Below are 70,764 nucleotides of genomic sequence, written 5' to 3'. Positions count from 1 at the left end.
TAAACACCTTAACACATGTAGTGGTGAAAAGTTGGGTCTAAAGCTTAGGGGATGTCAAGTGACTACAAAAGGATCTTTTGGTGCTTCTTTTGAATGCCCTAATAGAAACGAGGGTGTCTATGTCTAGTCACACTTTTCTTTCTTACTCGAATATAGTTTTTCATTGCACATTTTAAGTTAAGGAGAGTATATAAGCATTCCATAAATATTAGTTATGAACTCTATTGATTAGGGCTTCAACAATAACGAGTTCAAGTATGTCTTTCACGTTTAGTGTTTTCACATTAAATATCTTAAGATATGCTTTAGTGTTTTCATTTTCTCCTATAACGATGACAAAGAGCTCAATTATGCTTTTTGTAGCTGAAATACTAGTTCTAAAATAAGAGATGAGCTTAATGTAAAGATTATGAAGGTCAAGGATGAAGCTAGGCTCAAGGATGTGATACCACACTCGAGAAGATCTACGAAATGTCATTGGAAGAGTTTTGCATATAGCATCACTTTTTTACATTATAAGATTTAGGATGTTTTTGACATTTTATATGAGCTCTCTAAGATCTATAAGATCATCAAGTTATCTGGATTGGCTTTGTGGAAACACGATATTTTAAGAGATGAGTAACACTTGATGACATAGTGAAGAGTTTTCCACTTGGTGGTGGTGATGTTTATTAGTTTATTTAGTTATTGATCTTATCTCACGTCTAGATTTTTTTTCGAACAAGGAGCATACGAGCGAAATTCAGAAAAAGATTGATGGCGATAACCCAGCTTGTGGCTAAGGTATATTAAGGAGTGCTTTTTATAGCGACTGTTGTAACCCATTTTTGGGTCCCCACAAAAAATAATATAAATAGCCAAAGAAGGTTAGAAAAATAACAGGAGGCAGGAGCGCTCGGAAAATGGTTGGAAGATTTGGTCAAGGAGGTTAAAAAATACCAAGATCGGATTTTTACAGTATATTCTTGGATGATGAGAGCCCTGATGGATAAGAAATTTTGAATTTTGAGGAGAAAAGCCCAAATTTGGATGTTTATGGACTTAATTGGATTTTTAATGGATTTTATAGGGGTTTTGATTGCAAGAAAAATTGATTTTTAAGTCAATGTGGGTTTTAATCAGAAGAAATTTAAGTTTTGGGGCCAAAATATATTTTTTTGGAATTTATTAGACCAAATCAGGGGCTTAATTGCATAAATATTGAAGTTTAATGGCCAATCAGGGACTTAATTAAGAAAATCCGAAACCAGGGACCAAATTGGAAGAGGCGCGTAAATGGAGGGGCTGAAATTATTCTGTCCAGGGGCCTAATTGAAGAAATTGGAAGTTTATTAATCAATTGAGGGCATAATTGAACAAAACAGAGGCCAGGGATTAGAATGGAAAACGCGGCCGACTTGAGGGGTGGAGGCCGAAATTAGCGGGGGTGCAATTGAATTTTATTCTTAAAATCAGGATCAGATTCGAGGACTTAATAGAACAAAGGATAAATTAAGGACTGATTTAAAAAAAAAAAAAGGACCGAACGGTGCCGTTTTGAACGGCACTGTTCACCTTTCTTCTTCCCTCCCCCCGAACAGACAGCGGGGAAGAAAGAAAAAAGAAAGCTTATTTAAATGGCGCTTGTCCCCCTCTCCTACCGACCGGACCGAAGGCCACACGCCGTTGAAGACATTGGCCGACCACCCGCCGCGCACCACACCGGGACCGAAGCCCACACGCCTTGACAGTCGCGCCCAATGGCCGACCAGCCTCCACCTTGGTTCGCCCCAAGACTCCTTCTCCCCCTATAAAAGCAGGTGACCCGAAGAAAAGTGGGACGAAAAAAAGGGAAGGGGAAGCAGGAGGAGAGGGAAGAAAAAAAACCGAGACAAAAGAAGAGAGAGAGAGAAACCGAAGGAGAGAGAAACCACTTAACTAAAAAACCAGAAATAAAAGAACCCAAAGTTGAGAAGCTTGGGAAAGCTGACACCAGGAGGGAACTGAAGAAGCCGAAACCGAAGCAGCAAACCGGGGGAACGACGACGAATCGTTGATAACAACCGCACCCTCCGCCGTTCGAACAGCCGCAGCCCTGCCCGCAGCCACTGTTCGCGAGCCACAGCACCACCAGCAACCGCCTCCTCCTCACCAGGTACGCATCTTCCCCCTGCATTTTCTTCCTTTTGCTGCCTAAGTTTTCCTCCTGCATGCAGAATCGTTTCTGCATGCAGGAGGTGGGGAGGGAAAATAATTCCCTCCCCCCGTTTAGTTTGCTGGGCCAGGCTGATGCTGGCCCAGCGTTGTTATTTTCTTCTCTGGGCCAGACTGATTCTGGCCCAGTATAGTTTGGGGGGTGGGCCAGAATGGTTCTGGCCCAGCCCTGTGATCTGGGCCGGTCGGGCCCAGACCAAGGAGTGAATTTTTAGTTGGGCCGAGATCGGCCCAGTTTTATGGTGGGCCGAATTCGGCCCAATGTTTTTTTCCTGGGCTGTCCGGCCCATTTAGTTGGGCCGGCCCGCCCACTTAACCTATTATATTATATATTATTATATATTATATGATATATGTGTGTATATATATTATAAAATAAAAAAAAATATTCTGAAAAATCTTTAAAAAATATTGTTGATTTTCCTGCATGTTTTGGTCAAAAGTGTTTAATGTTGGTTTCGTATTTTTATACCGTAAAGATACAAAACCAGTGTTAAAAATACCCGGTTTTCGTCAAAATATCAAAGATTTTCAGAATAAAAAATGTTTTTGCTTTTTTTTTTTTGTCCTGCATATTTTTTATCAAAGCGGATTAATATTGAGTTGTATTTTTATACCGTAAGGATACAAGCTCAGTATTTAAAAATACCCGATTTTCGTCAAAACATAAAAAAAATATTTTCCAAAAAAAAATTGTTTTTTGTTTTAAAATACGGCCTGGTCTCTCCAATATATATATAAATATTATAATATCATATTTTCACACAACAAAGAAAATTTTCAAAACAATATATGTATTAGCATGCATTTTGGCTTTAATAACCAGTTTATTCAAGCCATGAGAACTAGACCAATATTTCAAAAATTCTAAAAAATCTTTTTGGTGCTATTAGTAGTATTTGGGATTACGAATTTATACGTAAAACGTATTCCTAAATATTATTAATAAAGTTTTGGTATAGACATTAGAACGGTTAGGATTTTACCCGATAAGATAAAGACTTTCTTACCGAGAAGGATTTTTCTTGAACCATAGACAGACCAACAACTAGAAAAACATGAAAATACCTTAGATTTTATCAGACAATAAAACAATGCAGCTTACCTTAGGTAGGGCGTATTTGGGGTGCTAATACCTTCCCTTTACGCAACCAGTCCCCGTACCCGATCTTTGAGACCAGTTAGGGTTCCTAGTAACCAAAATACTAGGTGGCGACTCCCATTCCATTTTCCACCCACAAAAGACAATATTTTCTTGTATCCTCATAGATATAGATAGATTTACATTGTAGATAAGAAAATGGGAACAAACTATGTTATTTTCGCCGCGACGCCGCACACGTGCGACAGAATGGCGACTCCACTGGGGACCTTGTAGACTAAGCTTTGTTTTGTCTGATTTATTTGTGTTTTCGTGTGTTTATTGTTAATATGCCCGTCCTTTTATTTGCGTATTTATTTTATTTTATTCTACTCATATTATTCATGCATTTTATACAATTGTCTCATGCATCACTTGCTTTAATTTTGAAAAGCACACACAAGCTTTAAGTTAAGTGGGGAATTAGCGATTTACCCTAAGACTATTGGTCAGGGTTTAAATGCGTGAAACACCCAACTCATATCTGAGTGCCTGCTTGGTAATGGTGGGCATACGTGTCTTAACTTTTCCTTGCAACGCCCCCATACTTCTTTACGAAGAACGTCACTGGGCAGATATGAGACCCTTCGAGACCAGATAGAAAAACTACCCACTCTCACTTGATAATTAGAGCTTGTCCTTAGGTTGTGAATCTTACTTTCATTTTGCATCACGATTAATAATTTGAATTCATCAACCCAGGTTTTTGAGCTGAAATCATGACTAAGTACCTCTCTTTCCAAGAATATGGACAAGAGTCTGAGTTGGCTCAGATTGCCGAAGGAAAATGCCCAAGAATCGATACTAGTGGTTTACCATGCATTACCAAGGTAAATCACATGGTCAACGACTTAGGAAAGTTGCTGCCTATCATGGAATATGTCGACGAGACTTTGTTTGAAAGGAGATATGGGAGAATTGCACAGATAATGAGGTTACCTGTACAAGCAGCGGCGATCAAAGCCCTTCTGAGTTTTTGGGATCCAAGTTATCGGTGTTTTACCTTTGGAAACATCGATATGACACCCACCTTGGAAGAATATGAGAGAATTCTGGACTTTCCAAATGACAGCCACAGAATCTACCACCGACGCAGATTTGAAGACACAGCTTCGGAAGTAGTCAACTTATTAAGCTTAGGAAAGATCAGCCAGTGTAGAGTCGCCGAAGGGGGTTTTAAATGGAAGGTCATTGAAGCCCGAATGAAGAAAAATGCCGAAGAAGGCAAGTTGGGAGACGAGCGTTATAGGTTGGTGGCCTTCGCCATTTTTGGACTAGTGTTGTTCCCTTCCGAAACTGGGGTCATCAGTTTAGAAGCAGCAAGTGTCTTCGTCGAGTATGAGCATGACCGGATCAATCCTTCCTCAGCCATCTTGGGGGAAACCATGTTATCGCTTAATCACTGCCAAGCACATGGAAGAGGAGCTATGAGATGTTGCGTCCCTATGTTATACCTATGGATAATCAGTCATATCGAAGCACCAAGAGACATTTTCAACAACTTTTGGTGGTTTGACTTGCGACCGTTAAAGATTACCATAGATGAGACTTGGAAGAATTGGGATGAGAAGGCATGGAGGGATAAGTATGCAGCATTGCCAAGTAGCAACTTCAAATGGAAAACGCCGTGGATGAACAACGCTATTTGCACAATGAGCTGCGGAAGCAAGAGATGGGTTCCTTTGATTGGTGTAACCGGTTACATCGGCTATGCACCCGCCCTCGTAACAAGGCAGTTGGGCGGAATGCAATATACGCCAAGAACCTCGGGTTTAGCTGATTTCATTGGGTTATTCAAGCACCAACCGTTCATCAAAGAAATGGAGCTTATCCGACAGGATTGGGAAAGACCCGTGAGGGTGAAAAGAGAAGAAGGAAGCAGTTTTGAAACCTCATTCAGCCATAATTATATAGTCTGGAGGAATGAAGATTTTTCTGAAGTAAAGGGTCTGTCTACACAAGAACAATCTGAGGCAACTATGGAACCACAGAAAAGGAAAAAGAAAGGATGATGAGGAATGTCACACCCCCCACAAAAAATTTATAAAGGCACGACATCGGTTGGCGATTTTCGTAGTGTTCTGATGATTTGGTTCTTTTGGAGTCGCCACCTAGTATTTGGTCACTAGGAACCCTAACTGGTCTTTTAGAGATTCTAAGGCAAGGGACTGGTTGCGTAAAGGGAAGGTACTAGCACCCCTAGTACGCCCTACCTGAGGTAAGCTGCTTGGTGTTTGGTTTGCTCTATAGTCTATGGTGTTGGTGTTTTCTAATCCCGTCAACTCGTAAATCGCAAGGAAAAGAGAATAAAAAAAACGAAGAAAATTTCACAATTCTTAAAAAAACAATTACTTTTCACGACTCATAAACCGTGGAGAAAAAAAATTTAATTTTTGAAATGTTCTCGATCGCAACCAAAGCTTCTTTCAAACATGTGCGTTGATTTATTACTCCCGATAATATTTTGGATGTTCGTCCTTTTAAGGATTTCTTCATCCAAACATTAGCGGTGAACAATAACCACAACTTCTCCTCCCAAAATAAGATTTTTATAGTTTTTGGAATATTGGCCAATACCCTTTGGAGTTTTACAAACAGGTTGTAAAATCCACAAATGCAAGAAAATGATTTGTGTTTAAGAAATCCATGCGAAAACACATTTTCAAAAAAAACTTCCAATATTTTTTTTTTATATATAAAAAGAACATTCAAAACATGTTAGTGTATTGGCCGTATGCATGAAAACAAAACATTTTTTTTTTAGTAAACATTTTTTTTGACGAAAACCGGGTATTTTAATACCGAATTTGTATCTTGACAATATAAAAATACAAACCGGTATTGACCCAAAATACAATAATAAAATTACACAAAAATCACAAAATTTTTTTGAAGATATTTTTTAAACGGGCCAGACTCGGCCTAAAAGGAAATTGGGCCAAAAATCAACCCAAAATAAATTAGGGCCCAATTTCTACAGGGCTGGACTCAGCCCAGCCCACACATGGTGTGGGCTGATGTTACAATCCGAAATGAACATGGACTGGTTACTGTGCACCTGCACAGTAACCATTTAATTAATTAGGTGGTTACTGTGCACCTGCACAGTAACCTGTTAATTAATTAGACCTGCATAGTAACCGAAGAATTAATTAGCTGGTTACTGTGCCCCTGCACAGTAACCAGCTAATTAATTTCTTACTTGCAGAACGTGCACAGTGCACGTTCTGCATGCAAGAAGACGAATACGGGATAAAGGGGAAGAGTTACCTGCGACGATGAGCTTGGGTAGAGGAGCTGACAGTGGTGCTGGTGGTGGTTTTGCTGGCGGTTGCTGACCGGAGGATGGCTGGGATGGTGGCTGGCCTTTCTTCCTTTTTCTCTGTGTTTTTGTTCTACTCTGTTCTCCTCTGCTTCTCCTTTCTTCTTCTGCTTCTCACACTGCTCTTCCCTCTCACGGTGATTCTGCTATTTTTTGGCAGCGTTGATGGTGGTGGCGGTGGTGGAGAGGAAGCCGGTGATGCCTCAAGTGGTTATGACGGTGACAGTGGCTGGGAAGCCTAAGGACAACGGTTGTTTCCTTCTTCTTCTTCCCCGTGCAGAGGAGCAGGTGCTGCCTTTTCTTCAATGGTGCTCTCCTCGTTTGAAACTTCACTCTCCTTTTAGTTTAAAAAATATAACTCTCTCCCCTCTGTTCGGTCTCTCCTCTCTCTCCTCCCTTCGGGTTCTTTGTTTTTTCTTTGGGTTCTTTTTCTCTTCCTCTCTCCCGATCCTCTCTCCCGATCCTCTCTCCCGTTTTTTCTCTTCGGTTTTCTTCTATATTTATAGGGGCAGAACGGGTGGGAGACCATGGTTAGTGCGCCTTCAATCACGCAACGGCTGGTCGGCTCTTTCGGCGGTGGTGGGGGCGAGGAGAGAGACGCGGGAGAATTTTCGAAATTTTTGCCTTCGGTTCTGCTAAAACGGGGGAAAGGAAGAAGATGAACAGTGTCGTTCAAAACGACACCGTTCTGGTCTTTTTTTTTTTTTTAATGAAACGGCGTCGTTTTGGGTAAAACACGCCGTTTCATTTAAATGGCTAAACTTCAAATCAGTCCCTCAAATTCGGTCCCCGCCCCTCTTGTTGGCCGCCTTTTTCATTTTGGTCCTTGGCCTCTGATTTATGCAATTGAGCCCCTAATTGATCAATAAACTTCCAATTTCTTCAATTAAGCCCCTGAAACAATTCCAAACAGACCCCTCTATCTTTTGCGCCTTCTCCAAAATTGGTCCCTGGTTTCGGATTTTCTTAATTAAGTCCCTAATTGGCCCTTAAACTTCAATATTTATGCAATTAAGCCCCTGATTTGACCCAATACATTCCTAAAAAATATATTTTGGCCCCAGAACTTACATTTCTCCAAATTAAAGCCCAAATTGACTTAAAAATCAATTTTTCTTGGAATCAAATCTCTTATAAATTCAAATAAAAATCCAATTAAACCCATAAACATCCAAATTTGGGCTTCTCTCCTCAAAATTCAAAATTTCCTTCTCAATAGGGTTCTCATCCTTCAAGAATATTGTCAAGAATCCAATCTTTGTATCTTTATACTCCTTGACCAATTTTCTGACCATTTTCCGGGCGCTTCTGCCTCTTGTCATTTTTCTAACCTCTTTTGGCTATTTATTTTATTTTTCATGGGGACCCAAAAATGGGTTACAACAAGGAAGGTCTAAGAAAGCAGTTAGATCAGTGTATAATAGAACTCAACAAAAGTAAGGGGCGACATCAACTGTTAGAGAACCAGCTAGAGGAGGAAAATACGATGAGAGTTTTTCTGAATCAGCGGTTAGAAAAACAAGAGAAGCAGCTAATGTCTCTAAAGGAATGACAGAAAAGGGCTGAGGTAGCTGAAGAGATAACAACAGGAGTCCAGGCTGAGTTGAGGAGTCGAATAGCTAATTATGATGAGTTGGTCAAAAAGTATGGGATAGCAGAAAAAGAATTGGCTAAGGTTAAGAGGGCAACAAAAGGCGTGAATGTTGATAAGGAGACGATGGATTCTTTGAAGAAGGGAAGGAAACTTCTTTTAAAGAAAATAGAAGTTGAAAAGGAGAAGAATTGTCTAGCCAACCTCGATACAGAAGAAGAAAGGAAGGTTAGAACTCAATACATGGTGCAACTAGAGGAAGAAAGAAATGCGAGAAGGGCCGCTGAGTCTGACATGAGAGATTACCAGAAGAGAGCTGAGTCTTCAAAAGGAAGAATGAGGGCTTTACAATCGGAAATCGAGGTACGAGAAGAAGAGTTAAGGGAGTTGAGAAGACACTACTTCGAGATGGAAGAGGAAATGAGTAAGGCTAAGCAAGAGCGTCAAGAATGCCAGGACTACATGGACAGCTTTACAGTTCAAATCAATTCCAAAATAGCAGAGCTGGATATCAAAAAGGAAGAGCTACAGAGGACAAGAGATAAGTTGGCACAATCAGAGGATATGGTGCGAGTATTGAAAAGAAGCAACGAAGCTTTAGGAGCCAACAACGAAGCAATAATCGGAGATAACACTGTATTCCATGATAAGATAAGACATATTTCAAAACAGGTTGAGCACGTAGCCCGTTGTGCGGAAAGGTTGCAACAACAAGCCACCGAAGTTGGAAGTGACGGTTCAAAGTATAGAGAATACATGGGGGCCATGGTCTGTTTTATTAGGGATTTAGCTAATAGGGGAAATGCCTTTTAGAAGTAGCAATGTATAGGACTTCTCTTTTCCATTATTGTTTTGTATGAGCAAATTTTGTTATTTATAAGAAGTCCATGACGTATTTCCTTTCGTAATGTGTTGAGTAAGCCACTATGATAAGAACTTGGCAAACCCTCCTTTATGGTAATCAGGTCAACTCAGAAATCTCGCTTAAAGGTTACGAAAGTCATGGATCAGCTCATAATACACATTACATATGCATCGCATTCTCATCACACATTTTGTTTTTAATTCATCATATGCATCGCCAGATCGTGAAGCATAGGTCCCATATCCAGAGTCCACCAAACCCGGTCCAGATCAAGAATGGAAAACGAAGAAAGAGCTCAATTAGAGTCGCACTACCAAACCGAGTTGGAATCTGTGAAAAATGAAGTTTCTCGACTAACCAATCTGCTGGAGCAACTTTTAAGAACCAAGAATGGAGAGGGAACGTCTACCCAACCACCTATAGGAGCACCGTCAGTTCATGTTCCGGGGTTATCTCAGAACTTGGGGGCAGATTCAGCGACGGGGCAACACTTTGCACCTGTTAGTCCCATTCAGCCCCCTCAAGCTCACATCACTGTAGATTTAACAGCCGAGGGGCCTTCCGATAATAGGCCCACTGGTTTTGTGAACGATGACAAGATATCCGCATTAGAAGAAAGGTTAAGAGCAGTCGAGGGAAATGACTGGTTTCACCCCATGCGAGCGTCGGAAATATGCTTGGTACCTAACCTCACGGTACCAAAAGATTTTAGGATACCAGAGTTTATAAGGTACACTGGGTTGGAATGCCCAAACACTCACCTTCGATCTTATTGCAATAAGATGGCTGAAGTGATATATGACGATAAGTTAATGATCTACTTTTTCCAAGACAGTCTATCGGGATCTGCGTTAAGTTGGTATATGAGGCTGGATAATGTCAAGATTAAGAAATGGAAGGACTTAGTGGAGGCTTTCCTAAAGCAATACAAGTTCAATTTGGAAATTGCGCCAGATCGAACGAGCCTCATGTCAATGGAAAAGAGAAGCCAAGAGTCAGTGAGGGCTTATGCACAAAGATGGAGGGACGAGGCCACGCATGTGCAACCACCTTTGATAGAAACGGAGATGGTGACTTTGTTCGCCAATACATTCAAGGCACCCTATTATGAGCATTTAATGGGTAGCTCATCTCAACATTTCTTTGATGTTGTACGTGTGGCGGAAAGGATAGAGCAAGGAATTAAAGCAGGGCGCATAGTAGAGCCTTTAGAGAAGAAAGGTTTTATGGGAAGGAAAAGAGAAGGGGACGTTAACAATTTGGAAGGCGGGTACAAAGGCAAGAAAGTAAATTTCCACAGCCCACAAGCACCTACCCCTCAATTCCCACGCGTAAACTTTAACCAATCTTTTTCACCTAACCGAATAAATAACCAACCAAACTACCAAAATCACTACCAAAGACACCACTCAGGATACACTCCAGAACAACTGCCACCGTTACCCATGCCTTTGAAGGACATGTATGCCAAACTTTTGAGCATTGGACAAGTAGCTCCTATCCCTACACTACCACTGCAACCACCATTCCCAATTTGGTACAAGCCCGATTTGACTTGCGAGTACCATGGGGGTAATCCCGGGCATGGGATTGAAACCTATTATGCATTCAAGAAGAGGCTATTGGAGCTTATTAAGTTGGGTTGGGTATCCTTCGAAGACAAGCCCAATGTCAATTCAAACCCATTGCCTAAACATGCTCCAAATAGTGGTGGAATAGGCATGATCGAAGTGGGAAATCAAGGCAAGGTGTTGAAGGTGTCGAAGAAAAGATTGTACGACATGTTAGTACAATCAGGATTTCTAGAGGCAAAGGTGGTAAGGCAATTGGAGAGAGATGAATACTGTGAGTTTCACGGAAGAGATGGACATCACATTGGTGATTGCGCCGAGTTTTGCGAAAAGATCGCAAAAATGTTGAAGATGGGACAATTGAGGATTGAACCCATGGAGAGCAAGTGTGAGGTGAGCATGATGGAAGGTGAAGATGAGATGGCAGGAGTTTGCAGGGTCTAACAGACTGCTAATGGGCCCCCAAGGCTTATATTGATTAAACCGTCTTGCACAAGAGAGAATCACAATGCCATGCCGTATAATTATGGGTATGCATCTAACATTCGAACGCCTCTTCCTTTGTTCCAGACAGAGATAGGTGGTTTGACCAGGAGTGGTCGCTGCTTTACGCCTGAAGAATGGAGGAAGGAAAAGGGTAAAGAAGTGGTCGATCTGGACAAAGCACCAGAAGTCAATAAGCCGGTAACAGAAGAGGAGTCGAATGAGTTTCTAAAGTTGATCAAGCATAGCGAATATTACATAGTGGATCAACTAAAAAAGACTCCAGCTCGGATCTCCCTTATGTCTCTGATACTCAGCTCTGAGCCGCATCGAAATGCCTTGCAAAAGGTATTGAATGAGGCATATGTACCCCAGGACATTGAGCACAAAACCATGGAGCATTTAGTGGGGAGGATCCATGCAACTAATTACCTCTACTTCACGGCTGATGAGCTTGATGCTGAAGGTACCGGACACAACAAGCCTTTATACATTACTGTTAGGTGCAAAGACTGCCTCATAGGGAAGGTGCTCGTCGATAATGGCTCGTCCCTCAACGTGTTGCCAAAGCACATTCTGGAGGAAATGCCAATTGATGAATCCCATATGAAGCCAAGTACTATGATAGCCAGAGCATATGATGGCTCACCTAGGCCAATACTTGGGACTTTAGAAGTGGAGCTATATGTGGGACCGCAAATGTTCCTAGTGACACTTCAGGTTATGGATATCCACCCTTCCTATAGCATGTTGTTGGGAAGACCTTGGATCCACGCAGCGGGGGCAGTAGCTTCATCATTACACCAATGTCTGAAGTACGTCATGAATGGGATGTTAGTAACCGTCAGGGCTGAGGAGGCAATAGCCATGACAAAGAATGCGGCTGTGCCTTTCATTGAAGCGGAAGATTGCCAGGATAACAATATCCATGCTTTCGAGATCGTGAACACCGACTGGGTACCAGAGAACACCGTGCTAAGAAGGCCAAAGATCTCAGAAGCGGCCAGGATGGCAAGCCTATGTTTTTTAGAACGCGGGATCCCATGGCAGTATAACTTTGCTGTCAGGATACCAGAAGGGTTTAATCCGGCAAGGATAGCAAATGCTGCCCAAAGATTTGGGTTAGGATATCAACCTAACCAAAAGGATTATAGATGGGCTGCTGGTCGGAGAAGGGCAAGAAGGATGGCTAGAATTAAAGGAAGAGAGCCTGAGGAAGAAAAGCAAGAAATCCCTCACCTTAGTATATCGTTCACAAAAGCTGCATACATGATACAACCTGATAAAGGAGCTGAAAGCTTGGGTTTGGAGCTAGCCAATTTGAGCATAAACACCTTGGAGGGAAACGAGAAAAAAAGGGATGACGTGAAAGCAGTCGCGGGAAAAGAAGATGAAGCGCTGCCACAGTTGACGATCCATACGCTAGAAGAAGTCTCCGTCAAGACCGTTGTGCGCAAGCTGGCTCCAGGCGAAAAGTTTCAGAATTGGGTGACACAAGAAGCTTCAGTGGTTTTCAAAATGTAAACCAACTTTTGTGTGCCTTAGCATGTTTTTGTCATTGCTTATGTTTGCTTTTGTTTTCTCTAGTTGACAATCAAGGCTCATGATGTCAGCTAGATTCTATATTTGTCATAGAGCCCACCCTTTTCTTTTGAATGAATGTGAGATCATGCACTTTTTTTTCAGAAATTGTTTTTATATATATATGCATTTACACCCAGCACTTCCCGCTTTCAGGAATCCTGAAAGCGGATCTCCAACAACATCACATACATTTAGCATCAAGAATAAATGGCCAAACTTGAACGAGCATGTACTAGCTATGGAAGAAGAAGAGTGGGATGAAGGCAATATCAGTGAATTCACCAGGCTAGTAGAACAACAGGAACAGACTTGGAAGCCTGCCACCGAGGAACTCGAAACCATCAATGTGGGCAATGGTCAGCTCAAGAAAGAGTTGAAAATAGGTACCCTAATTACTTCTGAACAAAGGATAAAAATGATCACCCTATTACAAGAGTATTCAGATGTTTTTGCTTGGTCCTACGAAGATATGCCCGGTTTGGATACAAGTATTGTAGAACACAAGATACCGTTGGAGGAAGGTTATAAGCCAGTCAAGCAGAAGCTAAGAAGGGCCCACCCAGACGTCTGGATCAAGGTCAAGGCAGAACTCGAAAAACAGTGGGATGCTGGTTTTCTAGAAGTAGTTAGATACCCACAATGGGTATCTAACATTGTTGTGGTGCCTAAGAAGGAAGGGAAGATTCGAGTTTGTGTGGATTTTCGGAATTTGAATAAAGCTAGCCCTAAGGACGATTTTCCTCTACCACACATAGATGTTTTAGTGGATAATGCTGCCCGAAGTTCCACTTATTCCTTTATGGACGGCTTTTCAGGATACAACCAAATAAAAATGGCTTTAGAGGATAAGGCGAAAACAACTTTTGTCACACCTTGGGGGACCTACTGCTACAAGGTCATGCCATTTGGGTTAAAGAATACGGGTGCAACATATCAAAGAGCAATGGTGACTCTATTCCACGACATGATGCACAAAGAAATTGAGGTGTATGTAGATGATATGATTGCCAAGTCTAAAAAGGAACAAGATCATGTGGAAGTTTTAAGGAAGTTATTTGAGAGATTAAGGAAGTATGAACTAAGGCTTAATCCTGCAAAATGTTCATTCGGAGTTAAATCGGGCAAGCTGTTGGGATTTGTGGTAAGTGATAGAGGTATAGAGGTGGATCCGAATAAAGTAAGGGCCATCCAGGCCATGTTGTCCCCTAAGACGGAGAAAGAAGTAAGAGGATTCTTGGGAAGGTTGAATTAAATTGCTCGGTTTATAGCTCAGCTAACAACCACATGCGAGCCTATATTCCGGCTACTAAGGAAAAAGAATCCCGGAACTTGGAATGAGGAGTGTGAGGAGGCATTCAATAAAATCAAGCATTATTACAAAAATCCGCCTTTACTGGTTCCTCCTATATCAGGAAAACCTCTAGTATTATATCTAACTGTAACTGAAGTAGCCATGGGATGTGTATTGGGTCAGCATGATGAAACTGGAAGGAAGGAAAGAGCTATTTATTACTTGAGTAAGAAATTCACTGAATGTGAGTCCAGATACACGGAGATAGAAAGCTTTGTTGTGCGTTGGTGTGGGCGGCAAAGAGGTTGCGACATTACATGTTATACTATACCACTTGGTTGATTTTCAAAAGTGGATCCTCTGAGGTATATTTTGTAATAAGCCCTTTTCTCTCAAGTAGAATTACAAGGTGGCAAGTTTTATTAGCAGAATATGACATAGTGTATATGACAAGGAAAGCCGTTAAAAGGGACGTGCAATCGCAGACCATCTGGCTGATAATGCTGTTGAAGATTACGAACCTTTGGATTTTGATTTCCCTGATGAAGATATATTGTCAATAGAAAAGGAGGAAGAGAAGACAGATTGGTGGACCATGTTTTTTGATGGAGCAGTAAATGTATATGGTAACGGGCAGGGGCAGTAATAATCTCTCCTAATAAGAAGCAATACCCAGTTTCGGTCAAACTACACTTCGAGTGCACCAACAATACAGCTGAGTATGAAGCTTGTATCCTCGGTTTAGAAGCCGCATTGGAGCTGAAAATAAAGAAGATAGATGTATATGGGGATTCAATGTTGATCATCTGCCAGGTGAAAGGGGAATGGCAAACCAAAGAAGAAAAGTTGAGGCCGTACCAAGAATACCTATCCATGCTAGCAAAGGAATTTGAAGAAATTAGATTCACCCATCTGGGAAGGGAGGGGAATCATTTTGCGGATGCTTTGGACCACACTAGTGCTATGACTACCATTGATCTCAAGTGCAAGGTTACAGCCGGTACACATTGATATTAGAAATGATCCAGCTCACTGTTGTTAATTGAAGGAGAGATAGACGGACAACCTTGGTATTACGATATCAAGAATCTGGTGCAGAAGCAGGAATATCCGGAGGGAGCTTCTAAGACGGATAAGAAAAATTTGAGAGGGTTAGCCATAGATTTCTATTTAGATGGAGAGATTTTATATAAAAGGTCATTTGATGGAACCCTGTTAAGATGTTTGGATGAGGCAGATGCTAGAAGGGCATTAAGAGAGGTCCATGAAGGGATTTGCTCAACCCATGCTAGCGGGCATATGATGGCAAGGAAAATCCAAAGGGCTGGTTATTTTTGGATGACACTAGAAAAAGACTGTATCAACTATGTCAGAAAATGTCACAAATGTCAAATTTATAGTGACAAGGTCAATATGCCACCAGCTCCATTGTTTAACTTAACATCGCCATGGCCCTTCGCGATGTGGGGAATTGATGTGATTGGACTTGTAAACCCAAAAGCGAGCAATGGTCATAGATTTATCCTCGTGGCTATTGACTACTTCACAAAATGGGTCGAAGCCGGGTCATTTGCTCATGTGACGCAAAAAGTGGTGAAGAAATTTATCGAGAGAGATTTGATATGTCGGTATGGTCCACCAGAAAAGATTATAACTGATAATGCCCAGAACTTCAACGGCAAGATGATAGTAGAGCTTTACACGAAATGGAAAATCAAGCATTCCAATTCTTCGCCATATAGACCGAAAATGAACGGGGCGGTAGAAGCTGCTAACAAGAATGTCAAAAAGATTATTCAGAAGATGGTAGTCACCTATAAGGATTGGCATGAGATGTTACCATTTGGCCTTCATGCATATCGCACCGCAGTTCGAACCTCGACAGGGGCTACCCCATATTCTTTGGTGTACGGTATGGAAGCAGTGATGCCTTTGGAAGTGGAAATCCCATCGTTAAGAGTGTTAATAGATTCCGAGTTAGAAGAGGCCGAGTGGGCCAAAGTGAGACACGAGCAACTGAACCTGATTAGTGAAAAGAGGATAGCCGCAATATGTCATCACCAGCTTTACCAGAAACGAATGGCTAAGGCGTATGATAAGAAGGTTAGACCGCGGTTGTTTCAAGAAGGAGATCTAGTATTGAAGAAAATATTGTCATTACCCGGAGATGATCAAAGCAAATGGCACCAAACTACGAGGGTCCTTATGTAGTAACGAAGGCATTCTCAGGAGGAGCGTTGAAGTTAGCTAGAATGGATGGAGAAGACCTAGCTCGACCTGTGAATTCTGACTCTGTTAAAAAGATATTATGCTTGATGTAGGCCTCTAAATCAATAAAGCAAAGTTTGGCCATGGATTTCTTTCCTTTTGTGCATTGATCTCACAACAATCATTTTTGCATTAATCCCAACAGTGCATCTCATCACTCATTTAAAAGTCTATAGCATCGATTGAACGAATTTCTTCTCTATATAAAAGCTCAGACTAGGATCACACCCCTACACTGGGGGCATGTACAAAATGTTTTTTTTGAAAAGTTTTTTACGGAAGCCTATAGATTTGAAAACCAAGCTAAAGCATTTGACAAAAAGCATGACAAAAAGGCAATAACAAGTCTTACATTTCTGAAAAGCGGAACTACTGGAGGAAAGTCAAAGACTTCTTCTCCAAGAATATGATAAGTAAAAAAGGGCAACACGGGAGATGAATCCAGCATACGACTTCAAAAGCAAGCTCATGATAAGAAAGAGCTTCATGAACTAGAAGAAGATGATGGGGCCTATGTTTCAAAACCAGGTACGAAGGCATGCATTGCATCTAATCATAAAATCATTGCATGTATCTCTTTTATCGTTACAGGAGGAGATCTTAGTGCACTCCCGCAAGATTGTGGATGAAGAAGGAATCATTGAGTGGATTCTATAACAACAAGAAGAGAAGATAATATTTTTTCAAATCCTGACAGCTGGAAGAACGACATCGATCGCAATCGGTAAAAGGGAATCGCCAGATGGGATTCCAAGTTGTTTGGTTAAAAGAGATCGCCAGAAGGGATCTCGTACTTCAATGAAGGTCGCCAGAAGGGACTTCATATTTCAGTTTTGAATAACAGGGAATCGCTAGATGGGATTCCAAGTTGTTGAGATCGCCAGAAGGGATCTCGTATTTGGATAAGAAGGTCGCCAGAATAAAGGGCCCTCATATTTTTCATAAAAGGAATTGCCAGATGGGATTCCAGGTTGTTAGAGATCGCCAGAAGGGATCTCGTATTTTGGTATTTGGAGGTCGCCAGATGGGACCGCATATTTCATGATTGTTAAAAGGAATCGCCCAGATGGGATTTCCAAGTTGTTTAAAAGGAGATCGCCAGAAGGGATCTCGTGATTCACTATTTGGAGGTTTGCCCAGATGGGACCTCGTATTTCATGTTAGTTAAAAGGAATCTGCCAGATGAGATTCCAGGTTGTTAGAGATCGCCAGAAGGGATCTCGGTATTTTGGTATTTGGAGGTCGCCAGATGGGACCGGCATATTTCATGATTGTTAAAAGGAATCGCCAGATGGGATTCCAAGTTGTTTAAAGGAGATCGCCAGAAGGGATCTCGTGATTCACTATTTGGAGGTTGCCAAGATGGGACCTCGTATTTCATGTTAGTTAAAAGGAATCGCCAGATGGGATTCCAGGTTGTTTGAGATCGCCAGAAGGGATCTCGTGTTTCATATCTTGGGGTCGCCAGATGGGACCCTCATGTTTTTATATTTTCAGGGAATCGCCAGATGGGAACCAATTCCAATGTTTTAGGCCGAAGAGGATTGCTTGTAAAGAAAGATTTTCAGATCGATCAAGCTTCGACCAGATCACTTGCGGGAGTTCAATCGGATTATCTTTATAAAACTTACTGCGCAAAACCCTTGCTCCGTAAGCATTATAAAGAGGGGCAGCTGTTTGTAACCCATTTTTTGGGTCCCCACAAAAAATAATATTAAATAGCCAAAGAAGGTTAGAAAAATAACAGGAGGCAGGAGCGCTCGAAAATGGTTGGAAGATTTGGTCAAGGAGGTTAAAAAAATACCACCAAGATCGGATTTTTAACAGTATATTCTTGGATGATGAGAGTCCTGAATGGATAAGAAAATTTTGAATTTTGAGGAGAAAAGCCCAAATTTGGATGTTTATGGACTTAATTGGATTTTTAATGGATTTTATAGGGGTTTTGATTGCAAAGAAAAATTGATTTTTAAGTCAATGTGGGTTTTAATCAGAAGAAATTTAAGTTTTGGGGCCCAAAATATATTTTTTTTGGAGATTTATTAGACCAAATCAGGGGCTTAATTGCATAAATATTGAAGTTTAATGGCCAATCAGGGACTTAATTAAGAAAATCCGAAACCAGGAACCAAATTGGAAGAGGCGCCGTAAATGGAGGGGCTGAAATTATTCTGTCCAGGGGCCTAATTGAAGAAATTGGAAGTTTATTAATCAATTGAGGGCATAATTGAACAAAAGAACAGAGGCCAGGGATTAGAATGGAAAACGCGGCCGACTTGAGGGGTGGAGGCCGAAATTAGCGGGGGTGCAATTGAATTTTATTCTTAAAATCAGGATCAGATTCCGAGGACTTAAAGAACAAAGGATAAAATTAAGGACTGATTTAAAAAAAAAAAAAAAAAAAAAAAAAAAGGACCGAACGGTGCCGTTTTGAACGGCACTGTTCACCTTTCTTCTTCCCTCCCCCCGAACAGACAGCGGGGGAAGAAAGAAAAAAGAAAGCTTATTTAAATGGCGCTTGTCCCCCTCTAACCTACCGACCGGACCGAAGGCCACACGCCGTTGAAGACATTGGACCGACCACCCGCCGCCGCACCACACCGGACCGAAGCCCACACGCCTTGACAGTCGCGCCCAATGGCCGACCAGCCTCCACCTTGGTTCGCCCCAAGACTCCTTCTCCCCCTATAAAAGCAGGTGACCCGAAAGAAAAAGTGGGACGAAAAAAAGGGAAGGGAAGCAGGAGGAGAGGAAAAAAAAAAACCTGTTAGACAAAGAGAGAGAGAGAGATGGAAAGCCGAAGAGAGAAACCACTTAACTAAAAAACCAGAAATAAAAGAACCCAAAGTTGAGAAGCTGGGAAAGCTGACACCAGGAGGGAACCAAAAAAAAAAAAAAAAAAAAATGAAGAAGCCGAAACCGAAGCAGCAAACGGGGGAACGACGACGAATCGTTGATAACAACCGCACCCACCGCCGTTCGAACAGCCGCAGCCCTGCCCGCAGCCACTGTTCGCGAGCCACAGCCACCACCAGCACCGCCCTCCTCGCCAGGTACGCATCTTTCCCCCTGCATTTTCTCCTTTTGCTGCCTAAGTTTTCCTCCTGCATGCAGAATCGTTTCTGCATGCAGGGAGGTGGGGAGGGAAAATAATTCCCTCCCCCCCGTTTATTTGCTGGCCCAGGCTGATGCTGGCCCAGCGTTGTTATTTTCTTCTCTGGGCCAGACTGATTCTGGCCCAGTATAGTTTTGGGGTGGGCCAGAATGGTTCTGGCCCAGCCCTGTGATCTGGGCCGGTCGGCCCAGACCAAGGAGTGAATTTTTAGTTGGGCCGAGATCGGCCCAGTTTTAATGGTGGCCGAATTCGGCCCAATGTTTTTTTCCTGGGCTGTCCGGCCCATTTAGTTGGCCGGCCCGCCCACTTAACCTATTATATTATATATTATTATATATTATATGATATAGTTGTGTGTATATATATTATAAAAATAAAAAAAAAATATTCTGAAAAATCTTTAAAAATATTGTTGATTTTCCTGCATGTTTGGTCAAAAGTGTTTAATGTGGTTCGTATTTTTATACCGTAAAGATACAAAATCAGTGTTAAAATACCCGGTTTTCGTCAAAATATCAAAGATTTTCAGAATAAAAATGTTTTGCTTTTTTTTTTTCCTGCATATTTTTATCAAAGCGGATTAATATTGGTGTTATTTTTATACCGTAAGGATACAAGCTCAGTATTTAAAATACCTGATTTTCGTCAAAACATAAAAAAAATATTTTCCAAAAAAAATTGTTTTTGTTTTAAAATACGGCCTGGTCTCTCCAATATATATATAAAATATTATAAATATCATATTTTCACACAACAAAGAAAAAATTTTCAAAACAATATATGTTATTAGCATGCATTTTGGCTTTAATAACCAGTTTATTCAAGCCATGAGAACTAGGCCAATATTTCAAAAATTCTAAAAATCTTTTTGGTGCTATTAGTAGTATTTGGGATTACGATTTATACGTAAAACGTATTCCTAAATATTATTAATAAAGTTTTGGTATAGACATTAGAACGGTTAGGATTTTACCCGATAAGATAAAGACTTTCTTACCGAGAAGGATTTTTCTTGAACCATAGACAGACCAACAACTAGAAAAACATGAAAATACCTTAGATTTTATCAGACAATAAAACAATGCAGCTTACCTTAGGTAGGGCGTATTTGGGGTACTAATACCTTCCCTTTACGCAACCAGTCCCCGTACCCGATCTTTGAGACCAGTTAGGGTTCCTAGTAACCAAAATACTAGGTGGCGACTCCCATTCCATTTTCCACCCACAAAAGACAATATTTTCTTGTATCCCCATAGATATAGATAGATTTACATTGTAGATAAGAAAATGGGAACAAACTATGTTATTTTCGCCGCGACGCCGCACACGTGCGACAGCGACAATGACTCATTTGTAGAGTTAGATTATCGTGCCTAATTTGCATGTTGTTTTATAGTTCCTTGTTAGATATGGAGTTGTCTTTATGCAATTGATATATGTAAGGAAGCCATGTGTTGTATTTCATGTTGATGGAATGAGAGTGTGAAACTCTCCTTCTATAGAACAACATTTTTTAACACTTGCGCTTGATTAGAGAATCGATAGGGATTTGGAGGGGTTCATGTAGTGGGAGTAGTGGGGAGATCGATTATTCTTTCTTGTCTAGAGTTTCTTCAGCCATGAAAAGAATTTTTAGTAAAGAAAAAGGAAATGAACTAGGTTTTTTTTTTTTAAGATCCCCAAAAACGACATCATTGATTAAGTTGTAAGAAGCTTTAAATTGGATTTGAGCTTTCTAGAATTGTGATTTTGGGCTGCTCTGTGAGTTTTTTAATAAAAAAAATTCCCACGTGGGCATATAGGACATTGACACTTAAATAAGTAAAATATAAAAGAAGAAAATAATACACTAGAAAATAAATGAAACTATGGGGAGCATATTTGTATGTTCTGTGTTTCTATTTATGATTTTCTTGAATGATTGCTTGTAATTTTAAAATTATCAGGTGATTGATGATGATTATAGAAACTGATGGGTGGTTAATAAAAGTTTTAAGAATCGTTGAATATTCAATGATGATGTAAGAAATTGTTCTGCCTGATTTATACCCTGTTCATGAACTTCCCTCGTGGTTAAGATGGAGGTAACTGTTTTTATAAAAAAATTGTGCCAAGCATGCATTGGTGGAGATGCATTGTACGCATACAAAAAGTTGTGTTGCATAGTTCTAGGAATAATAATAAAAAAAATACATAGAGATGTGTGTGTAGGGCAGGAATAGCCTGGCTTGGTGAGTAATGAAAAAAAGGCAGGGAAAGAATGGAGGGGAAAATTTCAGCCATCTAGGCTGCCCCAAATGGCTTTTAAAATAAATAAATAAAAAATCCGTGCACCATCACCACACAAATGCACTAGCTGCAATGAGCAAAAAACAGTTCATGCACATGAAGCCAGGAATGATTTTCTTTTTATCAAGAAAAAGAATAGATGAACGATTTTCTTCCAAACAAGGTGTGTAAGAAAACATAGTAATTGACAGTAAACTCAATCGAGTACAAAAGCAGACTTGTGTCCTTGAAAACTATCTAGGCATGACAGTTAACAGTTACAAAAGCTAAATCAAACCCACGATTATAAACCAATGGGGCAAACAAGCAATGCATTATTGCTGGCTCCTTGACAAATGAATAGCAGATACCATCTCCTGTTGACTGTCGGTATAACAATTGAGTCTAGGCAGAGATTAAGAAAAAGAAGAGAAATCCCTGCAGCTTTATCTTGTCCCCGCCAGTGTAAACAAATGGCAGTGCCGGTTTCTGATAATATTATGCAACGCATTTCCAGTGCTACAAATACAACTCTGATGTTTCTAAAAACACAAGGCTGAAACTGAACTTTAAGGGGAGGATACCTGCAGAACAAGTAACCAAGGTTATTTTGGAGCAAAAAAGGCATTTAACTTCAGATGGAAACAAAGAAATAACTTCATTAAGAAAGCTTAAATTATGATGCGAGAAGCATGCATTAATAAGGTGACAGAGACGATGCAAAGCCTATCACTGGTCTGAACAGTGTTCATAACATGATGATGTGAAACAAGAAATCATATTGGATTCTTGAAAGCCATTTTCATCATCACAAACGATGATGTCCCTTCCTGATGAGAACGAACTCTTTAAGAAGTTGGATCTACCGACTCTAGGAAGCTCGCACTTTCCGAACTGATTAATGCCCAACATGGAGCTACTTGTGAAGTGGTCGCCAACAGATACTTGAAAAGAAAAGAAGGGTCACACTTTAGGTACATCTAATTATATACATTATCTGCTAATATGAAGTTTCCATATAGCATTATGGTAGCTAGCAGACAAGGTGTCACGGAGCTTTTTCCATCTTATGCAAAAGAGCTTGATAATGAGGGAGTTCTTGGCATGCGTGGACATACCTAAGCCAAAAATCACCTATTCAGTATAAAGTATTAAAGTTTTGTTGTATGCAACTCATAAAACCTCCAAGGCATGATATATTTCAGGCACCCCACGTCGAAGTAATGGTTCTAGCCGGAATGTGGGAACCCCATTTCGCCACATCTTAGCTTCATGCATCTCATTCCATGCTTGTACTATCTCATCATTTCTAAACCCTAAACCTGCAATGGTGAATATTGAGCATATATATTTGTCAGCATCTCAGATATAATTTCTTCTTAAACAAAATTTCTAACAAGTAATTACAAGTTATACCTTCCAGAGCACTATCATTTGAAACATGGTTCTTTATCATAACAGCAATATCCATGGAGGAAACTCCAGCAAGATTAAACTTCTCGACGGCAGCTTCCAAACATTCTTGCCAGACTGGTAGGTCTAATTTGAATTCCATGAGTGATCGCTCATATAATATGGTGCCCCATAGGAGGTTAATCTGGGACATCATGTTCCTAGCCTGCTCAGTAGCTTCTTGATCTGTGGACACATCTTTCAATAGCGTGTCCCAACCAGTTTTCTGGGACTGGGATTTAACCTTCGCTGAGTTGGAAAGGTTCAGGTGTTGAGCTACAAATGCTTCCCACATTTCCATGCCCCTTTCCATGTTGTCCTCGGCCATGTTATAGAGCTGCAAAATCTCTTCAGAAGGCCATGTTCCCAAGTCAGCATTGTTTCCAATTGCATAATACCAGGAAAGTTTTGCCCGTTCAAAATGCTGCTGCGCTTGAGCTAGAAGACCTTCATAGAAGTCTGGTTTGATTCTCAATGCTTCTTCATATCTCTGCCCCGCTTTTATATATTCTTTTTGTGCCCAATCATATGAAGTTCTAATCTTTCTAAGTATTGATTCTCTTGAAGCATCTTCTAGGAAACCAAGCCTCTTCCTTGCCCTGGACATTTGAACGTTTCCCCAGTTGAACAGTGCCAAAGCTGCCATCTCTTGGAACTTCGTTGCTGCTGTGTTGAAAAGCTCTTGCGCTTCTACACTCGTAACTGTCTCCTCCATAGCCTCTGAATATACCTTCATACCGAGTTCATGAAGACCCAAATAAGCATCTGAGTCAAACCCAGCATGGTTCTTGAACAGCTTAGCAAACTTCACTATCCATTCATCAATGAAAGACGATCTGTTTTCAGACAGCTTGCCATTTTCCATGTTCCGATTCTCAGTGGCAAGCTTTTGTTTGACATCCAGTTTGTGCACCTCCTCCTGCCCAAGCCTATCAAAGGATGGATCTCTCTTAGGATTGACTTTGACCAGATACAGCCGGATAGAAACCTGGGACTCTGCTGATGCTTCTGCCCACCTCAATTCTTCATCAGTGGTTATTGTAACCAAATCACCTTCATTGTCCCTGTATTTGATATGAATCTCTTCTGAGCCTGGAAACCGATCAGCTATAACTTCCCTAAGTTGCAGGAGTTTGCAATTAAGAGGCAACTGAACCCATCTTATGTCCTCCCCGAAAACTAATTTTATGGTCTTCTTAGGTTTTTCTGTTTTGCTCCTGATTTTCTCCTCCACAACCACCTTATCCTCGGCCATCTTCTCCTCAAGTTGGCTATCAACTTGCTTGTATTTGATTTCATTGCCAGCATTCTTTTCCTCAAATTCACCCTCGGCCATCTTTTCCTCAATTTCATCTGCAGTATTATTTTCTATGTTTTTGACCTTCTTCTTCCTCGTCTTCTGTTTCACTAGTTTAGGTGACGCAACAGGGGATTCAACATATTCTGGAGGCAGTTCAATTACTGTGTCGTTCACTGTTAGCCCCTTCAGCTCAATTGTTTTTTTTACTCTTTCTGAAATCTCTGATGCCATGAAATTATTTGGTTCCATTTTCAAAACCGTACTGACATCTCTCAAAGCCAAATCCAGCCTATTCAAAGCCTCATAACACCTTGCTCTCTTCAACAGTGCCTTACTATACTTTGGTGTGACCTCTAACGACAAATTACACTCATGAATTGCCCTGGGGTATTTACTCAGACCCATCTGCATATAACATGCAGCCATATTACTCCGGAGATTGGATACATCTATATGATTCCTTGGAAGCAACTTGATGGCCTTTTCATATTTCAACATGGCACCTTCATGGTCTCTCTTCTGAAACATCTTGTTCCCTTCCTCCTTCAATTCTTGTGACATGGAAATGAAGATTGCAATGTCCTTATCAAGAGCTTTAGGGCTATCATTCCCACCCTTAGGTTGCTTCATATCATTCTCACTGGATTGTCTTATTACCTGTTTCTTATTCTGTCCACTCTCCTTTGCCATTGCGAATCCAACAATCCAAAATCCAAGAATTACAACTCAATATCAACTGTATTATAATAACCCAAACCAAAACCTCAAAATCCAACCCAATCCAATCAAACAGTTCACAAACTAACAACCAACCTCACCGACAAGTTAAACAATTCAAACCCAACAACCACTTTTGTGCGAAAAGCTTCAAAATTACAAGAATAAGATAGGCTACAACTTCAAAGCATTAACTAAACAGATTAACATACAACAGACCGCATACACAAGCAAACCAAAACCAAGCTCTAACACAGCAGAACCGACAAATCAAATTCAAATTATCCTCCAAAAATGTCCCAATTTCCACAAACTAACCTTAAAAATCTAAATTTCTTGAATCTCAAATGGATTCTTTTCTTTCCAAGCACACAATGACTTCAAAACCAGAAAATCAAATTACACAAACGCAATGCACTTTGTCCATCTCTCCAAACCAGGAAAAAATATTTCTCCTCCAGCCAAAAAACAAATCCAAAATTCAGAGAGGGAAAAAACCAAAACAAAAAGAAAAGAAACCTTATTTCAGCTAAAGACAGCAACTTGACATTTTGCTTGAACAACAGAAATAAAAAACTTATATGGGAATTGAATTCTTGAAAGAAAGCTTGTAATGGAGATTTCCTTTCCTTTTCTTTTTTCTTTTTTTCAGGAAATTGCAGAGAGAAGGTTGAAGAAAGCTTGTAAGCGTGTGCTAAAACAAAGATGAGAAACAGAAAAGAAACCGACCATAGTTACTTTGGTAACGTGTAAGATCTTCACAAGCTCAACGTAAACGCCACAAAAAAAAAAGATCACATATTTTAATTTTTTATTTAGTTTTCGAAGCTTTTAATGTACTTTTGTTTAATATAAGCTTTGGAGCTTTCGACGTGATTTTGTCTTTGGTCAATCACAATTAGAATATTTGGATCACATTGTTACTCCTCAATATGTAAAGGTGGATCAAGGCGAGCTCAAGACCATGTTTAATTGGCCTCAAGCTACGAACATTTTGAAGTTGCGTGGTTTCATAGGTTCCGCAGGTTATTATAGGGAATTTGTTCGCGACTATGGAATACTAGCTCGTCCTCTCACCAATTTATTGAAGAAGGGAAACATTTGATTGGACGGATGAAGTGGAGACTACATTTCATGTTCTCAAACAAGCTATGACTTCCACTCTTATCCTTGTCATGTCTAATTTTAATGAGCCTTTTGTTATCGAATCTGATGCTTCAGTTACTGGTATTGGGGCGATTTTAAATCAACCAAGGAGGCCTTCGTTGGAGGCCGATTCTTGGAGTAAGATGAGGAACAGCAACGACATCTCTATTTATGTACGAAAAGAAAAATGCCCCATAACTATTCCTATTGTATAAGGTAGTTTTGTCAGCAGATTGTATAAGCTTTGTCTTTCCAATCTACACGAAACTACTTTGATTGGGGTTTAAATGAAGGGATAATGTGTTTAATACGACACTTTAAGTAATAAACTACTGCAGGAAACGCAAGATTTCAGTCTGGTGTTCTTCATATTCGAATAACAAGACTCTAAGAGAAACTGCAAGTTGCAACATTAAGCTTCCAGAAATATTCCAAGACCCGAAAACATGAGAGGCCAGGCCGTCGTCTCTGGCTTTGCAAATGATTGATTAATTGAATGGAACAAGGCCTCGTTATGTTAATTAACATAAGCTATGGCCATGGTTCAGTTTCTTGGCAAATGTTCCTTAGGATAAAGAAACAATTTGGGATATAACAAGCAAATATATGGGAATGCAACAGTGGATTTGTTTGCTGAATTACTTGCTTAAAGCTAGACGAGAGAAAAATTTAGCTTCAGTGTTGGAAAGCAAGCATGCATAGGAAATTTTTATGGTGACGGAGTAGTTAATGATATTTTATTAGTTATTTTATTGTTTATTTTAAAGAAAGATAAATACAAGAAAGAGAAAGAAAATTAAATCCATGAACCTTAAAAAATAATAAAAATATTTCTATAATTTCTATCTCATACTTGTATCTAATTATTTTATTTAAAATGAATCCTGAAAAATAACTAACATGATATCATTATTTTCTAAGCATTATAACATTTCTTGTTCGGTAATATTTTAATATTAAAAAAAAACTAAAAAATTAGAGAGTTTAACAAAAATAACGAGTTAGTCCTCATGTTTTTATAAGATATTTATTTAATTTATATATTCTTAAGTCCATTTATAACTTAACCCTCTGATTAATTTCATGCTTTTTATTATGTTTTTTTTTTTCTTTTTTGAAAATTGAAAAAAAAAAAAGAAGGTAAGATGAAAAAACTTGATCAGGAGAGAATTAATTTTGAAACAAAATTTTATTAAATTGAGGATGATAAATTTTAATCAAGATACCACATGATTATTTTTATAATAAAAGGATTAATTAAATAATTTTGATGAAGTATGATAATTATTAAATTATAGTAGTAACTCAGCAAATTATGAAATTATAATATGATTATAACCCAAAATAAACCCATTAGAAAAAAGCCCAATCATCACGAGCCCACTACAGTCATGAGACCACAAGACCGGCAGTATTACACGTCATTATTCTATGACGTGGCAAACTTTCATTGGCCAATCAACGCAACAACAACGCTGCTTCCTCCTCTTCAATTCTCAACACAAAACCCAAAATCTGCATTTTTTTGGAAGTTCTTAGATTATTAGGTATACAAATAAAAGAAAGAAAAATAAAACACTCAAAAGGAGTTTGAAAGATGAGATTTTTATTGTTAACAGTGGTGCTATACACTGTATGCAACCATGTTTTAGCTGATCAGATCTATCCTACTCATGCAGGTAATCAAAGATTTCTGCTTTCATTGTAAATTTGTTAGCTTCATCTATATAAGAGTAACGGGTCTTTGAGATTTTATTGTTTTTGACATGGGTTTTTCTTGTTTCTATTTGGTTCTCAATTTGAGGGTGAGTTTTTGAAGAACTTGGTTTGTTATGATTAATAAATGGGTAATGAGTTTCGTGAGCTGTTTTATTGTTCATGCAATGTTTGTTATTTAAAGCTTATTATGTTTTTGTGTTGAAGACGTTGGAGTGTTTTTTTAAGGGTTTCTTTTTTTAGGGAGAGAATTCAGAGGGGTTAGTAATAGTTTGAAATATGCTAGGAAGCTGAATTGGCTTGACCTTTTTTATTGTTTAGTTGTTTTAGATCAAAGTATGCGGTGCTTAACTGTGTGTGAGCCTTTGAAAGGAACAAATAGATGAACAACTAAATGGTGGGCTGTAATGTAGCCATTACTGATGTTGGCAGTGATCAATCATTAACAAAGGTGGTTTGTGTTTTACATGTTAAGCAAGTCAGTCAAATCAACGTTATTAAGTTGTATCCTTCTCCTGTTTGTTTTGTTTTGTTTTGTATGTGCTTTGACTTTCTACTAATTAACAGGTGGTACGTTCAGTCGTAGTTCTCGTGAACCAAAATATCAGATTGAATTTCATTCAGAAGAGTCTCCTTTTCATCCTGTAAGTAAGCTTGGGATTATTGGCATCTATTTACTTCCGGCCTGCGTATATCTTTGTATTATGTTAGTCTGTTCATTGTCATGGTCATCCACAAGCATGCATGCTATATTTTGAAAATGCCTCCTTAACAGTGCTCTCACCACATGTTCTTGTACTGCTTAAAATTACAATAAGATGGTAGCCTGGGACTTGGGGGTGGTGTTGCACTGTACTTTTGGCTTGAAAAAAATGAAAATCTATCATTAGCATAAGTCTTGGAAGATGAATGGTTCTCAAAAAGTTTGTATGCAAAGAGAGTTGGTATTATTTGATAGTCAAGGAGAGTTTCCTAGTTCATTTTCTGCAGCAGATGGGTATTGGGCATTGAGGGATTGAAAAGTGACACAGTGACATGACGTTGCAAGATGATTAACTCTGTTGTAATATTAAATAGCTGCAGGTTCTGTCTGTGTGTAATCTATTTTAAGCCAGTTTCTAAATGCTCAGACCAGGACTGATGTATTAACTTTCTTCCTTTTTAGCCTCTCCACATCCCATGAGGCTGTTAGTTTTTTTTTTGTTTTTTTGTGAAAAGCATTTCCCTGAAGCAACCTAATGACAATTTGTTGGGTTTCTGATGTGATAGACCATAATTTGTTTCCCTTCTAGTTCCCTCTATGTTGAATATGGTTTCTTTATCTTAATTGCAGAAACAAAGTGTGTTTTTGTTTTAATCCAACATTCTTGCAGGATGATGACCAGGAGTCAGTGGTCATGCCCAACAAAAATGGTGAGAATTACTTATGCTTCTTGCCCAAGGTGGTGAAAGCTAAGAGTGAAATGCCACTTACTCTGCTGAATGTAAGCAGCTTGATTGTGGAAACTGAGAAACGGGTTAAATTGAAGACACCTGATGAGCTGCTTGAAGTACTGAAAGGCTCATGCTTTGTCAGAGTCAGTATCTATTACCAAAAACCTTCTTGTACATGTTCATGCTAAATAATACTCTTATATTTGTTGATCAAAATTGCTACAGACATCATCTGTAACTACATAATTTGCTGCTAGTTGTGCTTTTTTGTTTTCCAATATCAAGATTTTTTGAATAAATTTGTATCAGTCTCAAGACATTTGTCTTATACTGTTGTATCTTTAATGCAGCAAGAGGGTTGGTGGTCCTACGAGTTATGCTATCAGAAGAAGTTGAGGCAATTCCATGTGGAGGACGAGAAAGAAAAGGTAGCCACTTGAGCATGTATGAGTTGTTCTCCTGTTTGATTTTTCAATTTCTTTTGTTTTGCATTCAGGTTTGATGTTTTCTTGCTCTTATAAGTGGAAGCATGCTATTGAGGGCAAAATCTATTCATTTTCAATTTTGTGATTTTTTGTGGCTGATGGGTTAATAACTTTGAAGTTTAAGTGGATTGGATGTCTTATATAGATATTTCTTTGTGGCTTGTTGTAGTAATAGCAATTGTACCAGCCAGTTGCTTTATCATTATTGTATTGAAAATTTTGGTTTATTTTCCAATTATAGACCAGCAGCATAGCGGCTTCTCTTTGTATATTGCACACCTGCAACATGTATTCTATTACCTTAACGATACATGTGTTTCCCATTACAGATTGTCCAAGAATTTATCTTGGGTGTGTATGATGAAGAAGCCACAGCTGCATTCAACCAGAATCTTTCTGACATTTCTACATTGAAAGATCCTCGTTCAAAAGATGCATCTCAAAGGTATGATTGTGAGCCCTTGCAACAAAGTTTGTGTGAGAGAGACTTCAATTGTGGTTAAAGTAAAGCAAAAAAAAGGTAGTAATCACCACATTTCTTTTCTGTTTGTTGTGTTTGAGCAGGTATCATGCTCATCAGTACACAAATGGAACTATATGCGATCTTACAAATGAGCCCCGAGAAACTGAGGTATGGTAAAGGAGTAGCATTTTGGAACCTTTGACTCTCTCTCTCTCTCTCTCTCATGTGGTGTCCATGTTTTCCTTGTGTGCAGGTGAGATTCGTTTGCTCAGAGCCCAGAGCTATGATTAGTTCAATCACTGAGCTATCCACTTGCAAGTATGCACTTACAGTACACTCTCCTTTGCTTTGCAAGCACCCGTAAGTCTCTCTCTCTCTGAGGTCAAAATCACAGATGCTAAAGATCAGATGTGATAAAATCTTGCAACCTTTAAAATGCTTACAGTTCAAATGCTGTTAAGGAATAAAATATATAATGGCATGTTTCAGCCTTCCTGATCAACCTTTTCTCTAATAAAAGTGTGTTGCTAGTTGTTTAAGTTATAATTTATAAAAGAAAATTTGTCTCAAGTTTTAGACTAAACTTGATGGTCTAGGGCAATGAATTGTCCTGCTCGGGTACTAAACTTGATGGCCTAGGGCAATGAACTGTCCTGCTCGGGTAGAAAAACAAGCCAATCATATTGCGATGGCAAAAAATCATCTCTTGTTATGTTAATTGTTATCCTATAAAGGGCCATGTTGCTACTACACAAAATGGGGTATTTATCTATCTTCTGTTCATTGCAAAATGAAGCTCAAAATTTTGATATGAATGACACAGATGGAGAATCTACAGTTTTTAAGTTCCTTGAAAATTCACACTGTAAAATGGAAAATACTCTTTCATACAAAGTAATAATATATCTATATTCAATCTGTTTTTACTTGTTTCTTGTGTAAAAATGCACTTATTTTATCTGTTGAGTTGATGATTGGACTTGTTTTGAACATGAAGTTCACTTCTATCTGGCTTCAAATGGACCATAAGTTTCCTTAGGAAACATACCATTTTCTCCCGCTGAATCTTGTGTGTTTACTTGCATGCACAATGCATTGCATCCACTTTTGACTTTGCAGATTGTTTCAAGAAGAGAGACCAGTGTGGCACACCATTAATTGCAATCTTCTTCCCAAGGATTACAAGGAAGCTAAACCAGATAAGGTCGAAGCCGATGATAAGCAGATCTTTATGGTACCTGACATTGATTCATCTAATCATGATTCGGATGAATAAGCAACGCATTGCAGAGGGACCTTTGTCAATACAAATCAAATTAAACGAGCTAATGGAGTGTATTCTTCATGTTTTATATGGTTCTTCCCTTGCAAGTACAAAACAGTCAATCAATCGCTCTCATGCCATCTGCCCAATGACCGGCTTTTTCTGGACTCAGAAAACATACAGCAAATAGTGCTTGACAGTGTTATTGTAACTTTGGAAAAATCGAAGTAGCTGAAACTAATGGGAGAACGTATGTAAATTCTATGAAAAAAGACATTCCTTAACGGTCTTACCTAAATTTTCTTCCTTTTCTTTCATGGATGGTTCATTTGTTGCTTTCTAATATGTCAAGTTATGCTCTGGCATTCAATGTCGTTTATGATGTTGGTTCTGAGATAAAAAGTTTGCTTCCTGCAAGAAGGTAAAATAAGATTTGAGGAATGTAATTTGGGCCATCCCTCTCTATTTGATTCTTTATTAAGTATTTCGTCCTTTCCATATCGTGTATTTTCACCACAAAACAAAATATTATATCAGTGACAAAAATGATAACTCCACCTCCAAGAATTCTATTAAAATTTGAAGATTTATGCTCCTCTCCCATCGCTATGAATCCTTTAATAAATCCTGAAAACCAACAATAGATGAACGAAAACAAAAATATACTCGAGAAACAAATAATCAAGTAAAAACAGCAAGTGTTTTTCTTTTGGTGTAAATTTCACTCATTAATGAATATCGTTTGCTCTTCTATCAAAAATAATAATAAAAATTTTGTATGGAAATTTCTAATATTATTGCTCTGTTTCTCGTAATAGCTATCTAACAATTAACATGAGAAACCTGAGATTAGCCTAAGATTTTATTCGACTCTTTATGCATTCGGCTCAATCATTGACAAGATCGCATTCCTGTGATTACAATAGGCCGGATTAAATTGAATATATTCGGGGAGACGATGGCATTTCAGAAATAAATAATTTTTTTTAAAAAAACAGGGGAGTTAATATGAATTTCTTCCCTTTGTCGGGGCAACCTTTCGTCTCAGAGAAATCTATAAAACAAGAAGACTTCTTGTGCCTGTGTGGCATCCATCTCCAAAGTGCATTCATTTGAACCAGGAGGTAGGATAAAAAAATTCAAAATGAAAAGGATAGATGCCTGCACCACAACTCTCAAGATGGATGCTGCACAATCTACTGCAATTACGTTTGCTTTCTGTAATGCTGGTCAGTACAACGATGCAACTTATGCTAGTTCAACCCCTAACTCCTAAAGGCTCCCCATCCTATCATTATAATTGCAATTAACATCATTCACATTATATTCACAGATATGCTTCGTTTCATTGTTCCAGTCAGCTTTCCTCTTAGTCGGACAACTGGGAAGACGAAGCTTTTCCATTGCCACCCCCTGAATCCAGCAAAGCGAGGTACTCATTTATGGAATCGCCTTCCCGTGTCACATCAATGTTATAATCTGACAATGCATCGCCTCTTGTGAGTTCATCAGCAATTTCATCCTCCATCTCCAAGTCCCGCTGTTCGGCTGAAGGACCTTCATTACTATTATCAATGCCCAAAGTATCTGGACTAAGATTCTCCACAGCAGGGTTGGTAGGAGTTGAATCAGGAGCACAAGCATTATCGTTAACATTTAAGTCAGTACTTGCATTATTGTTCCCAGAGAAATCATGAGCATTAGAGCTGTCATCAGCTGCAGCTGTGGTGTTTGCTTGGGGATGCGTGAGTAGTTGATGCATGACTTGCTCTAAAGAGCCACCAGCTTGGACAGCACCAATCACTGCAGAATGCAGGCAAAAAAACTGTCAGTAGCCAGTAAAGTAATCCAAATGCCTAAAATTAGTAGCGCCACAAGGCATAGGTGTGTGTATGAGTACCTCTAGATCTTTCAAAGCCCATGGACACAAGCTGTTCAACTGTGGCATCAGTGGCTCGTTGCTGTCTTTTCCTTTTTCTTGATTCTATAGCACGCTGCAGGTCTATCAAAGTTAGTAATGGTAAAAAGTTTAAAATGAAATTCAGACAAAAATATTTGAACTTTCAGGACCTGGAGTTCAGTATTAGCTTCTGGGTTTGTCAAGTCATCCAATGCCTCCTGAGTACCATTCTCATTTTTCCGAAGAGCTTCAGCAGCAAGCTCCTTCTCAAATCTGCCAAGTTGAGGAGCTCTTAGCTTTTATCAGGGATGATAAATGCTAAATGGATGAAATAGGCAACTATGATTGAGCTAGTAAGTGCCAATCTCATATTTACAGAATGTGATTGAAAACATTGAAGAACTGGATAGTCTATATGTCAAAATATTCACGAAGTAAACAGAAATTTCTCATCTAACTGAATATTAAGGTCAGTTACCAAGAATGTGCATGGGAATTTGTAAAACAAATGTTAAAAGAGTACCAAAGGTACAAGCTCAAACATCAGAACTCCAAAAGTAAATCACAAATAAATTTTCCAACAGGAAACCACGTTTCCTCAGTCACACCATTAACAAAAGTATTCCAGTGCTTGCTTACCCTATGGAGACCAACTCTGTCAGTTTCTGGAGATCCACAGCTTTCTTTAAGGGTGTAACTCCATACCGTTTCTGCTCCCTGGAAATCAGCAGAGAAATGAAGGTTACAAACAGAGGGAAATTCCATATAAAACAGAGATCAATTTTATGATACTTGCTTGATTTCTTTTCTTCGACGAATGTCATCTTCCCGTTTCTTTTCTCTCTTTTCCCTTTCCAGTACAAGAAAATTAATGGCACTCTGAACATCCTGATTGCTCATTCTCAATGCTCTTTTTGCATCTTGTTCCCCAAATCCAATGCTCATGACAACTGATAAGGCTTCATCTGGCACTTGTAGCTGGAATCCACAACAGGAGATTGTATTCAGAATGAATAAAAATGGAAGGTAGCTATATAACTTTACAGGAAATGAAAGAGTGAGATGAAAAAGAAGATCAAAGACAAAGTAAATGAAGAGTCCAGAATTACTCACTACTGATAATAATTCAGAAACAGTATAAGCAATATACAAGTGTTCAATTTTGAGATTCAGAAATTTGATTGTTAATGTTTAGACAAAAGCAATAGCCAAAGTTCAGGTCACTTCAAGCACAAAGTCTAAAAATTAGATTTTATTTGCAGACGCATAGGTTTCAATTTTGGTACAAGGTTGCAAACAACATACAGCATTAGCATAGAAAGTGAAAAAATCAGATAACATTCAATACCATCATCCACTATTCTGGAAAATATCAACCAAGATGAGATAAAGTAGTGAAATTAATATGTTTACCCAAACAATTTCATGTTTATATACACACTCATAGGGAAAAAAACTTGTTTGACCTTCAAGAATTTTGCTTGTGCAGAGGTCAAGAACTTCCTAGATTTGTCAAACTGGCCACTGTGATATGCCACCACTCCTTCCAACAATTCCAATCGCAAATATCTAACAAAGAAGTAACAGAGCGGGATTAGCTTCAAAGTGCCAACCAAGACTTTCTATCCAGCTATCAGTAAACATGCTGAAAGTTTACAATAGATACTCACAATGCAAGCTCTGAAGAACAACCAGCTTGAAGCAGTCTGAATCGGGAGGAGTCCTTTCCGTGAGCACGTTCAAGTCCTTCTCTAGCCTTTTCGAGGCGTAATCCTGCCACTGAGAGCCAGGCAATATCTTGGAGCATGAAGTAACACCACACCATGTCTATTTGCAGTATTGGGATATTGTCGACAAGCTGGAAGCAACACATAGCCAAAAGGAAAAAAAGAAAAGGACACGATATTAATCACTTAAGCATAAAAGATACGAGAAACGAGATATAGCATTAACGATCTTAGTTAAGGAAAAAGAATAGCTCACTCACTTCAATAGACTTGGGATTGCATAGAGAGAAAGCCTCCTGCAACAAAGAAATCATTTCATATGTATGAGAAAAAGTTTTAAAATGAACTAAGCCATATAGAAGCAATGCAATGCCAACAGCAATAGACAAGCAGAGGAAATATGGCAAATACAGGGAATTGTGATCAGCTAATTAAAGAAAAGCTATAAAAAAGTATAGGATGTCGATCCAAAAGTTATACCGTTGAGGGCGCCCTCAGAAATTGAAATCAAAATATATCTTAACAGAAGCACCACTAACTTCAAAATAATTGATGAGATCATAGAAGCTAAGTATGCAAATCAATTGAAATGAATTAACCATTTAAATAAATGCAAAAACAAACCTCTCCCATAGTAAGAACTTCAAGTGCATCGCTAAACATTTGCTTTCTGAGAAACCGCTTTCCACTTGTATGAAGCATCAGACCTGTCATTATTGCCCTGCCAAATAATGGCTCAGATCTCACATCTTATAAAGATGGATGATAGACCCTTAAACTCCTAACTAAGGGAATTAGTTTGTCAAGTATTAAAACAATCTAGAAAAGTTCAGAATTTACTAAAGTATCTTACTGTCTATCGGTCTCAGAAAAGTGCACTTTCTTCCCACTCTGATCTTCGAGTTCGATATCGAAGTCTTCTATTGGTAATGCACCATCTGCATGTCTCTTGGACAATGCAGTGACTGCTGCCCTGCCAAGTTAAATGAAACCAACAAGTGAAATGCAACAATTAGCGATGATAGTCAAGCAAGCAAATAATAAAGACCCGTAAAATAATACATAAAGAGACCAAATTCCTTACAAACATCTTAAGAAACTTAACACTTCAAATTTATTCACTAAATTCAAATAAGAAAAAACCTATAGAAAACTCACAAACCCATCACCAGCAACAATCCAAATAAGTCAATAACGAGTCAATATTACAAACAAATTAAAACACACACACACACATATATAAATAATCAAAGATGATAATTGTGACTGAAAGAAACAAGAAAAATAAAACTCACTTGATACGAGCAAGTCTACGGTTTCTTTCATCATCAGCCAACAACTCATTCTTTAAAGTTTTACCCTCTTCCACAGAGACACGACAAGCAAGAATTTTAGAGTTATTTTTAATACCCAATTGAGAAAGACTGTTTTTTTCCTCACTGGTACAGTCTTTCAAGACTTTGCCAGCAAAAATTAGATTGATCGACTCAGTGCCCATGTTTGATCTCTTTGCAATCTCCTCTCTCAACATGAGCACTGTCCAATTCTCTGGTTCTACCTCTAACACTCCAGCCCATGTTCCTGCTACCTTCAGTTTTGCCATTGAAGGAGAAGACATTGTGTTTTGTCTTGTGGGCTTTGTGACTGTCTGTGTGAGGAGGGAATAAAAGTTAGTTTCTTTCGGGTTTTTACAAGGTTGAGTGACCATGAAAGTTTTGTTCTTTTTTGTTTTTGTTTGGCTTTTGTGTAATTTCCTTCCCTGGAGATGACGCTGTTTCGGGTTTTCTGATTGGTTTGGCAATTGTGTTCTGCTTTCTGTGCCGTGATGGATTGGCATGGTATTCATTCGTTTGGATAGGTGTTAATTGTTATGTTTTAAAATATATTTTATATGAAAGTATTTTAAAATAATATTTTTTTTTAAATAGTTTTTAATATTAATATATCAAAATAATTTAAAAAAATAATAAATTTAATTTTAAATTAAATTTCATTGAAACTTTGATGAAGACGTAGCCCGAATGAGTTTAAAAATATGTTTAAGAGTGTAATAAAAATTGTTTTTAAAATTGCATTAAAATAATATTTTTTATTTTAAAAATTTATTTTTGATATTAGCATATCAAAATAATTATAAATATATAAAAAAAAATATTAATTTGAAGCAAAAAAAAAATTAATTTTTTTAAAAATATTTTTAAAACATAAAAATAAACAAAATATAAACAGTATTTAAGTTAAGAATGGGACTTGTGATTAATTTACATTTATGTTCTTGGTCTTTAGTGTATTTAAATATGGTATATGCTTATTTTAGGATAGCTTAATTTAGTACTATCCAAGTAAATATAATTTTTCGGATTATTAGCACTTTATTTTATCCATGAGAGGGCAATTTTAGTTATTTGTTATAAACTATAGTGGATGATAGAGTCATATTGAAAGGATAATGATAGGTGCACGTCATGGATGAACACACACACTGGTTACGTGTTAGTTTATCACTCAAATAATTAACCATTAAATAAAATCTCAAAACTTCTTTCTTCAGTGAGAAGGGTTGTGTCTATGAAGTCAAAAGCTCCAGAATATGTAAAAGGATTCCGATGAATTTGCTTTTTTTACCGACAGCTCCGCCGATATTTTCACTATTTTATTTTTTTGTTTGTTGTTATAATACCTAAACTAACAATGACCACCAGCACCGCCGCCGCGGCGCCGAGCATGTGAAAGATTTACATACCCAAAGATGAACAATTTCTTTTTAATGGGAGGAAGAAGATCATCATTCGACACCCAAGCGGCATCGTCTGAAATAATTATCAATCACTACTTTTTACAGCTTCATCGTTGGGGTGCTCTGAACTGGACCCTAATTATCATCATGGCATCTCAGCTTGAGGAAGATCATGAATATTTGTCTGATGTTTTTGTATCAGATCATCCTCGTTGTGTTTTCATTGACAGAGGTAAAGCTCCAACCTTGTGGCCTTGGTAGAATATAATTTCTCCTTGTATCATCTAATTGAAAAAGGTGTTGAACTTCAATAACATCAAGGAACTATATTAGGGATAGTTCATCACTAAGCCTTGCAATCTTTTTCAAGGAAAGAGCTCGAATTTGGAAGAGGCTCTTCAAGGCAAACCTTCAAAATCTATAACATATGTGGTTTGAATCAAAGCTGACCTAGCTATACTGTGGGCCCACTGCATTGAAAGTCCTATTACCATATCCTAAAGCCTGGTTTCTAGGTTGGGTTGAAGGTCCAGAATGCCTTTCCAAATCAGGCCTGGACCAAAAATATCCTATTTTTGCAAATTAATCGATAATATTTCATGTCAGCTTGAAATTGAAAGCGTGGTAGATAGTGATTTTTTTATTTTTTAAAATTTATTTTTATATTAAAATGATTAAAAAAATTAATTTCTTGGCAAAAACCATTTTTGCCGCCAAACGCCACCAAAAGGATCTTTGAATCGGGGTTGTTGATACTTCTGTAATGAGTATTGTGTTGGGCTGTGCTGCCTTATATATTAAAAGTAACGTTAGTAAAAAAAAAATCATAATTGATTGTTATGCATTTAAATAATAAATCTCACTATAAAAATATTGTATTTTTACTTAAGAAAATAGTCTATCCAATAAATAAATGAAAAAAATCCAATAAATAAATAAAAAAACATGTAACATGATGTTGTTACATGTTTAAAGTGACACTCTCTTTAAAGTTCAGGCAACCACTTGTCTTTGATCATTAAAGTGTTACAGCTTTCAGGAACTCATCAGGAAAAAAAAAAAAAAAAAACGAGGACCTTTTTAGTTTTTACGACTGCAGATGGTCCACGAAGGAACGCATGCAGAAATCAAATGGGGTTGACTACAAGAAATGAAGAGTGACAGAGCCATTTGCTTCGACTCCATTGATAAAAATTTGTTGCTTTCGATGGCTTTTCTTCGATTTTCTTCGACTCCATTGATCAAAATTTGCTGCTTTCGATGGCTTTAATTTCTTCTTTTTCTACAGATTGATCCATGGAGTGTGCTAAGGCCATTAAAGGTGGTAACTGGGATGTTGCAGATTCACTTTTGGCAGAAATTCGATCTCCAGCTCCTAAAGAAGAGAGCATATCGACGAGGAAAGTTGTCAATTAATACTGTGCTGCGGTTCTTGCCCGGCGTGCGTGTCTGTATATGGAGTTCGTCCTCCATGGATCCTTTACCCTTGCTACCTCCATGCGAGCCATCCGATATTTACATATTTTAACCTTTCGACCGGTTTGCTGAAATCACTAGATATTTCGTTGCTGATGCCTTGAGTTCGGGAAATAAAGGACTCGACATTATTGACTTCTCCTCCATCATGTTCGATCCTGGGCGGTGGATTTATTAATTAATTGAAGAGCTCGAAGGGCAATATGCATGGTGGCCTGCAATCAGTCATAATCAAATAAAGGTTTTTATCCCATTAGTATTAGCTCAAACATGTAATTAACATATACACAAGTGATCCTTGCATTTTTAACCTTTAAAAGTGGATGAAATCTGGAGAGAAAAAAGAACCATGCCTCTCTTCTCCATAGATATGAGGGTAACGTGGGAGGGTGATGGTGGAAGAAGAGGTCTGCCTGGTTGCTTGCGATGTGGAATGCAACCACCATAGTTAAGGCTCAAGAGTGAGGACTGTCACGCTGTCTATGTCTACAAATGCAGCATCCAATTAATGCTTTTTAGATCAAAGTTAAATATCTTTAATTATTACAGATTATCAAAATAAAATGGTGTTGACACTTTTCGTATCCGTCAAAATCTGAGATGACTACAGAAGCAAGCGTAAAATCTCATCTCCCATGAAAGAAAGAAATCTTTGCTCACAGTGCGTATTACAGCTCAAGTCACTAGTAGAAATCAGGAGATTTACACAAATGTCATTTATATGATAATAGATCATCACATCATGCATTGAGCACAAATAATAAGAAAGTTGTTAATAAAAAAAATAAAATAAAAAAAACTTTTGGACTTTCACGTGATGATTGGGATTTTGCATGATACTGAATTTAATACAATTGATTAAAAATCCCGTTGTCGGCCACTGCTCTCGTTAACCAACACGTACCTACCCTTGCATGTTGTGGCCCTTGCGTTTTACCAGCTCCTTCCAATGATTTATTAGCCTCATCCATAATCCCGAAAGAAATTAAAAGAAATTATTTTAATTTTTTTTTAAGAAAATCAAATTGTTTTTTAACTAGATCTACCAGACTTAATTGAATCAACTTACTTTGTTTAACTTAAGTATAATAATAACACTGCATAAAATACTTAGATTGAGTGATTTACCCAGCCTATAAATGTGTATCCGCACGTGGAGTTACCACTAACCCTTCATTGTTAATGAAAGAAAGGGCCTCCGCATGCACCGAAATATTGGTGCCTGAAGTCAAAAGTGATAGGCACCAGTTTAGTGAAAAGGCTACATCATTATTTATTTTTATGTTTTCAAATTATTTTTTTTAAAAAATTATTTTTTATTTTAAATTAATATTTTTTAAGTTTTCATATCATTTTAATACGTTGATATTAAAAAAAATTAAATATATATATATATATATATATATATATTATTTTGATGCATGCATTTCTAAATGAAAAACACTTTAAAAAATAATTGTTACTACACTCTTAAACACACATACTCCACCACAAAGAAGAGAGAGCAATCCCATAGTGAGTGACACATTTTATAAGGTGTTTGTATGATAGAGCATGTGAGATGTTTACTCTTATTAGAAGAGAGATTGCTAACTGTTGTCTTATTAATAGACAGTGGTTGTAATTTTAATATTTCATAGTGAAATCCTTCTATACTTGCATGTGGGTGTAATTTAATTGAGTGAATCATGTAAATTTTTATATGTTTTATTTCTCATTTTACTCTGTTCTATATAGCTGCATATTGTTGCTTTTATATGTCGTAACCCTAAAAATAGTATTAGATTCATTTGGTTAAATTCTTGTTCACATGTGATATTGTTCACGTATACAATATTGTTCACATATATGAAAAGTCAATAGATATTGTCTAGGAAGTTATATCTAAGAATATTAGATTTTAAACGGGTCCATTGTGACCTCTCCATTCTTTTTATGGAAACTTATTTAGTAAAAATAGTGTTCACACGATACTATTTTAATATACGTTATAGTTTTTAAGTGAAATAGTGATAGATAAACAAATTATAATGAGTAAAATGACAACAAAATATGAGATTAAGAGTTTTAATAGGAGCAATGTCTCACAATGACAGATAAGAATGAAGGCAATTTAAAAAAAAAAAATTGTTTGACAACAATTGGAGAAAGGCCCAAAGAGATCATTGATAATGCTGAGTGGATTGAAATGGATATCAATGTTATTACTAATATCTATTTAGCATTAGCCAATAATGTATTATCAAGTCTAGTGAAGAAGAAAACAACAAAAAAAAAATATTAGATACTCTGATAAAGTTATATGAGTCTAAGTCTCTATACAAAATGATTTTATTAAAAATAAGACTTTATACCTTTCAAAGGAAAGAAACCACATTGGTGATTAACCACATCAACACAATAAAAACTTAATTTTCTTAACTCACTATGTTAGGTCAACAAATAAAGAAAAATAAACATAAAAAACTTCTACTTCAAAATCTTTCTGATTTGCATGATTAACTCATTATCAATTTGTGTGATGAATAACTACGGTCTAAGAAGCTTTGTCTAAAGAGATTGAGCTTTAAATAAAACTATTTATATCCCCTCCAATCTTTCATTGAAACTTACTTAGTAAAAGTATTGTTCACGAGATATTATTTTTGTATACATTACAGTTCGTAAGTACAAAAATGATAGTTGAACAAATTACAGTAAACAACATAAAAGCAAAATATAAATTGAGATGTTCAATTAGAGCAATTTCTCACTATAAAAGATGAGAGTGAAGGAAAATTTAAGAAAAGATAATTGTTTGGTAGCAATTAGAGATAAACCTATGGAGATCACTAATATTGTCAAGTAGATCAAAGTTGATAGCAATGTTATTGCTGATACACATTTAGCATTAACCAATGAAGTATTATTAAATGTATAAGAGAAGAAAACTACAAAAGAGATATGCAAGACTCTGATAAAGTTATATGAATCCAAGTGTTTACATAATAAGATTTTCTTAAAAATGAAACTTTATACCCTTTAAATGATAGAAACCATGTCAATGACTAGCCACATCAACATATAAGAACATGCAGAGCTTCTACTTCAAAGTCCTTTTGATTCGTATGATTAATTCATTATCAACTTGACCAATAACATCTCATGACTATCTAGTCTTTGATGATGTTACAATTATCTTTGAAGAAAAAAATAGGTGTAAGAACAAATGAGATAGAATTAATACTTCAAAAAAAAATAAAGGCATTATTGATGTCAAAAGAAAGATCAATGAAGTGTGGTTCCAATAGGAGTCAAAGACAAGGAAATTCCAAACCAAGAAGTAAGAATACCATGAAATGCTACAACCATGGAAAAAAATGCACTCTTGGTGTGTAAAATGTATAAAGAATACCTTAAAGTCATCAAAACCTTATGAATGTGTTGCAAACACTTTGAATGATGGGGAAATTTTATATAGCAAAGCAGTAATAATCTCTATAAACAAAAATAAGCTCACAGAGATTTGTTTAATGGATTCGGGAGTAACATGACATATGAATAATAAAGTAGTTTGTTATTATAATAACAATAACAACAATAATAACAACGATGATAATAATAATAATGTTAGTGATAGTGATTATGATACTAATACTAATACTAATACTAATAATAATAACAATGATGATAATGATGATGATGGTATTACTTATTAATAATAATAGGGATAACTATAATTATAGTAATAATAGTAGCAATGATAATAATAAAGATGATAATAACAACAATAATAATGATAATTCATCATTCGATGTTAGATTTTTTAGGGATTGAGTTTCATTATTTTTTCATGAATGATATTTCTAGTCTAATAACCTGAGTTATAAGTTTGAAAAGTTTATGTAACTCAACATCCTCTTTTATTTTTTATCTTATTTTTTTTTCTTGATTTCATCATTAAATATAAGTTTTTTTTTTAAATAAAATTTAGGTTTTCTTTGAATTTATTAAATAAATCAATTAATATTGATCAGTTAGCTATTATATACTTTTATTGGAAACTCGCCTTATGCAAAGATTCAAGTCAAGGAATTTTAAAATTTATCTTTTTTTCCAAGTTTAATAGTATTGTAAAAAAAAAAAAAATCTCAACACTCTTAGTTTTTTTTTTTTTTTTTTTAAAAAATAATTCTGCTTTCGGTAAAGCGCGGGAAAGTAAACTAGTCTAATTTAATCAACATGCACCCCTCTTAATTTTGGGCCCTCATGATCTTAAAGCCCTGTATTTAGTGTTCATCTGTCTTCTGTCTCATTGTAACTGTAGCCGAGACCCTGGTTGGTAGATTTGGTGCTAATTCAATGGTCCTAAGTTTTAATGCATTAGGTTTGAATTAAACTTGAGTTTGAGTAGGTTTCCGACAAATTTCATCAATGATGGTAGTAAGTACTAACTGGTTTTCATTTAATTCTCCATCAATTAGTTTGTATTGTACGTTAATGATTATATTAATGAAATTAAAATTAAATTTAATGCTGCATAATTTGTTTGAAGAAAAATGTTTTTCTTTTTCATATTTTAGTTCAACTAAAAAAAAATAATTTGCTTCAGGAATATTTGAAAATATAATATTCAAGATATTTTTCACTCAAAAATATATTAAAATAATATTTTTTTTCATAACATTAGTCTATCAAAAATAATTTAAAAATATAAAAAAATAATTTCAAATATTATTATTTTTTTTAAATTTCGCTTGAGCCGTGTTTCCAGAAAGCGCCTTCCTTTAAACATAAAACTAGAGCAGCTTAGAAATTTTTGTTTTTCCATGACTTGGTCTTAAATTATTAAGCAAGGACAGAGCAATCGGATTAGGTAACCACTGGAAGTCTGCAAATCTAGTTGCTGATAGGTAAGGGCAAATTTATGAACCATTTTTCTTGTTAGGATTACAGGTAAAATATTGTATTCTTGAACGGAGGATTCTGGTATAATTACCATTTTTCTTGATAGGTAAGCTTTCAAGTGTTTTTGGCCATGGCAATTGACATTCTAGAGGGTTTCAAAGTTCATGTCCGCTGCCTGTTCCTAGAGGGCATCCCAAAATTAATGATGTTCTTAACCACTAATTATTGAGACACAAATTAAGGCTGATTTTTTTGACGAAGCTCAACCTCCACATTACTGTCATTGTCAATTTCAACTGCCATACAAATTTCATAAAAAGACAACACTTTTCCATCCCCACTAACCCGATTCATTTACTTGGCCTTCTTATCTGTTTATATATGTGTATCTCAAGGACCACTCTTCACATGCAGGCATATCTCATATAGCACCACAACACCTTACATTTTTGCATCATGTAACACAGCCAAAACTTTGTTATCTTCGGCTATGGACTGGTTCTCTTGGTTGTCAAAAAGCAGCCTCGAGCCCTCACTGATCTATGAGTATGGTCTTGCCTTTGCTCGTAATGAGCTCCAAGAAGAGGACTTGACGTACTTGAACCATGAGTTTCTTCAAAGTATGGGTATTTCAGTAGCCAAGCACAGGCTAGAAATACTCAAGCTTGCCAGGAAGGATGTTGCGGGAGGTCCACATGGCCTCTCTAAGTTCATTATGGCAATCAACAAGACCAAGAAGAGCATCCAGAAGTGTATCAATAAGTTGGTTTTTCATCGGGATTCTGCAGCATTTAAGACTGAACTAGAGCCAGAGCTAGCTAGATATCAAGGACAGTGGAGAAGAGGAGCATTGACAAGGAAGTACAGGAGTGAGAAGGAGTTGATCAAAGTAGAGCAGCCTCAAATACTCAAAATCAGGAGACAAGCAAAATCTGGTCCTTTGGATACTAGGATGCAAGAGAATTTGGTGCATGCCAATAGATGCTTGAAGCTGTCTGGTCCTCTGGATGGGAAAGTGCAGGAGAGATTGGTGTTTGCTTACAGGAGCCCAAAATTATATGGGACTCCAGATGGAAGGGTGCCACAAAGTTTGATGATGACTAATAGGAGCCCGCAAGTACGTAGCCCCTTGGATGCAAGATCCATAAGCCCAAAAGTTCATTGTGATTACAGCAAGGAAAGAAGAGAACTGAACGGTGATTTTGACGATCAGTCACTTTGGTCTGCACTATTTCAAGACATGAAACCCACTTAATCGAATGATTGTTTTCTTGGTGTGTCTTCCTTTTTTTTTTTGTTCCCAATGTGGAAACAAACTCTTGTATGTTTATGTGCTTTTACTTGCATCTCTTTTTCAGCGTGATTTGGAGGTTTACCTTCAGACATCAAAACATAGTATGGCATTCTTCGGTTTTTTTCAATAATTTGGTATTCATTTGGCACAGTTGCTTCCACCAAGTCATTCTTCAGCTCTAATCCTGCTTGTCTATTTTTTGCGTTGGAGCTGAAATATTTAAGTTGAAGGACAAAAGTTTAGATAGGTTAGAGATTCATGGACCCAGTGACGAGGATATTGTCCTATTCTGGTCAGTTTGGCCACCCAATCAATTGCTCTACCAGCAGTTCTAGCTATTTTTCAAACCCAACAATGAACAAAATTATGCATGAGAGCTCTGTTTTTTTCTTTTTTCTTTTTTAGAGCTCTGTTTTTTAAATCTGTGAGTGACGGGTCTAGACAAAACAGTCCTTGTACATTTCACAGCCCAGGTGGTGGGTTAAAGATACGGCATTGAGGTCTCCTCACTTCTAAGCATGCTCCACGAGGCATGGTTTAATGTCTGAGGAAATCCAAAGTTGGTCTTTCCTCCTGGTAGAGCTAGGACGAAGCGTACCCAAACCCAAGGCCAACTCTTAGCTTTTTTTCTGATTGGCCTAGGACAAGCTATGCCCGAATCCAAGATCATCTCTTAGCCTTCTCTTAATTAAACTCGATCACTTTTACATCTTTGCTTGATGATCCCCTACATTATGCATAGGATTTGTTTTGCAGGAGATCATGACTCTCATGTCAAACTGTTCTCTAACAATTTCAAAGCTCGTCAACTAGTCTTGAAAAAGCTTAGCATCGTTTACTCCAGACTTTGTCGCTACGCAATCAAGATTGTATGAGAATCAAACAAAACTGTCACTTCTTCTGCAACTGCGGCTGAGGAAACTTTAGCCATTTGAATACTACAAATGGTCCCTATACCAGCCAACTATTTGCATATGTAAATGATGCATCGAAATTGATCTTAATCTAGCTTTTTTGAGGAAGGACCCATCTGCTCTGTATCTGATGAGCTGCCATAGTTGGAGGCCTTGGTTCAGGGTCAGAATCGGAGAAGCTCTGTATTTACTCTGCTTGGGCTGCTGCCTTTTCTGGCTACAAGTTCCTCTTGTTGAAAACAAACTAATTTCTCGCCTTCCATATAGCTCAACAGAGCTTCTAACTGCTACTCTGGCCTACAATATTCAAGCTGCATCTCATCAAAGAATCAATGGTGTCTTGTCCCATTTGGTGTTAAAGACCTTTTCTTACCTGATTCTAAACTCTACTACTTCAAATCAGTTACAATGACCAAGTTGGGCGCGGCGCCTTGGGTGTAAATTTAGAGCTTCTATCAAATCCAATCCTATCGTAGACGGAAAGCATATCGATAGAGGAACTTATTGGTTGCTGAAAAGAAATGATTTCGTCATCACAAATTTGCTTTGTCCATCCAAGGAAAAGGAAACACTTGTATAAAGAGCACAACACAAGTTTTCAGACATAACTTGTACTGATACGATAAGATTGAATTCAATCTTGAATTTGAAAAGTAGAAACACCACACATGCTAAAAATATGTACACAAAAGGTTTCGGACCTCTAACCAGGATGGCATATGAAGATTGTCCACAAAAAAGTAGGAGCAATTATTGATGCTTTGTTTAAAGAAATAAAACCATGCTCGTCTCCAGTTGGGGTTTATGTACAAAATTGCAGCTGTTACCAACAGCATCACGATGTATGTCACAACAAAGCTCACATAGAAAACATCAGCATCCATGAAGCCACTTTCTTCTATATCATCCGTTGAAGTCCTTATCGGTAATGGCAACGCTTCTTCTTCTGGGGTGCAATTTCTTGAGAGTGGTGGTCCACAAAGGAGAGGATTTCCCTCATAGCTACTCTTGTTGAATGTTGAAAATTGTGGAACCATATCAGGTGTTCTACCAGATAGGTTATTGTGGGCTACACTAAAAACTTCCAGAGAATGCAATTGTACAAGTCCAGGAGGGATAGCCCCAGTCAAGCTGTTATTGGAAAGATCCAAGCTCTCAACTTCACTCAAATTTGAAAAAGTTTGTGGGATAGGACCTATCAAAAAATTATTTGACAGGTTCAGTACATGGATATGATTAAGGTTTCCAATTTCCGGAGGAATCTCACCTGTCAAATTGTTGCAAGAGAGATCCATTCCAGACATGATGTACAAAATGCTTATCGGGTAAGAATAGGATACACTCTTTGTTGTAATCTCTAAAGGCTCTCGAATCAAATACCTATCAGGATATATTTTAAGATAGCTGTACCAAATACTGCTTCTAAATCTTATACAAGGGAGGATATGACCAGAAAACTTATTATGAGAAAGATCAATGAAACTCAATTTGTCCAACTGGCACAACTGGATGGGTATTCTGCCTTCAAGGTTATTATAACCCAAGAGAAGAAAGCTCATGTGGGAAAACTCACCAATCCATTCCGAAATGTTGCCAGTCAATTGATTATGGCTAAGATCCAATGTAATTAGCTCGAAGGAGTTATGAAATGCATCCTCCAAAGACCCCTGTAATTTATTTTGTGACAAATAAACATGAACTAGTGGCAAAGAGCTAAAACAAGATGGCAGCTTTCCGGAGATGTTGTTTCCTGAGAGATCCAAAACTTGAAGAGAAGACATACTGCCAAACGAAGAGGGAATGCTACCGTTGAAGTGGTTTTTAGACATGGATAAAAATGTCAAACTTGGGAAATATGCTCCAATTTCTGTTGGGATGTGGCTGTCCAAGTGATTGTCAGAAATATCTAATTGTGACAAACTCACATGGGGATGAATCGGCAACTGGAAAGGTCCTGAAAGAGAATTGTTGACCAGGAAAAGTTCTTGTAGGTTTGTGTTGTTCTCTAGCAACCAATTTGGAACCCCTCCCCTCATTTTCATGTTAGAAAAATAAATTTCCCGCAAGTTGTGTTGATAGAAGAGGAATTTGGGAAAGGGCAATGCTCCACCATATGCTTGACCAGATAAATGAAGTCTCTCTAGTTGGAACTTTGGGATCAAATTGTGCTCCTCTAGCTCTGCACAGATTTCATTATTATAACCAAAGAAGAATTTGAGTTCCGAATGGTTGAAAAATGACCTCAATGAGATGGGGATTTGAAAGCGATTGTCCGAAAGTCTTAATTCTTGGATGGATGTCAGAGTTGTAAGAGGAGACGAGGAAATATCTCCCACAAAGTGATTGGAAGAGAGATCTATTTGTTTCAGGGCTGTCAAATTTGCCAAACAATTAGGCAAGACACCGCTGAGAGTATTATTGCTGATATCAAGACTTTGAAGATACTTTAACTCGCATAGACCTGAGAATTATCAATTTACAAAATATTTAACCTGAGAAAAAAGAGAGAGAGAGAGATCAGAAAGGACCATCAGACTTACCCTCGGCTATAGGTATGTTGCCACTGAGTCTACAACCATTCAACTTTAAACTCTTCAGAGTGGTAATCCTTCCTATTGTTTGCAGAAAGGTATTATTGAGAGTAGAGGAACTCAAATCCAACTTTTGCAAATTCTTGAGAGAAGGCAAGGCTACGATAAAACAAACCGACAAGAAATGATTAGTATTTTTGAAGAGGATAAAGTAAGGGATACCAATTAGGAGAAGCTCAAGTCTCTATAGCCAAATTAGACATCAGTACATATTGCAACTCACCTTGAGCTAATATTGTTCCTTCGAAATTATTGTTCCCCAGATCAAGTGTCTTGAGGTTTGGGAGTTTTGCCAATGATTGCAGTAATGGAAGTGAAATTCTTCTTCCATTTGCGGTGATATTAAGTAAACAAACTCTGCTTAGATTTCTGAAACCTCTAATACCTGCAAGAGAGAAGAAGAAACAAAACAAGTTTCACACCTTACGAGCAAATCAAAATCGTCCTTACTGCATGGAATCTTGGGTAAAAAGTTAGGTGGGTCGATCGATCCGTGAAGCCACCATCGTTCATGTGGAATATTTAAGTACTACCTTCTGAGAACACAAACTCGTCAATCTCATTTCCGCTGAGATACAGCTTCCTCAAGTTGCTCAAAGCTTCCAATTCTAGGTTGCAGGAAAATAGAACTGATTAGGTCACAGCAAAGCCTTGGAACTCATTTTTTGAAATGGAATAACGTGTGGGCAATAATTGGTTTCTAAACCTTTCATATTGAATGTTCCTTTCAGATGGTTCTTTGCCAGATCGAGATTCTTGAGAGATGAAAGACCCTTGAAGGATGATAAGATACTGTTATCAAAGCGATTACCTCCCAAATCAAGATACTCCAAATTGCTCAGTTTCAGCACTTCATCCTCACCACCTGTAAGAAATTAATAATTGTACAAGGTTTGATGTAAAAATAGCGAAACTGTGAAAAGATAATGCATAACTCAAAAATCTTTCGTACCATGAAGGGATTTAAACCCTTCAATGTGATTGCTCGCAATACGCAGATTCCTTAAGTTTGTCAGATTATTCAATCCTGGCAATACGTAGAACATAAATTAATGCTATATATAATTGCTTTGGAATCATGATTGTGTTTGAGACAATTAGTTTAAAAACTGAGATGAGAAGAGCCAGGCTCACCTTCCACGCTAATTGTTCCTTCGATTTCATTATTGTGTAGAGATAAATATTTCAAAGATGAAAGACCACCTAAGGATGAAAAGATGCTGCTGTTGAATTTGTTTTGCCCTAACTGGAGTATCTCCAAATTGCCAAGGACTGATAGTCTTTCAAAACCTGCATGAGAGTGCATGGTTAGCGTTTAAGCATTAAAGTTATAAAACTTGTATCAATTTCTAAAATTGCAGCTAAGAGGCAAACCTTCATTCTCAACACATCCCGCAATACGATTTCCATACAAGTAAAGAGCGTTCAGCTCTGGGAATGGAAGAAACAAAGACGCATTCAGGAGCCCGTCTCCCAGCTCCCAACCCCTTGAGAAAGAAAGGTCTATTTCGACAACTCGAAGTGTGCTGGAGTTGCAGTGGACTTGTTTCCATTCGCAGCAGTTAGCATCTCTTCCCCAGGAGAGCAGGAATCCGCCATTTGGGTAACCAAAGGCATCTTTGATTTGCAAGAGAGCAACTCTTTCTTCCTCCAAGCAACCATGGCACCGCCACCCTTGTATTAAAACCACCACATTTATAATCATTATCACTACTAAACACAGCCTGTTCAACTCCATTTGAAGAACTTTGCTATTAGTAAATTCTCAGAAAAAAAATACAAAATACACCTCTGTCGCCATAGAAAGTAACTGTCAGAGGTTCTCTTATAGGATAGGATAGCGCAAAGCTTACGTTTTTACAAGACCACGGTGTAGAGAAATTAACGAGAATCACTCCGCGTAATGTTCAACAGATTTTCTTTTTATTGTTTATTTTTTATTTTTACTTTCAAGTACGTACGCATAAGATCTACTTTGTTTGACTTCTCATTTATTGGTTTCAGACTTGGCACGCGTTTTCTTTAAGAAAAAGAGGAAAAATTAGATATATGCCCTGTTACTGCTGCATTTACTGTGGTGCGTGCCTCAACTGCACTGTACATAGTTAAATAAAAAATAAATTCTAGAAAGTTCTCTGTTGTATATAGCATCATGGGTAATATTTCTTGAAAGAAATAGTAAAACAAAACGGTATTTTATTGTTTTTCCAAGTTATGATGTATTCATGATATAAAAAATCATCTCATTATTAAATTGATATTTGATATTTCACAATATAATTTAATTTCATCAATTAATTACAAAAATTGAAACAAAAGGGGCAAGATTTTAACACTTAACAAAAAAAACAGCTTTTTCTATTGTTCATCGAACATGAAAAATTAATTATAGTTTTATCCTCTGGAGACGGAAACAGAGGAGAGGGTGAGCATAAGAAACGAAAAAGCAAAGAAAAAAAAAAGAAAAGACGAAACAGAGATCAGCACAGGAAAAAAACCGGAGGGGAACGACAGAGGGAGAAAAAAAGGGGAGAGATCCGCACCAGCACTGCCCATGCCATCGTCAACTCATCATCTTCTTCGTCCAGCAGCCACTGCTATTCTCCATCACCACCGCTAGAACTGCAGAGAGGCAGGAACACCGTTGACAGGAGGGAACAAAAAAAAACAGAGTAAGAAGACAGCATAACCGAAATACGGGGAAGAAGAAGAAAAACTGCAGAAAACACTGCCCGCCACCGTCATAACCACCGTGAGCCATCGTCGGCTTCCACTCCACCGCCACCAGCATCACTGTGAGTGTAAGCCGTTACCATCGTCTTCGACATCGTTTCCGCCACCAGGTTTGTTCTCTTCGTCGCTGTGCATGCAAATTTCATTTTTTCCATTTTCACTGTTCAAGTGAATTATAATTCACCTGAACAATGAGATGCAAATGTTCCGGGTCACTGGCTTGGGCCAGTGACCCAGTTAGGGCTGCTGGGTCCAACCCAGCTCAAAAAATATCAAAAACTTATTTCAAAAATTCTGTGATTTTGAGCAATTCTTTTTTACTGCATTTTAATTAATATCGGTTTGTATTTTTATACAGTAAAGATACAAATACGATATTAAAATACCCGGTTTTCATCAAGACATTGAAAAATAAAAAATAAAAAAATATATTTTTTATGCATACGGCCAAGTCTCTCTAAAAAAATAAAATAAAATAAAAACATATTGTATCTTCATAAAAAAAAAAAGGGTTTTAGCATGCATATTGAGCTTTAATAACTAGTTTATTAAAGTTACGAGAACTAGATTAATATTTCAAAAATTAAAAAAAAAATTATTTTGTTTTCAGATTCAAAAACTAGGGTTATGATTTTATACGTAAGACATACTCCGAATATTAAATTCTTTTGTTGAGGTTATAACGGTTAGTTTTTTCCCCCCTAATAAAATAAGGATTTCCTTACCGAGGATAATTTTTCTTAAATCACAGATGGACCAATAGCTAGAAAGCACGACAAGACTTTAGATTTATCAGACAATAAAACAATGCAGCTTACCTTAAGTAAGGTGTATTTGAGGTGTTAATACATTTCCTTTACGCAATCAGTTTCCGTACCCGATCTCTGAGATCAGTTAGAGTTTCTAGTTACCAAAATATTAGATGGTGACTCCCATTCTATTTTTCCACTAATAAAAGACAAGAATTCCTTATCTCCCCACATTTGCTACATTAGATAACGATTTGAGAGTGGATGTTCTCGCTGCAACGCCGCACATGTGCGACAAGTAGCATATACTCTTTGTTTTAAAATCTAAAGATGTCTGAAGAGAAGGGTCTTCCATGGGGATGGGATTAACGATTCAGCTGCTGAAGCGATTCCAGAAGGATTTGAAATTGCTTCACGTTCCCTCTGCCAATTACTGCTAGATTTTAGGCATGGAAGAATATGACCATATAAATTATTATGAGACGGATCAATCAAACTCAATTCCTCTAACTTGCACGACTGGATTGGGATTTCATCTTCTACATTATTATAATTGGTGTCTTTTTTTCTTTTTCTTTTTAAAGAACCAACACATATATTATAAAAATTGCCTATACATTTTGTCACTGGCAAATCAAATATACTCTTTTTTATCAATTTTGTCATTAAAATCTTGAACAAGAATTTTGAAACAAGAAAATTGTCAAAGAACCAATTCAACCCAAAAACTTAAGCTGTTAGGTGAGGCACCAAGATATAATTTATATTATTCTTTAACACATCCCCTCAAGTGAAAACCTTTTCGGCTTGAAACTTGCACAAGTCCACATTACCTTGTGCTTAATTTTATCAAATAAATGGAGATGGTGAGATTCGAACTCGTGACCGCTTGGTCATTAAAGCTCTGATACTATTGTCAAAGAAACCAATTCAACCCAAAAAGCTTAAACTGTTAGATAAGACCCCAAGATATGATTTATATTATTCTCTAACAAAAATTAAAATCCTATATGAATGGAATTGTTGATTTATAGGATAATTTTGATATCTCCAAGAGCATGATTATTTGCACTTTTGCTATTTGATAACAATATCAAAGAAGGGAGACATGATAGCTGAGAAGGATTTAGAATGGTGAAGGTTTTGAAAAAAAATAAAATGAAAGAAAGAGTTAAATTAATTGAAATCTTGATTTTCATTTAACTATATTATTTAAATTAATTTGAATCTTGATTTTTATTTAAATATATTATTAACAAATAAAAAGACGATGTTGCTAAGTTAGAATTGACATTGGTAGGATTTGAGAATTTCTTGATAAATAACCTTCTCAAGTTTCACCTGACCCACAATCCAAGATTTGCTCCAGATCAACCTTGGATAGGGTTCAAAAACCACAGCGAAAAGTAAAAGGAACGTAACAGAGAGACGAGAGTCATGTGTGTTACCGGCCATTGAATTAATATTGATGTAAAGCAAAAACTTGGGAATTTCCTCGAAGAATCAATGGGACATTAAGCATAATAAAGAAGACTTTATTACATATGGAAAATCATGAGATGTCGACGACCAATTCCATCCAAACCACAGGGTAGATAGCGTGGAATTGAATTCCAGTGCCATACAATTCACTAACGAACACTTTCTCAACTTTTTCATTGTAAAAGACAACATTCATTGCAACAACATGTAGGGAATTTCGACCGGTGATGTTCTGATATTTGCTCATTGGAGGCTAAGCACACTGACACAATATTTAACGTGGTTCGGCAAATCGCCTACATTCACGGGAGAAGCCATTTGTTTATATAGAGAGAGAACAAGATTTACAACAATAGAGGAGGAGGAATTATTTCCTCTTTAACAAGTCTCAACCTCACTCTATTTCTCTCTTCTTGGTGCTGCAATGGCAGCCCACTCTCTCCTATATTTCTCACATCTTTGGCTCTAATATCTCTCACTCAACTCTCTCATTTTGCTCTCTAAGGTCATGCCTCTTTTATAGGCATCAATGGCAGCTCCTCTTACTCCTTTGTCATCAATGGTGGCTGCCAAACTCATCTTTTCTTCAACAAAGGCTGCTGTCAACTTCTTCTCTTCTTCAACAATGGTGGCTACCAAAGTCAATGGTTTTAGCCACCATTTGTTGCACATGTAATGGCAACATACCTAACACAACAATCATAAGATCGAGCTTGTACAAAGCCAGCGGTATACAATTTAATTCATCAAGTATTTCAAATGGGTTAAGCAGGTTCTCTGTAGTAGTGATAAAGCTGATCTTCATTGTTTTATTACCAGGGTGGTGGTGCCATTTGTGCTTGGAGGAAGAGCGAATTGCTCCATCGGAAATAAAAAATTTCCTTTTACCTACCCCTTCCAATCCCCGTGACGCATTTATGCACAAATCTTCCAATTCCCAACCCCTTATTAACGAAAGATCGAGTGTGTTGATTCGTCTTGTAGTTTAAAGAGCCGGCGGTATATTTGTATACAACCAAAATTCTGCATAGGGCTCATCATTTATTTTAGCATTTGGGTTTTAGGTAGCGATTGGTTAATGTTTCAGGTTAGGTTGAGGAGACCAAGATATAGACAAAAATAAATCTATTCTTGAGATAATTTTAGAGTAAATTTTTGTATTTATAAAATAAGAGATATAATAGGGTTAACTTGAGTTAACTTCATTTTTTTTAATAAAAAAGGAACATAACGACTTTGTTTGGATCATTTTTTATAATTAATGGGTTCTTACTAGGTTTTATCCTGGGTTGAACAAGTTGTGGTTCAATCTAGTTTTTGACTGGGTTGGGCTTAGTCAATCCCCTATATTTTCATAAACCTGGATCTCAGTAACAGGTGCTAGGCTGGCCGGGTCCTAAGTCGACCTGCAGGTAATTCAGGTTTGTAACTAGGTTATTATACTATTATTAATTTCAATACTTAATATAAGCTAAGAAAAAAAATATAATTATTTTTTTACAAGTTTGTAACTTTGACAATATATATATATATATATATATATATATATATATGATGTTTAATGTTGTAAAGAATAACAATAACAACAATAAAAACCAGTTTTAACTACAGGTTGGTCAAGTTTCAGTATGCATTTGCTCCTGCACCTCATATTATGTATGGGCATCATACTAATTCTATTTTGGATATCTTTCTCTGCAGGAGTTGCTCGGGTTACTGCACAATAACTAGATTTTTTTTATATATTACATGCAATACAACTCAGACTACACAGACTAACAATCTAGTGATTATCTATGGTGATAAAGAAAAGGATACCACTGAATTGATAGATGATGCTTTTTCAAAAAATATCTCTACCATTCTCCACTAGAGTATGCTGGCATGAAAAGGGATACATGTGATAAGAAAATCAGCTCAAATTTTCAAACGTGGTGAAGCAATATTTATTAATGGTTAATGGGACAATATGCACGTACGTGAAAAAGTTGCCGGTCGTTCTTGATTGAATTAATCTATTAGGAAATCACTTGAATTTGGTTCTCTGGATTTCAATTTCTTTCTGCAAATATTGATTTGTTATTCAACTTTACATCTCCCTCTCACTCTTGTTTTGAAATTGATAGTTTTGTTTGACCTATTGAACTATACATTGCATGCACATTCTTTGGTTTTGATCTCTTGTTTTTCCTCTATTTTTGGCTTGGATTTTTACCTTTATCTCTCACATTTTTAGAAATGAGTGAAAGGTCTCGTCCTCTTTCGAAAAGGAAGCAACTTTTCTAGTTGAGATCTCCTCCTAGTAAGGTATATGATGATGAAAAGTGATGCATATATGACCTTCAAATTTGGCTTTTGCTAAGCCGAATAGGAAGTGGAAGTTTTAGTTTGCTTTTACTAAAGGGTAGTAAAAGCCGTCTTGCAAGTTAATACTCGAGAATTTTCAAGGCATCACAAGGTCAGTGCTATCATGGAAAGTGCAAGAATCCACTAAGCAAGGTCTCTCCATGGCTCTCACGTGGAAGCTAATCACTTGGCATTTGAGGCAGCTTAGCACATGCAAGTAAGCAGAGCCCAAGACAGATCCAGGTTGGTTTTTGTTTATCTACTATTTCTTTCTTACCAGGACTCTTCCGTCGTGGGCTCATTCTGAACCATCTACAGATGTCTGGAGAGAAGGGTCTTCCATGGGGATGGGATTATCGATTCAGCTGCTGAAGCGATTCCAGAAGGATTTGAAATTGCTTCATGTTCCCTCTGCCAATTACTGCTAGATTTTAGGCATGGAAGAATATGACCATATAAATTATTATGAGACAGATCAATCAAACTCAATTCCTCTAACTTGCACAACTGGATTGGAATTTCATCTTCTACATTATTATAATTGTTTTTTTTTTTTAAGAACCAACATATATATTATTAAAAATTGCCTATGCATTTTGTCACTAGCATTTTCAAATATACACTTTGTTATCAATTTTGTCATTAAAATCTTGAACAAGAATTTTGAAACAAGAAAATTTAAAATCCTATATGAATGGAATTGTTGATTTGTAGGATAATTTTGATATCTCCAAGAGCATGATTATTTGCACTTTTGCTATTTGATAATAATATCAAAGAAGGGAGACATGATAGCTGAGAAGGATTAGAACGGTGAAGGTTTCGAAAAAGAAAATGAAAGAAAGAGTGAAATTAATTGAAATCGTGATTTCATTTAACTATATTATTTAAATTAATTTTGAATCTTGATTTTTATTTAAATATATTAGTTAACAAATAAAAAGACATTGTTGCTAAGTTAGAATTGGACATTTGTATATTTGAGAATATTCTGATAAATAACCCTTCTCAAGTTTCACCATGGTGAAATAGTAAAGGAACTAACAGAGAGACGAGAGTCATGTAGTGTTACCAGCCAGTTGAAATTAATATTGATGTTAAAGCATAAAACTTGGGGAATTTCCCTCGAAAGAATTCAATGGGCAACAATAAGCCAAAATTAAAGAAGACTTTATTACATATGGAAAATACTGTGATGACGACACCAATTCCATCCAAACCACAGGATTGAAATGTAGAATTTCAAATTCTTACTAGTTTTGTTTTTTATTTGAAAATATATTAAATAATAATATTTTTTTAATTTTTTTTTTAATATTAATAACATCAAAATAATTTAACAATTAAAAAAAAAAATAACTTAAAGCCAAAAAAATAAAAATAAAAATATATTTTAAAAGAACATTTTAAAATAAAAAAATAAACATGTCTTAATAGCCACCATCAATGCTTTTAAACTAACGTTTCAAAACCGTCCAATAAACAAATCTAACACTAAATATGAACTATATGACTATGTAAAGAAAAACTAATCTACAAAGCATAAATGAAAAAAATCATTCGTTCTGCTGCAACTTTTGCTCTGTAGATAATGTTACGGAAAAAAAAAAAAAAAACCAGAGCTTGGCCTGCAAACAAAGTTGCGAGTCTTGTTAAATTGAAAATTTTTTTTTATTTATAAGTAATATTTAAAAATTTAAAAATATATTTAATATTATTTTCAAGTAAAAAATTATTACACCATAATATCCAACATTTATTTTATTTATTAAAATACAATATTTAATTAACAATCCTATACCATTATTATAAATTCAATTTGACTCAAGATCATATTATTTTAATTTTTTATTGTTTTTTTATTTATTTGGATTAATTAATATTGAAAATATTAAAAAATATTTTAATATATTTAAGTAAAACATTACATCTATAATATCAAACATGCAATTTATTATAAAAATACCAATATTTAACACTATTATGTTCATTATTATATTATTAAATTCAATTTGCTCAACTATCATATTATTTAATACCTTTATTTTCAGACTGAACGTTTATATATATTATAATTAAAGAAACGTATTATGAAACCTAAATTGCATTAGGACAGTCTTTTTTTTAAAAAATAAAACTATATTATTTAAATTTTAAAAGAAATATTTGAATGTCTATAAATTAAAAACATTAAACCCTATAAAGATTTGTAGAACGAACTTGAAAATATAATTAAAAAAAGAAAAGTAAAAACCATTTTGTAAAAACCTAATGAACCAAGCCAATGACATAAGTGGCAAGATGCTGTTTTTTCAAAATATTTCATTAGTTTTCAATTTTTTATTCGAATTTTTTGCGGAATTAGTTTCAACATCCTCTTGTAAAAATCTTCACTTCCAGCTTTTTGGAGTGTGTCCACAAAGCAAAGGATTTCACCCGTAGCTAAGACTATTTAATTTTTCTACTTACCATTTAAACAAGACTGACACTGATTCACTGTTTTTGCGCATGCGTGATGGACCATTTTATTTGTCTTATGCTCTCTACTTATTGTTAGAAAACAAAAAAAGAGGATTGTCCAGAAATCCTTTTAAATTTAAAAAAATCCTTCCAACCTCATACCAGCCTAGCACTTTCCCACGAAGAATATGAATTTGGAAAATAAGCCGAAAGAGAGACTTTGTCTATGGCCCGTGGAAAATTAATGACATTTGATTGTGAATTGCAAATTGCAGTCCAACGATCTTATTATAAAGAGCCTCTGACCGTTGTTTTTCGATACATAATTTTCATCGAGGAGTCCAAATGGGTTTAAAACAGGTTCTCTTCTTTAGCAGGGGACACTGATGATTTATGCTATGGTTTTGTCACAAAAGCTGTGGTCATGTCACGGTGTTTAGACGAAGAGAGAAGTGCTCTCTTGCGGATTAAAAGCTCCTTTAATTACCCAATCTTCCTTCAATCTTGGGGAAAAGTAGCTAACTGTTGTTCTTGGGAAGGCGTTGACTGCAATTTCACTACAGGACGAGTTGTCGAACTTCATCTTTCACGCATAAGGGAAGAGGAAATGGAGATTTGTTACCTAAATGTCTCTTTGTTCGTCCCTTCCAAGAACTGCAAATATCTTTATTTAAGTCGAAATTTTTATAGTTGTTGTGTTGAGAATGAAGGTTTATCTCTTGTTTGCGTGCTACTGCCAATTTCAAACAGGAAAAAAAAAAAAAAGAAAAAGAATAATTCTATATTTTTCAAGCTACTGATTGAAATGCCCATGCAGGTTTTGAAAGACTATCAGGACTTGACAGCTTGGAGTTCTCAAATTTAGGCGTAAACAAATCGACAACAGCATCCCTTTCATCCCTTGGTGGGCTTTCCTCTTTGAGATCCCTGTATCTATATCGTAACCAACTCAAAGGAGCAATTAGTGTTGATGGTAATTAAGCTTGATCACTTCTCTCCTTTTCTTTCTCAAATAAAACCATGTTTAATTACTGCCCTTTTTTTTAATTGTTTGTAGTCTTTGGTACAATTATATTGGCCAGAACTGAATAATCTAACAAGCTTTGCCGGTCGTTGGATTCGCGTTGGTGGCAATGAAAATTGAAAGCTTTAAATCCATTCATGGTATGAAAGGGAGTTGTGAGTTGATTTGAGCAATTTGTTTTTCACACATACATAGTACTTCCATTATCCTTTCAGGTTACATGAAAAGCTTATTGTATTTTTATAGGTACTAGTGACGACTTACTGAGGTTAAGAAATCTGGAATCCCTTGGTTTGAATGTTAATCACTTCAATGACAGTGCCTTATCATCCCTCAAGGGTCTTTCATCTCTCAAATCCCTGGATATAGGGTACAACCAACTGAAAGGATCATTCAATGTGACTGGTAACCTCACCTTTTTCGATTCCTAAAAACCAATTTGTGATTTTTGCTGTGATGTAATATTAAATTTCTGTTTTTCGACAACCTAGAGCTGGATGCTTTGATCAACTTAGAGGAAGTGTATCTAGATGGAAACGAGATTGACAAATTTGTGTTATCCAAAGGTATTGATTGCTTTCCACACTGATTGATGGTAGCTTTACCGCTTCATCAACCTAAAATCTCATTAATTGAATTGTATTTTCGAGGATGATTTTGCTCTGGAATAAAAGCTCAGAAGGTTTTAAAACTTGTTTTACTTTTGCTGTCCCCTGTAGATACTAGAGGTTTTGGAAATGTAAGCCTCATTTCATTATCTAATAGCACCTCAAATGGAAGAGCTCTTCCATTTACATTGCTGCAATCGTTGACGAAATTCCCAAACCTCAGGACCCTTTCTTTGGATGAGAATAATCTTGAAGGAAGTTTCGGAACAACATTAGATAAAGGTAATTTGTGGTATTGATGCCTTAAAGCGATCATGAATATCTGTTAATTGTTCTTTTTTTCTTTGTAAACGTGCTTTAAATCATATTTTCCTAGTTATAGCAATTTAATTGATTGTAGCGGGGACATTATAATGGAGCTTCTTGTTGGTTTCATCATCTTGTTTCCTTATCATTATCCGGCTCTTGAATACCAAGCATAATTTCTTGTGGGTTTGATTATTGTAGACTTGGCTTCTCTCAAGAATTTAGAAGAGTTGGATTTGAGTTCCTCCACTGTCGATAATAGCTTTCTGGAAACAGTCGGGAAGATTACTACTCTAAAGAGTTTAAGATTGAATGGCTGTCGACTCAATGGCTCCATCCCTAAAGGCAAGTCTGACCACCTTTCCCCTCCTTAGGCATTCTGCTTCTTCTCTGACTAAAATTTTTATAAATCAATAAATTCTCAGGCCTATGTCAGTTAAAGCATCTCCAAAATCTATATATCACGGGGAATGATCTCAGTGGTGCTTTGCCTTGGTGTTTGGCAAATTTGACATCCCTTCAACAATTAGATTTGTCTTACAATAACTTTATTGGAGACATTTCCTTCTCTCCTCTTACAAGTCTCACATCCATCCGTGTGTTATCACTTTCAGACAACCACTTTCAGATCCCCATCTCATTGAGCTCATTTCTCAACCATTCACAACTCAAGAATTTCGATGGTAGCAATAATGAAATATATGTTGAAGAATTAGAGGAGCATAATTTGGCCCCAAAGTTCCAATTAAAGCGTCTTGATTTATCTGGCAATGTACATGGTGGAGCATTTTCCTTTCCCAAATTCCTCCTCCATCAATACAACCTCCAAGAAATTGATTTTTCTAACCTAAAATTGAGGGGAGGGTTTCCTATTTGGTTGTTAGAGAACAACACAAACCTAAATGAACTCTATTTGGCCAACAATTCTCTTTCAGGGACTTTTCAATTGCCAATTCATCCTCATCAGACTTTGTCTGAATTAGATATTTCTAACAATAACTTCGAAAGCCACATTCCTAGAGAAATAGGATCATATTTTCCAAGTTTAACATTTTTATCCATCTCTGATAACCACTTCAGTGGTCGCGTTCTCTCTTCATTTGACTCTCTGTTGTATCTTCAAGTTTTGGACCTCTCAAATAACAACATCTCTGGAACCTTACCATCTTTCTTTAACTCTTCAAACCTCCAACATGTTTATCTGTCACGAAATATGCTACAAGGATCCCTAGAACATGCATTTCAGAAATCCTTTAAGCTAATAACGTTGGATCTTAGCCATAATCATTTGACTGGTAGCATTCCAAAATCGATTGGTGAGTTTTCCCAACTAAGGTTTCTTCTCTTGGGTTATAATAATCTTGATGGCAGTATACCCACGCAATTGTGCAAGTTGAACAAATTAAGCTTCATTGATCTTTCTCATAATAATTTTTCTGGTCATATTCTACCTTGCCTAAGATTTAATAGCTTTGGTTGGATCCTCTTCCGCAGACGATATTTTTATTTGTATCCTCTTCGAGAACCATTGGTTATTGCAACAAAGAGTATGTCCTATCCTTATCCGCCAAGTATTTTGTACTTCATGACCGGAATGGATCTCTCTTGCAACAGTTTGTCAAGTGTGATTCCTCCTGAAATTGGGAATCTCAACCACATTCGTGTATTGAACCTGTCCAACAATCATTTAATAGGCCCAATCCCACAAACTCTTTCAAATTTGAGTGAAGTTGAGAGCATGGACCTTTCCAATAACAGCTTGAATGGGGAAATCCCTCCTCAACTTGTACAATTGCATTTTCTTGCCTATTTTAGTGTAGCGAACAATAACCTGTCTGGTAAGGCTCCTGAGATGGTTGCACAATTCTCAACATTCAATAAGAGCAGCTACGAGGGAAATCCCTTACTTTGTGGACCACCATTGATTAACAGTTGCACCAAAGAAGTACCACCACCACCACCTGGGCCATCTACTGATGAGAAAGAAGAGAGTAGCGCCTTCATTGATGCAAAAGTTTTCTGTGTGAGCTTTGTTGTGACGTACATCATGGTGCTATTGGGAATAGCTGCAGTTTTGTATATAAACCCAGACTGGCGGCGAGCATGGTTTTATTTCATTGAGAAGAGCATCAACACTTGCTACTACTTTGTTGCGGACAATCTTCTTAAGCCATTCAGAATCAGAGTTTGGAAGCCTTTGGTATAAATAAATCTCAACTTTGCATTGTTTCTACATTTCAAAGGGAAGATTTAGATGGTCAATCTTATCTCATCTCAGTAGTATAAATAATGTCTAAAAAGTTGTGTTCTTTGTAGCAATGCAATGAAGAAAATCATTTCTTCACAATTTTGCTTTCAGCATTCAGCAAGTTCTTTCTCATATATCTTCCTTCAAATCGTAAGAACGAGTAATGGATATACCTAAGACAAACCCAAGGCATGCAACTCAGTGTAGTTTATTTGTAGGAGTATCTGTTGAACAAGGCAGAAAATGGTAAAGTTTTCATTTACCCCGTGTTATAATTCAAGGAAATGTCAACTGGAACAGAGTAGCTCTGGAATTTATTTTGTGTGAATGCTCTGGAATTGTTAGTTGGACTGAATTGAAGCTTTGAAACGATTCGTATGTACTTCATGTTGTTACTCATTTTTGGACCCCCACGTGCTAAAGACGGTGTATACCTCTTTTGAATAGAGTGTAGGAGTTTAGCTCATGTTCGCCAGAAGATTGACAAAAGCACATAAGAAATATTTTTTTCCAAAAAAACCTGGTGTGAGCTATTTTCTGTTCTTTTTTAGCTTTCCCCTTTACTACCAAAATCATTAGGTTTTCTTAGGTTGATCAGGAGTCTTCAAAATGCTAAATTCATTCCTTCATTATCTGGTCTTTAAGGTTGAATAAATCCCTTAGAATTTGCACTAAAAAATGGTTTTGCTGCTATTGCAATTTTTTATTCCAACTTAGGCTCTGATTCTAACTTAGTTCGTACGATATCTGACCATCCTAGGTGTTGCTACCCAATTTTTGACCCATGTTTTGATAAATTTTTAGAAAAATTCAAAAATAGAGAAAAAACAATGAAAATCCAAAAAAATAGGATTTTTATATATTCTCGTCATTTTAGCATTTTCAGCGTCGTCTAAAAAAAGAATTTAAATTTTCAAAAGATTTTCAAACGCGTTCGACTTTTCACGCGTCATTTTTAAAATCATTGATTTTCCTCATTGAGTCGACGTTGATATTGCTCGTTTTCAAAAAAATACAAAAAAAATTAATTAAGAAAGAATCAAATTTACAAAAAGAAAGAAGTTGAGGGACCAAGTTGAAAAACCTAGCAACATTTCACCTATAAATACTAGTCTTTTCAACACATTTAGAGTGGGAGGCAATTTTGAGATTGGAGGGGGGAGACAACACAAGAACAAGAAAACCCTAAACCTAAAAGACTTCCCCCCCCATGCAGCCGCTCACCCAAGCGCAACCAGCCAAACATCCACCCCCCAAAGCCCCCCCGGATTATTTTTCTTCTTCCTCTTCTCCGGCCGGCTTGCCAACAACAACACAGCCGCCCCCATCTCTTCTTCATCTGATCCCCACACTTGAACCCGGCCGATCCAACCATCTCCTTCTTCCTTTGAAATCAAAAGCCAGCAGCTTCTCCTCTCTCAAGCCTCACCTCACAGAAGACAGCCCCTCTCTCACTCACGGGGTTCCTCCAACACCGGACAAGCTCGCCTCTGTCAGCCGCAACAACGGCCACAGAAACCACAACGCCTTCCCCCTTCGCTTTCCCCTCTCGCCGGCCGCCTGCTTCTCCTCCCACGATCTCTTCATCTCCATCGACAACGAAGCCGCTGAACGGACGACAGCAGCAGCGACCCCAACAGCGCTGCCTGAAGTAGAGGCTGACCCGGGGCAAAGTCGATCTGAAGAAGGGCGAACCGATCTGCAGATCAAAGAGAAGCAGATTTGAAACGAAAAGAAAAAAAACAAAATAAAACCGACTGTTTGTGGTGTTTGCTTGGCTTTGCAGGTGACGGTGGTCTTCACCGCCGGTGAGGAGAGAAGCCGAGCGTGACCCACCTCCTGTTTTTGGAACAGTGGCGGCGCGTGAACCCACACGCCGCCAGTGGCGGTGGCGCGTGGAAGGACGCGCCGCCACTATTCCCGAGCACTGTTCCAGTACCCAGAAACCTTTCAACACTGTCTCGGGCCTTCCCTGCAGTTACTGTAGATTTTTGGGTTTTTATTTTGTAATTTTTAAAATGTAATATTTTTATTTAGCATTGATTTTTTTTTATTTGTATTGTGAATGTAAAAGAAAAGAAAAGGAAAGGAAAAGAAAAGAAACAAAAAAATAGTGAAAAGTGAATATGTGTGTTTGTATTTTTATTGAATGATAAAAATAAAAATAAAAAAGGATAAAAAGAATTAATTGTTAATTTAAATATGGTTAAATATCTCAAGGACAAAAAAAATCAAGTTGTATGTTCCACGAAAATGTAAGAACAAGTTTCTACATATATTCGGGGATTTAATAACTGATTTATTAAAGCTTTAGAATTTAATTAATATTTTAAATTTTCAAATCACATCAGAACACAAAGCAGCTTATCTCAGGTAGGGTGCGTTAGGGGTGCTAATACCTTCCCTAGCCACAACCAGTCCCTTACCGGCAATCTCTAACAAGACCAGTATATCAGGTTTCCTAGTAGCCCTCAATGAATTACTAGGTGGCGACTCCAACGAACGAATTCAAAGCAAACGCAACAACGATAAAAATTGTCAGCCCGATGCCGCGCGTGGATTTTTTGACGTGCGACACTAGGTATATTCTGTCACTCATTACACATTAAAAAATTGATGTACACATTTAATAGGTCCTAGGGATCATTGTTCTTACAGCAGATTCTCAATCAGATTTGGATGCTCAACATTATCAGATCAAGAACTTTTTTGACCAACTAGATTACTGTCAGATTTTGTTCTCTAAAATGATTTTATCTCACTTCGAATCCTTCATCAAAGATTAGTCCTGGACGCGTAGATAAATTTGGGCTTTGAATCGATTGATTTCAATATCAGAAGCTCAAGATATTCCTGTTTGAATATCTAACGTGAAGAAAGAGAATTCTGCCGCGAGAAGGATATTGACCCGTGTCTACACTAAAAAAACTCTATTTTTGGCCTAGTTTTTGTGATTTTTGTTCTTAGTTCATACTTTCAGTCATATTAGGATACTCGGCATTCGTCAGTTTTTGAGTTAGACCTGGAGATCCCTTTTGACCAACTAGATTACTGCCAGTTTTTGTTCTATAAAATGATTTTATCTCACTTTGACTCCTTCATCAAAGTTGTAGTCCTAGACACGTAGATGAATTTGGGTTTTTGAATCACTTGATTTCAATATCAGAAGCTCAAGATATTCCCATTTGAATATCTAACGTGAAGGCAGAAAATTCTGCCGCGGGAAAGATATAGCCCAAGTTTGCGGGGCTGATTCGAAGGATTTTTTTTTGGGACCAGGGACTGATTCAAAAATTGTTAAAATGAGGGATTGAATTGAAGAAGGATATTGAAAGCTGGAGAGGGGGCTGAATCATCATAAATGACAAGATTTTTACCACACTGAATAAGGAAAATAAGACTTTGCAGCTGCACCCTCCATCTGTTTTCTTTCCTTTTTTCTCTGCTGTTTTCCTTTCTCATCACGCGTAATTTTTGGAGTTGAAGACCACGTTTTTGTTGCCTCATTTCAAAGGGAGCAGCTGGCCTTATGGAAGGAAAGAAAAGAGCCACACCATCCTCTAAAACTTGAAAGAAATCAGACGTAAAGCACCAACACAAAATCAGAATATTGCAGTTTCCTTTTTGCGTTTTTTCTCTGCAAATCAGTAGGGATTTGCGTCCTAGGATTAATGCATTGAATCCTTCCTAAATAGAGACATATTTAGACTATATATCAGCCCTTCTAATGACCTAACGGGGAGAGAAAAAAAGAGGGAGGAGAAAATAGAAAAAAAAGAGCACAAAAAGAAGATAAAAACGGAGAGAAAAGGGCAGAAAAGAAACAGCCAAAGACAGGAGAAAAACGCAGAGAATAGAGAAAGTTTCTTTCATTCGCCAGTGTTACTATGAGGTTGGGAAGATTGACAGTAGAAGAGAAAAAGGGAAAAGAGAAGAGAAACCATAAACCAGCAGGGACTACCTGTTGGTTTTGATATTGTTTTTTTGCATATAGGATATGCAGCAGGGACGAAGGAAGTGCAGGAACCCGTTGGAGAGGGACTGACGAAGACACAGAGGAGAGAAAAAAAACCAGAAAAACAGGCGCAAATACAGAGCAGGAGGAAAAGATTTGAAAACAGACGAACACAGATCAACCATCACGCCTTCAACGTCGCTGCAGCTTCTTCGCTTCCGTTCCCAGGTCTGTTTTTCTCTTCACCCCGCAGCATGCATTTTTCTGTTTTGAGTTTGCACTGTTCAAGTGAATTAATTCACTTGAACAGTGTTCACCAGCCTTCTTGAGTTATAAATTGCCCCCCCCCCTTTGTGTCCAACCGGGTCACTTGTTTGGGCAAGTGACAGCCGGACTTACTTTAAAAAAAAAATAATAATAATAAAGAGAAAGAGATTTATTTTCTGGAATATTTATTTTAAAGTCTGAATTTTTCTTTATATATATATATATATATACAAAATTTGTTTTCTTGAGTGTTGCATACGGCCAATACCCTAACATGTTTTGAATGTTTTTTTTTTCTATATATACAAAAATATTGGAAGTTTTAAAAATGTGTTTTCGCATGGATTTCGTAAATACAACAAAAAAATTTTTTTTTTTTGCATTTTTGGATTTTACAACATGTTTGTAAAACTCCAAAGGGTATTGGCCAATATTCCAAAAAAAATATAAAAATCTTATTTTTGGGGGAATTCATCTATTATTCACCGCTAATGTTTGGATAAAGAAATCCTTAAAGGACGAATATCCAAAATATTATTGGGAGTAATAAATCCGCATATATCTTTGAAAAAAGCCTTGATTATAATCGAGGACATTTCAATTTATTTGTTTTTGCTCCACAGTTTACAAGCCGTGAGAGTATAAAATACTAAAAAATATAGGGTTTTTTTTAGCGCCCTAGATTTCTAAATTTTTTGTCCCTCCTCCTTGCGATTTACGAGTCGCAAACTCTTAAAATACTAAGGGAAAAATGAGCTTTCAAAGCACATGGAATCTCCTTGGATTTCTATCCTATTAAATTTTATTTGAATCAAACCTAGGAAAACTGATGGGATTAGAAAACACCAACACCATAGCAATTATAGAGCAAACCAAACACCAAGCAGCTTACCTTAGGTTGGGCGTACTAGGGGTGCTAATACCTTCCCTTTACGCAACCAGTCCCTTGCCTTAGAATCTCTGAAAGACCAGTTAGGGTTCCTAGTGACCAAAATACTAGGTGGCGACTCCCTTATTCACAATAAAACAAAAGACCTCGAAATTCAATCGAAAGTCGCCGCGCTCTGCCGTGAGGGTGCGGCAGTTCAAATTAGGTAGACTAAAGTTTGGGAGCTTAATTTGGGCTTAATTGAGAAGATTGGAATTTTAAGAGACCAAATTTAATTTTTACCAAGTTAATTGATTGAAATCAGGAGCAAACTTGCAAGAAAATTGAAGCTTTGGGGCAATTAGGGGTTAAATTGACAAAATCGGAGACCAAGGACCATATTGCAAGGGGCGCCACACTTTAGGGGCTTAATTGACAAACATCGGGGGCTAAATTGAAGAAATTGAAAGTTTAATGGTCAATTAGGGGTTCAATTGACAAAATCCGAGACCAAGGACCATATTGCAACAAGCGCGTAAATACAGGGTTGCAATTGAACTTCATCAGAGGTTTAATTGCATTAAATCAAAAGTTTAGGGCCAATTAGGGGTTCAATTGCAATCAATTGAAAGCTAGAGGACTAAATTAAAAATAACTTAAAAATCCCTAATTCAGTCCAAAACAACGCCGTTTTACCTAAAAAAAAAAGAGGACCAGACGACGCGTTGTCTGGTCACTGTTCATTGTCTTCTCCGTTTTAACCGAAAGAAACAATGTGGGAGCCTACTTTGCAGGTGTATTTAATGCTTGATTTCTTCGTCAAATCGAACCAAACTTGCCCAAAACGGATCCCCTGCAGTTCCTCTACAACCCTATGTGAACAGTTCAGAATTAGTGACAACACGACGACGCCGGTGACGGCGTGAAGAGGTCAACTCAGGCAGCCTTTTCCTGCAGATTTGACAACTCAGGGAGGCTACTTTGAACCAACGGTTGGGATCCTTCCCAAGACAATCAAGGGCTCAAATTTTACCCAGTGAAGACGAGATTACCCTCTTCCACCGAAGTTAATGGCCTGAGGGAGGAGAAAACCGAGTCCAAAGTTGACAAAAAACCAGCCTCCCACTACCCCGTTTCTACAGTCTCTCTCTCCCTCTCTCTCCCCGCCATTCCAGCTACCAACCGGAGCCACCATCAGCTTCACCATAGAATCCTTCCTCCTGCACCAAAAGACAGTTTACCAATGGTGGAGCAGCCACCGTGAACGTCTCTCTCCCCTGCAACTTTTCTTCTTCAGCTGTGATCAACGCCGGCCTCCACTATTGTAGCCTCCAGCGCAGACACCATCCTCTCCACCAACACGACCACATACCCTCACCACCTCAGGTGGTTCTCCTCCCTGCGTCGCCTCCTTCTTCTTCGTCGAGGCCGCTGCATGCAGAATTCATTTCTGCACGCAACGGCAGAACATTTAAAATGCTATTGGGCCGGGCCAGTTTTGGCCCAGCCCAAATAGCTAGGCTGGGCTGGTATGGCCCGACCCCTCCCCTTTTTTTTTTTTTGAAAAAAATCCAAAATTTTTCAAAAATCATTAAAAAAAATCATAATTTTCTCAAATATTTTTCTATCCATTTTGCATAATATCGGGTTGTATATTTACACTGTAAAATACAAATTCAGTACCCGATTTTTCTCCAAAATATTTCAAAAAAAAACCAATTTAAAAAAGAAACAAATATTTTATTGCATACGGCCAAATCCTAAAAAAAATTTTAAGCATATTTTTCATTAAAAAAAAAAGAAGAAAAACATTGATCTTTTTCATGTTTTTTTTTTTAAATCCAAAAATGGATATCATAACCGGTTTATGATTATCTATTAGGATTTGGCCAACATGTCAAAAATATTTTTCTAATTTTTTTTTTTGATCCAGATGTAGACTTTAATATTTGTGGGGTGTAAAATTATACGATAAATTACGCCCTCGGGTATTAAAGATACAAGGTGTAAATGCAATGCTAAAATTTAGACTTTAGAACGGTTAAGATGTAACCCGATAAGGTAGAGACTCTCTCATAAAGAGAGATCTGCCTTGAACCTTCGAAAAGACCAACCCGACTTAGAAAAAATAATCAAACAACAATGCAGCTTACCTTAGGTAGGGTGCACTGGGGTGATGCGTCTTCCCCTTGCACAACCAGTCCCTTACTCAGACTCTTGCAGACCATAAGTTCCTAGTGACCATAATACTAGGTGGCGACTCCTGACATTAATCATAATTTTATGATTAAATCCAAAAACCTTTCCCAACATACAACACACCTCACCACAGGAGGCACGACAAAGAGCCTCCACCGTCGCCAGACAATGTCGCGACCCCCCGTGACAGGATGGCGACTCCATTGGGGAAAGCCATATCTGGTTGGACTAAGCATTGATTGTTTGATTATTTTCCTTTTATTGGTCTTTAATTTTAACTCGTATTTTTATTACTTTAGCATACAAATAAACCTAATTCTA

At 37.2% G+C, this 70,764-nt stretch overlaps 6 protein-coding genes across 9 annotated transcripts; 3 read left to right on the top strand and 3 right to left on the bottom strand.

The window, feature by feature from the left end:
- Positions 1-18,046: 18,046 nt before the first annotated feature.
- LOC118032630 (protein OS-9 homolog) lies at positions 18,047-31,989 on the top strand. Of its 2 annotated transcripts, XM_073410002.1 has the most exons (9): positions 18,047-18,057; positions 27,887-27,989; positions 28,594-28,670; positions 29,400-29,603; positions 29,811-29,888; positions 30,275-30,390; positions 30,510-30,576; positions 30,662-30,768; positions 31,528-31,989. In XM_073410002.1, the coding sequence occupies exons 2-9, from the start codon at positions 27,908-27,910 to the stop codon at positions 31,682-31,684; spliced, it is 888 nt and encodes a 295-aa protein (XP_073266103.1). In that variant the 5' UTR covers positions 18,047-18,057; positions 27,887-27,907; the 3' UTR covers positions 31,685-31,989. The 2 variants fall into 2 exon arrangements, with proteins under 2 accessions (XP_073266103.1, XP_034893285.1); XM_035037394.2 differs by lacking the exon at positions 18,047-18,057 and having other exon boundaries at positions 27,777-27,989.
- On the bottom strand, positions 21,733-25,933 carry LOC118032629 (protein PHOX1). Of its 3 annotated transcripts, none has more exons than XM_035037393.2 (3): positions 23,112-25,933; positions 22,830-23,017; positions 21,733-22,279 (listed from the first exon to the last, which is right to left on the bottom strand). In XM_035037393.2, the coding sequence occupies exons 1-2, from the start codon at positions 25,135-25,137 to the stop codon at positions 22,869-22,871; spliced, it is 2,175 nt and encodes a 724-aa protein (XP_034893284.1). In that variant the 5' UTR covers positions 25,138-25,933; the 3' UTR covers positions 21,733-22,279; positions 22,830-22,868. The 3 variants fall into 3 exon arrangements, 2 of the variants coding, with proteins under 2 accessions (XP_034893284.1, XP_034893283.1); XM_035037392.2 differs by having other exon boundaries at positions 21,734-22,279; positions 22,878-23,017; XR_004684681.2 differs by having other exon boundaries at positions 21,736-22,279; positions 22,814-23,017.
- Positions 31,990-32,810: 821 nt separating the features above from the next.
- LOC118032632 (uncharacterized) lies at positions 32,811-37,142 on the bottom strand. The gene is made up of 11 exons (XM_073410001.1): positions 36,595-37,142; positions 36,153-36,272; positions 35,924-36,020; positions 35,560-35,595; positions 35,243-35,430; positions 35,039-35,141; positions 34,365-34,550; positions 34,212-34,285; positions 33,743-33,845; positions 33,573-33,666; positions 32,811-33,475 (listed from the first exon to the last, which is right to left on the bottom strand). Exons 1-11 carry the CDS (start codon positions 37,134-37,136, stop codon positions 33,042-33,044), a joined length of 1,977 nt encoding a protein of 658 aa, XP_073266102.1. The 5' UTR covers positions 37,137-37,142; the 3' UTR covers positions 32,811-33,041.
- Positions 37,143-44,795: 7,653 nt separating this feature from the next.
- Positions 44,796-45,823, top strand: LOC118032634 (uncharacterized). The gene has a single exon (XM_035037401.2). It carries the CDS (start codon positions 44,890-44,892, stop codon positions 45,652-45,654), a length of 765 nt encoding a protein of 254 aa, XP_034893292.1. The 5' UTR covers positions 44,796-44,889; the 3' UTR covers positions 45,655-45,823.
- Positions 45,824-47,134: 1,311 nt separating this feature from the next.
- On the bottom strand, positions 47,135-51,070 carry LOC118032633 (cuscuta receptor 1). The gene is made up of 8 exons (XM_035037397.2): positions 50,573-51,070; positions 50,333-50,488; positions 50,151-50,225; positions 49,905-50,063; positions 49,732-49,806; positions 49,422-49,583; positions 49,148-49,297; positions 47,135-49,068 (listed from the first exon to the last, which is right to left on the bottom strand). Exons 1-8 carry the CDS (start codon positions 50,934-50,936, stop codon positions 47,279-47,281), a joined length of 2,931 nt encoding a protein of 976 aa, XP_034893288.1. The 5' UTR covers positions 50,937-51,070; the 3' UTR covers positions 47,135-47,278.
- Positions 51,071-59,575: 8,505 nt separating this feature from the next.
- Positions 59,576-63,539, top strand: LOC118032639 (cuscuta receptor 1). Its single transcript, XM_073409651.1, has 7 exons — positions 59,576-59,678; positions 59,786-59,941; positions 60,239-60,397; positions 60,484-60,558; positions 60,712-60,882; positions 61,108-61,251; positions 61,332-63,539. The coding sequence occupies exons 1-7, from the start codon at positions 59,576-59,578 to the stop codon at positions 63,110-63,112; spliced, it is 2,589 nt and encodes an 862-aa protein (XP_073265752.1). The 3' UTR covers positions 63,113-63,539.
- The last annotated feature ends 7,225 nt before the right edge of the window (positions 63,540-70,764 follow it).

This window comes from Populus alba, chromosome 6, assembly GCF_005239225.2.
Source record: "Populus alba chromosome 6, ASM523922v2, whole genome shotgun sequence".
NCBI classification, from domain to species: domain Eukaryota; kingdom Viridiplantae; phylum Streptophyta; class Magnoliopsida; order Malpighiales; family Salicaceae; genus Populus; species Populus alba.
The sequence above is the reverse complement of the archived record's forward strand: the minus strand, read 5'-3'. Positions and strand labels throughout refer to the sequence as shown.

Excerpts from the sequence above, each read along its gene's own strand:
- LOC118032629 (XM_035037392.2), bottom strand. The coding sequence starts at position 25,137 with ATGGCAAAGGAGAGTGGACAGAATAAGAAACAGGTAATAAGACAATCC. Across the intron at positions 23,018-23,111 it reads AAATGATAGTGCTCTGGAAG|GTTTAGGGTTTAGAAATGAT; the intron begins GTATAACTTGTA and ends TCACCATTGCAG.
- LOC118032630 (XM_073410002.1), top strand. The coding sequence starts at position 27,908 with ATGAGATTTTTATTGTTAACAGTGGTGCTATACACTGTATGCAACCAT. Across the intron at positions 27,990-28,593 it reads GATCTATCCTACTCATGCAG|GTGGTACGTTCAGTCGTAGT; the intron begins GTAATCAAAGAT and ends ACTAATTAACAG. Across the intron at positions 28,671-29,399 it reads AAGAGTCTCCTTTTCATCCT|GATGATGACCAGGAGTCAGT; the intron begins GTAAGTAAGCTT and ends ACATTCTTGCAG.
- LOC118032632 (XM_073410001.1), bottom strand. The coding sequence starts at position 37,136 with ATGCCAATCCATCACGGCACAGAAAGCAGAACACAATTGCCAAACCAA. Across the intron at positions 35,142-35,242 it reads TGTTCTTCAGAGCTTGCATT|ATATTTGCGATTGGAATTGT; the intron begins GTGAGTATCTAT and ends CTTCTTTGTTAG. Across the intron at positions 33,476-33,572 it reads GGGCTTTGAAAGATCTAGAG|TGATTGGTGCTGTCCAAGCT; the intron begins GTACTCATACAC and ends TGCATTCTGCAG.
- LOC118032634 (XM_035037401.2), top strand. The coding sequence starts at position 44,890 with ATGGACTGGTTCTCTTGGTTGTCAAAAAGCAGCCTCGAGCCCTCACTG.
- LOC118032633 (XM_035037397.2), bottom strand. The coding sequence starts at position 50,936 with ATGGAGTTGAACAGGCTGTGTTTAGTAGTGATAATGATTATAAATGTG. Across the intron at positions 50,226-50,332 it reads AGGAACAATTAGCGTGGAAG|GATTGAATAATCTGACAAAC; the intron begins GTGAGCCTGGCT and ends ACGTATTGCCAG. Across the intron at positions 49,298-49,421 it reads AGGAACAATATTAGCTCAAG|CCTTGCCTTCTCTCAAGAAT; the intron begins GTGAGTTGCAAT and ends GTTTTATCGTAG.
- LOC118032639 (XM_073409651.1), top strand. The coding sequence starts at position 59,576 with ATGGAGATTTGTTACCTAAATGTCTCTTTGTTCGTCCCTTCCAAGAAC. Across the intron at positions 59,679-59,785 it reads TTGTTGTGTTGAGAATGAAG|GTTTTGAAAGACTATCAGGA; the intron begins GTTTATCTCTTG and ends ATGCCCATGCAG. Across the intron at positions 60,559-60,711 it reads CAAATTTGTGTTATCCAAAG|ATACTAGAGGTTTTGGAAAT; the intron begins GTATTGATTGCT and ends TGTCCCCTGTAG.